The sequence below is a fragment of the Quercus lobata genome, chromosome 11 (genome assembly GCF_001633185.2).
Source record: "Quercus lobata isolate SW786 chromosome 11, ValleyOak3.0 Primary Assembly, whole genome shotgun sequence".
Lineage (NCBI taxonomy): Eukaryota > Viridiplantae > Streptophyta > Magnoliopsida > Fagales > Fagaceae > Quercus > Quercus lobata.
Genome location: NC_044914.1, coordinates 56,791,407 through 56,861,796, shown reverse-complemented (window position 1 = coordinate 56,861,796; position 70,390 = coordinate 56,791,407). Strand labels below are relative to the sequence as shown.

General features: G+C 35.2%; 7 protein-coding genes and 1 non-coding gene across 13 annotated transcripts; 3 read left to right on the top strand and 5 right to left on the bottom strand.

Moving 5' to 3' along the window:
* Positions 1-119: 119 nt before the first annotated feature.
* On the bottom strand, positions 120-2,861 carry LOC115968248 (3-hydroxy-3-methylglutaryl-coenzyme A reductase 1-like). Its single transcript, XM_031087586.1, has 3 exons — positions 1,535-2,861; positions 1,039-1,385; positions 120-696 (listed from the first exon to the last, which is right to left on the bottom strand). Exons 1-3 carry the CDS (start codon positions 2,721-2,723, stop codon positions 454-456), a joined length of 1,779 nt encoding a protein of 592 aa, XP_030943446.1. The 5' UTR covers positions 2,724-2,861; the 3' UTR covers positions 120-453.
* Positions 2,862-23,279: 20,418 nt separating this feature from the next.
* On the bottom strand, positions 23,280-36,870 carry LOC115969181 (brefeldin A-inhibited guanine nucleotide-exchange protein 1). Of its 2 annotated transcripts, XM_031088770.1 has the most exons (11): positions 35,519-36,870; positions 34,379-34,696; positions 33,420-33,750; positions 32,794-33,216; positions 31,511-31,800; positions 30,899-31,172; positions 30,074-30,576; positions 29,349-29,670; positions 28,628-28,988; positions 24,592-25,277; positions 23,280-24,077 (listed from the first exon to the last, which is right to left on the bottom strand). In XM_031088770.1, exons 1-11 carry the CDS (start codon positions 36,622-36,624, stop codon positions 23,469-23,471), a joined length of 5,223 nt encoding a protein of 1,740 aa, XP_030944630.1. In that variant the 5' UTR covers positions 36,625-36,870; the 3' UTR covers positions 23,280-23,468. The 2 variants fall into 2 exon arrangements, with proteins under 2 accessions (XP_030944630.1, XP_030944631.1); XM_031088771.1 differs by lacking the exon at positions 35,519-36,870 and having other exon boundaries at positions 23,408-24,077; positions 33,420-33,760; positions 34,379-34,517.
* Positions 36,871-38,706: 1,836 nt separating this feature from the next.
* On the bottom strand, positions 38,707-43,772 carry LOC115968170 (glutamate--tRNA ligase, chloroplastic/mitochondrial-like). Its single transcript, XM_031087475.1, has 12 exons — positions 43,031-43,772; positions 42,397-42,518; positions 41,744-41,926; positions 41,406-41,524; positions 41,200-41,248; positions 40,991-41,092; positions 40,739-40,841; positions 40,528-40,591; positions 40,008-40,122; positions 39,626-39,726; positions 39,211-39,367; positions 38,707-39,121 (listed from the first exon to the last, which is right to left on the bottom strand). Exons 1-12 carry the CDS (start codon positions 43,389-43,391, stop codon positions 38,891-38,893), a joined length of 1,707 nt encoding a protein of 568 aa, XP_030943335.1. The 5' UTR covers positions 43,392-43,772; the 3' UTR covers positions 38,707-38,890.
* A 7,581-nt stretch (positions 43,773-51,353) lies between these two features.
* On the top strand, positions 51,354-55,924 carry LOC115968171 (probable L-cysteine desulfhydrase, chloroplastic). 2 transcript variants are annotated; one of them, XR_004086683.1, is made up of 3 exons: positions 51,354-52,838; positions 55,033-55,259; positions 55,444-55,924. XR_004086683.1 is itself a non-coding variant. In XM_031087476.1 (2 exons), exon 1 carries the CDS (start codon positions 51,368-51,370, stop codon positions 52,832-52,834), a length of 1,467 nt encoding a protein of 488 aa, XP_030943336.1. In that variant the 5' UTR covers positions 51,356-51,367; the 3' UTR covers positions 52,835-52,838; positions 55,444-55,924. The 2 variants fall into 2 exon arrangements, 1 of the variants encoding a protein (XP_030943336.1); XM_031087476.1 differs by lacking the exon at positions 55,033-55,259 and having other exon boundaries at positions 51,356-52,838.
* A 1,353-nt stretch (positions 55,925-57,277) lies between these two features.
* LOC115968905 (protein THYLAKOID ASSEMBLY 8-like, chloroplastic) lies at positions 57,278-62,076 on the top strand. 4 transcript variants are annotated; one of them, XM_031088442.1, is made up of 4 exons: positions 57,278-57,701; positions 58,875-59,261; positions 60,084-60,175; positions 61,598-62,076. In XM_031088442.1, exons 1-3 carry the CDS (start codon positions 57,348-57,350, stop codon positions 60,120-60,122), a joined length of 780 nt encoding a protein of 259 aa, XP_030944302.1. In that variant the 5' UTR covers positions 57,278-57,347; the 3' UTR covers positions 60,123-60,175; positions 61,598-62,076. The 4 variants fall into 4 exon arrangements, with proteins under 4 accessions (XP_030944302.1, XP_030944304.1, XP_030944303.1 ...); XM_031088444.1 differs by lacking the exon at positions 61,598-62,076 and adding an exon at positions 61,396-61,472; XM_031088443.1 differs by lacking the exon at positions 61,598-62,076 and adding an exon at positions 60,953-61,039.
* On the bottom strand, positions 60,123-61,602 carry LOC115968906 (expansin-A20). The gene is made up of 3 exons (XM_031088447.1): positions 61,354-61,602; positions 60,904-61,222; positions 60,123-60,787 (listed from the first exon to the last, which is right to left on the bottom strand). Exons 1-3 carry the CDS (start codon positions 61,481-61,483, stop codon positions 60,484-60,486), a joined length of 753 nt encoding a protein of 250 aa, XP_030944307.1. The 5' UTR covers positions 61,484-61,602; the 3' UTR covers positions 60,123-60,483.
* A 710-nt stretch (positions 62,077-62,786) lies between the features above and the next one.
* LOC115969150 lies at positions 62,787-66,432 on the bottom strand. The gene is made up of 2 exons (XM_031088718.1): positions 65,817-66,432; positions 62,787-63,208 (listed from the first exon to the last, which is right to left on the bottom strand). Exons 1-2 carry the CDS (start codon positions 66,161-66,163, stop codon positions 62,962-62,964), a joined length of 594 nt encoding a protein of 197 aa, XP_030944578.1. The 5' UTR covers positions 66,164-66,432; the 3' UTR covers positions 62,787-62,961.
* A 2,226-nt stretch (positions 66,433-68,658) lies between these two features.
* Positions 68,659-68,731, top strand: TRNAF-GAA. Its single transcript has one exon. It is a non-coding gene; the product is annotated as a tRNA-Phe (tRNA).
* Positions 68,732-70,390: the final 1,659 nt, after the last annotated feature.

The following is a 70,390-nucleotide window of genomic DNA, read 5'->3' as shown; positions in this document are numbered from 1 at the left end:
GAAAGTGATGTAGTCCACCTAACACATAACCTTTACTCATAGTAACAGCAAAAAAATTTCGTCATATCACACAATTTTCTGTTCCTTTATGAATATTTTATGGTGCAAGAAACTCAAGTAAAACAGAACTGAGTATAATCTTCAAGGAATGAAATGATACTAAACTTTTCCATCATATTACACAATTTGCAGGTACTTTTGTTACATAACTTGAAATTAACAAAAAAAAGAAAAGAAAAGGGTGGGGAACAGAATTTAAAAAAAAACAAACAAACAGATTTCTTTGCTGCTTGGGTCTGCTATATATTTTATGCTGTTCAATTTTCCAATCATGTCCCTCCAAGTCTCCATGCCTAATTGACAGTTGATTTGTATCGATCTTAATTTTCCATGTTCCTGAGGCCTTTTAACTTTTAAGCCTCAAGGTTGGGGGTATTTTTACATCTGTTCCCTTTAAGAGGAAACTTTAGAAACATCCTTGCTAGACCTATTGTATTTCATATGGCTCCTAACAAGCTGCCCTGCTGCCAGAGCAGACATAAGGGAGAGCTCCCCAGCCAGCACAGAACCAGCTACAATGGTGGCCAGTAGCCTTGCGTTTGATCCTGCTGATTCTCTGTTTGCACCTTTCACCCCAAGCAGATTCAAGCATGCTGACTGAGAAGCAAGCTGGGTACCTCCACCAACTGTACCAACCTGCAAAGAAGAAAGCCATGTGAGGTCTCAAATATTATTGACCAGCATACTCTCAGCACTATTAACACCTAAATACCAAAAAAAAAGGGCAAGATATGTGATTGAAAGTGATTCCATAAGCTACTATATATATATGGGGAAACAACTTCTCTCTCAAAACGAATGAAATACTTATAATATTTGGAAATCCAAAAATCCTAATCCATGATAGTGAATAAAGAACTGTTTCTGTCTTTCAGATTTGAAATCAGGTGAAAAATCAGAAAAACCATCTTTTCCTTTATGCAAGCCTAAAAATTTGACCTCGTGATGGAAATGGTGTTGATGTGAAATGAAATTTACCTCAATAGAAGGCATAGTGACAGAGACGTGAAGATCCTGTCCTTCATTGACAGCTTCCATCATGGTGATACAGTGAGAGCTTTCCACGTTCTGTGCTGGGTCTTGGCCGGTGGCTATGTACACGGCAGCGACAATGTTACTAGCATGTGCGTTGAAGCCCCCAAGAGCTCCAGCCATAGCTGAACCAGTCAGGTTCTTGAGCATGTTGAGCTCCACCAAGGCCGCCACATTAGTCTTGAGCACCTTTTTCACCACCTCACCCTTTATCACACACTCACAAACCACAGACTTGCCTCTCCCCTCAATCCAGTTCACTGCAGCTGCTTTCTTGTCCGAACAGAAGTTTCCTGCAAAACCCAAGTTGAAAACAATTAATTCAATAATGATACAGACCCAATTGAATTCAACCAAATAATTATACTGTACCTAAGTTTAGCTGAAATAAATCAATCATACGACTAAAGGTGCAAACTTTACAAATCCAATTTGGACTTACCAGAGATGCCAATAACTTCCATGTCCGAGAAATCATCCTGGAGAAAATCCAAGACGTTTTGGACACCTTTGGAGATCATATTCATGCCCATGGCATCACCGGTGCTGCAAGTGAATCTCATGTAGAGATTCTTGCCAGCAATAGTACACTTAATATTCTGAAGCCTAGCAAATCTGCTGGACTTGTTGAAGATCATAGACAAGTTCTCGAAATTGTTGGGGTTCTCCAAGAAGAACTTCAAATGAGCAGCCCTTTGAGCTGAAGCGAACCTAACCACAGGAGCTCTGGTCATACCATCCTTCAACAAAACACTAGCGGCCCCACCTGACAAGTGAATAGCTTTGCACCCACGGTTTGTGCTTGCCACCAAGCAACCCTCTGTGGTAGCCATGGGAACAGAGTACTCAATCCCATCCAGCAAAAGTGGTCCAGCAATACCAACTGGGATCTGAACATAACCCACTGGCATCTCGCAGCACTGGCCAAGTATAGATTCGTAATCGAACCCCTCGAGAGGTAACCCAGCTAATGATTTGCCAGTGAGTCTCTGAAGCGCCTCGCGTCGAATCGCCGCGGCTCTTTTACAATCTCCGAGTTTTGATTCGAGAGTGTAAGAAGGTGTCGATCCTTTCACGACTGATTTGATGACCTCCTCATCCTCTTCGCTCAATACCGTAGGTACCAGGGAAGGAGGAGAGACGATTTCCTTGTTTACGATCTGAGGAGGTGAGCAATCGAGGCCAGCACCACAAGGGACTTTACGAGAGTCTTCTTTAAGAACGATTTCGTCTGGGTTCTGGGCATCGTCGATTTCGTCCTCGTTAGGCCAGAGATCAGTGGAAGGTCGAAGAATCGACTGGACAAAATCGATTCCGAAGAAACCAAGGAGGTAGATGAAGGAAGCGATGAAGGCGAAGATGGCGACGATCTCAGACAAGTTAAGGACATGAAGAGGGGTGGAGTTACGAATCTTCTCACGCCAGCGAGTGAGCAAGAAGTAGACCACGGAGAAAAACAGAGTGAAGAAGACAGCATTGGTGAGGTAAAGTGGGAGTGGCAAAGCGTCTGAGGCCTTGAGCTCTTTATCATTGTGATGTTGATGTAGACCCACTCCCATTTTCATTTTCATGTGTGGTGGTGGTGGGTGGGCGGTGGTGGCTTTGGAGGTCGATCGCCGGCGGGAATCCATCTCAAAATGGAGGAGAATAGAAAAGGAAACCGCCGGCGGCGAATCCAAAGGGAGGAGTGATTGGTTTTGTTCTGTGATGAGAGTATGAGAGTAGTAGTTGAGTCTGAATGGATGAGCGTATGTTCAGGTAACAAGAATGGATGAGTTATTTATAGAATTGATTGGGTGTTTTTGTTGTTGCTTGGTTTCGTGTTGTCAGGTCATGTGTAGACCTCACACGTACGAGAGATATGGTAGCGTAGGAACTAGGAAGTAGCACTTACTTCGAAAACGAGTTTACATTATTTTTCTCACGTGTTTAACACAGAATGAAAATTGGGGGGTGTTTGACTCAAAGCCTTGCAATTGCAATTAGTCTCTTCAACTCTCCCCTCCCACCTACCACCGCCACGTCGATTGAGGAGTTTGAGTGTAATCGTCTCATTATTCTCTTACCCCAATTTTGTCTCTTCCCTTTCCCTCTCTCTTTCTCACTCCCTTCGCTTCTCTTTTTTGTCCTCGTCATCGTCATCGTCATCCTCCTCCTCTTTTTTCTCCTTACAAATACAACTAAATTAAAGCATGTTTGTTTTCCATTTCTTTTTGGTGAACAAAAAAAAGAAATATGTTCAAACTTCAAAGCTACTCCTTATTTTCACTTTTATTATTTATAATTTATAATTTCTTTTTGCTGATAATTATATTTAACTTATAATAATTTAAGGTGAATATCAATTTGATTCGAACACCTAGTTACAACAAAGTTGCTCGTGCTAATATCTTCGTGTGTGCACGCGAGGTAATAGGGATTACATATGTCTAAAGAAGTAATCATACACTCAAAAAGATCTAGATCATCTTGTTTCTCAAAAAAAAAAAAAAAAAAAAAAAACTAATGATTTTGATTTAAGGGTAAAACGATAAGTTGAATGCATAGTGTTGCCTGGAGAAATCTCCTCATTTATTACTTATATATTGATGTCAGATCTTTTCATTAATACAATATCTTGATGTAGGATTTTTTTCATTAATGCAATTAATTTATCTTTTTTACTTATAATTAATCTATATATATATATATATATAAATATATATATATATATATTTTTTTTTGTAAGGACACGATTTGTAACGACCCATAATAACGTTGGATTCACACGTAAAAAGGCTCAAACAATATTTGATGGTGTCATAAATAATCCAAGTCCATAACTCGTCCATATGTCTCGTCCAACTAAAGAAGCTACAATAGGCAGTGAAAATTGCGTGTACTGGAGAATCTCGTCCATACATGGACGAGCAATATCTCGTAGGATCTACTTATCATTTATGAACGTCAAGCCTTCCAAGATGATCTCGTCCATCTTCCACTAAAAATGGACGAAATCATCCTGGAGGTCTCGTCCATCCTTACTACGGATGGACGAGTTCATCTGCCCGCCCGACCTAGGTAACTTCCACAGCGGTTATGGAAGTTACTCCCAATTCTCCGGACTCCTCAACGTTGGGAACGGTTACTAAACAGATAATCGTTCCACACACACACTATATAAGGCTTCTTCGATGAAGGGTAAGGGGATGGTCAGACATTTTCACTTTTGAGAGAACATTTCTTCTTGACAGAGAGTTCAAAGTAACTAACTTGATCATCGGAGGATTTTTGGCCGGTCCCCACCGGTCCCCTCTGATTCTGTGTCCTTTGTATTACAGGAAATCATCCCGAAGATCAACGTTCGAGTCCTGTCAACCCACTGATAAAGAGGGAACTATCAATATCATTTATAGATCGTGTGTTTGAAAGGCTAGGCCTTAGTCACAAGACAGTGGTATTCCGTGGTGTTCATACATAATTAAATCGTGTTCGCTCTAAGAGTCTTTCTCCTGGAGGCGGGCTGGGAGGCTCTGGTTTTCGCCATTTTTCCCAGCCTCCTCTTTGGACTGCTTACTTCCCCTTTTATATTGGCTTGTATTCTTCATCCAACGTCCACGTGTAGGTTTGACTTTCCAGGACTGATACTTGTCTCATCAGCCCATACCCAGAGTGGTTAGGGGTGGTTGAAAAAGTTGAAAAGTATGGCTCTGTCAGGTGCAGAGTTTTGAATGGCAGTAATAGCAGTCTTCCCTTTGTCCTTGGTTGTTATACTATCCAGCGTCTCATCCTCTATTGACATAGATATTTTAGATTTTTTCTCATACTATTCCTAGACCCTTTTTGTCCTTCCTTCCAGGGGGACCTCGGATAGGCTGAGGATAGAATCATCATTGGTTGTGTCTCAAGACTATTTGGATTTTTATTACCTATCCTCGGCTATACCCTTTCTCGGCTCGGGCCTTGAGCCCCAATGTAAAAATGGGTCAGGGCCACAAATTATTGGACCCCACTATATTAATAGGTAAAACTGAGGGAAAATCCAATCAAATTTTAAATTAAAATTTAATTATAGTCTAATTTTGCACCATGTGTCCAATTTAATTTAAGTTTTTAAATTTTTGTGCCAGGTGAATTAATTCAATGTAAAAATTGGATTTCAATTAAAGTTTAACTTTGCGACACATGTCCCATCTAATCTAATTTTTTTTAATTTTGTACCAAATAAGTTAATTTAGTATAAAAAACGAGGAGCCCAATACAAGTAAACCATAAAAAAAATAAAAAAATAAAAAAAAACATAATTTTTGAATGATTTTATATTCATGAGCCTTTTTCTTTGTAGAACTAAAAACAATTCAAGTTTATATATATATATATATATATATATATATATTAATAAGTAAAGCTAAGAGAAAATCCAATTAAATTTTAAATTGAAATTCAATTAGAGTCTAATTTTGCGTTACGTGTTTCATCTAATCAAAATTCTTAAATTTTTGAACCAAGTTAGTTAGTTCAATGTAAAATTGGATTTCAATTAGAGTTTAATTTTACGACACGTGTACCATCTAATCGAACTTTTTTTAAAATTTTTTTACCAAATGAGTTAATTTAGTGTAGAAAACGACGAGTCCAATATAAATAATTCATAAAAAAAAAAAAAAAAAATCATATATCTAACACTATAGGTCTATTTAGATACCGCTTATTTGCTGAAAACTGAAAACTTATTTCTAAAAACACTGTAGCAAAATATTTTTTAAAAGCCAAAACACATTGTTCACGCGTTTTTGGTGTTGGTTGGTCCATGAATAGTGCCATAGGACCAGCCAAAAAAAAACGCAAACGCAGACTACCGCAACTCCCAAATGCACGCTATATATAAAATTAGAGGAAGAGAGAGTTTGAATGATTTTATATTTATGAGCATTTTTTATAACTAAAAACAATTCACTTGGCACAAAAATTATATATATATATATATATATATATTTATATATTTATAGTAATAGATAAAGTTTAGAGAAAATCTAATTAGATTCTATAATTGAAGTCCAATTTTGCGCCATGTGTCCTAAATTATTTATTTTTAGAGAGAGTTTTATTTCTTAATTTTGGAATCAAATGTGGGACCATATCATAAATATCTATTCAAGTGAGTTATTGTGTATAAAAACCAAAAGAGTTAAAAAAAAAAAAAATATATATATATATATATAAGAATGACTATCAATAATATTTAAATTATATATGTAAGATTATTATACTGTGCATCTTAATATGTATCTTTTAAGTATATCCATGCATATGCATGAGGTTATAAGCTAGTTAATATTAAAAGGTCATGCTCACATTTTTTTTTTTTTTTTTGGCAATTACGAATGAAGCAATAATATAATTTTCTTCTCTACTAAAATACGAAGGATAAAATTTATTTATTTTTAATAATTTGGAAGTTACAATAACAAGAGAAGGAACATTCAAATCCTAGTTCTCCTAGCAAAAGAGAGTAAGTTATGTCATCGAGTTATAAAGATTGTCATTGTCAAAGATAAAATTAAATGACTAGCATAAAACACACACACACACACACAGTTATAATTTGAAAATATTTTTATTTTTATTTTTATTTTTCAAACAAATAAAAAGAATAAACTTTAAAGATAAGCAGTAACTATAATTTATTTTTTGAACGTGTGTTTGAAAGTAGTGTAGTGATATAGAGAAAAAATTTGGGTAGGAAAAATAAGATGAACGTGAGAGAAAGAAGACTGAATTTTAGGAGTTCTCTTATTTTTTATTATTTTTTATTTTTTGAATTATGGGTGTTTTACTTTTATTCAAATGAAAAATAAATAAATAAAACTAAATTTTAGGAAATAAAAAATAAAAGTTTGAATTTGGTAAGGACGGAGTGTAAAACTCATGTTTTGCACCATCCAATAAAGAAATTGTCATATCAACATTTTACTTAAAATTTAATACATCCTACCACACCTAATAACATCTCAATAAATTTTCAATTTAGTTGGATTATATATGGATATTGATAACTACACATTACCCAGTTGTGGTTAAAGCCGATTTCATTTACCTATCCTTGGTTTGAAAGGTATCAATTACCCATCCAAAACTAAGTCTATTATTGTGGGTTCCAATAATTTGTGGCCCTAGCCCATTTTTACATTGAGATCCAAGGCCCGAGCCGAGGAAGGGTATAGCCGAGGATAAGTAATAAAAGTCCAAATAGTCTTGAGACACAGCCAAGGATGATTCTGTCATCGGCCTATCCGAGGTCCCCCTGGAAGGAAGGGCAAAAACGGCCTAGGAATAGTTTGGGAAAAAATCTAAAATATCTATGTCAATAGAGGATGAGACGCTGGATAGTATAACGACCAAGGACAAAGAGAAGACTGCCATTATTGCCATTCAAAATTCTACACCTGACAGAGCCATACTTTTCAACTTTTTTAGCCACCCCCAACCACTCTAGGTATGGGCTGATGGGACAAGTATCAGTCTTGGAAAGTCGAACCTACACGTGGACGTTGGATGAAGAATACAAGCCAATATAAAAGGGGAAGTAAGCAGTCCAAAGAGGAGGCTGGGAAAAATGGCCAAAACCAGAGCCTCCCAGCTCGCCTTCAGGAGAAAGACTCCTAGAGCGAACACGATTTAATTATGTATGAACACCACGGAATACCACTGTCTTATGACCAAGGCTTACCTTTCAAACTCACGCTCTATAAATGGTATTGTTTGGACCTTTTTACATGCGAACCCAACATTATTATGGGTCGTTACAAATCGTGTCCTTACAATTATGCAACCGTAATTGACCTCACCATCTTCTGTTAGTAAAACACTTTTAAGACATAAAATATAACACAAATCGAATTGAAAACAAACATACATAAATATAGCTCATTTTATCATTTTCGGGAACTTTTTTTTTCTTTTAGTTAATTTACTTATGGGTTTTTATTGAACTTATTTCAAACAAAAAAAAAATTAGTTTGGTAGTTATTTATTGTAATGACAAATATAAATAAATAAATAAATAATGTCAACAGTAGGTGGAGATTATATTGGAGATATTCAAAAGCTGATCACTCTATGCTTGGCTGATGATTATGGATTTGTGTTAATTATAGTACTCTTAAAATCTATCTTAGGTGATTGAACATGAGATCAACCCATAAAAGACTTATTATATATAGGGTTTGGCTTACCTCTAGTACTTTTTTAATTAGAATTTCCTTTTGTTTTAATGAGAAACTATCACATTATCCACTAACTAAATAAATGGTGGAGATTAAAACTCACTGCCACATGTCATTTTATATTTAAAACAGAAGGACGTGTCTAATTAAAAATGTACTAGAAGTAAGTCAAACCATTATATATATATATATATATATAAGGACACAATTTGGAACGACCCAAAATGATATTGGGTTCGCACGTAAATAGGCCCAGACAATATAATTTGTAGAGCGTGGGTGTTAAAAGCTAGATTAACTTTTTTATAGAATAAAGAGTTTCACCCTCACGTATATCAAAGGCCCAGAGATGGCGCAACAATCGGTTTCGTTTCTGGTAATCGACTTCGTTCTCCTTCTTTCCACGTTCTTCTTCTTTTAGTCTATACTCTTTTTTCTCTCTCTTTTCTTTCGATCCTCCTCTTGCATGTTCTTCTTTCAGTTTATATACCACCCTCTGCGTTCCATCCTCACCACACACGTGCAGGTTGGGTTCGGGGGATTTCTCTCTGTCTCATCTAGCACCTCCTGGAACTTCCTATGGGCAGCTGTAAGGCTGCCTCCTTACTGTTCAGGTATCACCTCCACATTAATGCGGCCAGAGAGTTAGTTCAGAAGTAATTAATGCGGAGGCAGCTGTAGTTATAGATATTTGTTTGCCTTTTCTTTCTTACCCTTGGTCTGTTATCCCATCTTCAGTGGTGGCATAATTCCGAGGTCCGGTTGTAACAAGACCGCGTCCTGATCGTCCTCGGACGCATACTGCAGAGGAGTATGGTGTCCTTGGTCGAATACGGAACTCTACTTTCGTAATATTGACTACCACCCCCCTTCGGTAATTGCCTTATGACCTAACTTGGCCTCCTCGGACGGATATGTATCCTCGGATGGGTCGCAAGCCCAACGATCCTGACCTTAATGGGCCAGTTGATTGACTGGCCCCCACAATATATATATATATATATATATATGCATGCTTTTGGCAAGTGAATAAATTTGGTAGGTGATAGGCCAAAAATGTATTGACCACTTTTGGCAAATTAATCAATTAATTAGCTAAGTGAATTAATTATATTCAATTACATGCAATAAATGTGGTAGTACAAATAAATCACCAACTAAGTTAAATCCAGCGGAAAATAAATTTGATGTAGATGATTTGTTTACGAATGGAAAAAATTACCGAGGTAAAACCCCACCGGGTGAATTTAAGGTCAATACTCCCGAGAATCTACTATTATCAAAACAAGTGGTTACAAGTAAAAGGAATCTCAGTACCTAATACCAATCTACAGTTGAACTCTTACTCCAATACCCAATTAGATTTGTAATGTAGCAGCAATCTCTCCTTTTAATGCACGGCTTCCAATACGTGACTAACCAATGATGCACAAATCCTAGTACGTGACTAACACACCAACTTGAGGAAGATGTTGGTTGCAAAGTTCTTCAGTTCATCCAATAATGAAGATCAGTAGATAATTTGTTGTAGACGATTTGTCCTATTCCCTCTTCTTCTTTTTTTTTTTGAAGGGCTATTCCCTCTTGATGTTTATCTTTATCAGTAGAATCATCCGGAGTGTTGCTCTTGATGGTAGATCAAACTTTCTGTCATCTGTTCTACTTAGTCGAGGAAGCATTTCTCCTTGGACTACCTTGCCAAACCTTCATGGCCAGAATCCTTCCATACTCTACTAATTTGTATGTCTTAGCTAATGTCTAACTGTCCTCGGACTGCTGAACGTCCTCGAATAAGGCCCACGACCAAATATACACCCCTAGGCCTTCCATCCTCACATTGGTAATTGCATAACTATCATTAATTAAGTCGATTATTATATAGTTATGGATAATTTAATTTAGAAAATAACAACTCCTCCACTAATTTTATCTTTTTCTTTCACTTTCTTACATCTAAGACTTTTTTACTTTTTTTACTTTTTTTTTTAACCTTTTTAATTTGGCACTTTTAGCCTCACCATATTTTGTAATCTAAATTCTTACTTGTAATTTTTAACTTTTTAATTATAATTTTGTTTATAAATGAAAATATCAAACAATCAAATCATACTCCCTTTACATAACATATAAAACCAACATTTTCAATACATTTGTTATATAATTTTGTTTGTTTTGTGCAAATGACTGGAAATATTTGAATTTTTAGTTAAGGAAATCTATGGATAGATTTTTTTTTTTAAGAAATTTTGTGCAAATGACCAACATTTCCATTTTTTTTTTTTTAATTAACGAAATCTATGGACAGATTTGGGTATTATTAATATTTGAAATGACTAGATTTAAATATCAATTGAAATTCATCACATCACAATTGTTTTTATTTGAGCAAAATCTACAAATAAACGGAAAATTATTGTGTACTCCCGGAGTATTATAAATATGTACTCTTTCCTCTCACATGAATAGCAAGTTTCATTAATTAAATTCATGGTAGAACTCACCATTAATGTGAAAGAAAAAAATAAATATTTATAACATAATAATGATTCTATAAAAATTTATTAATTTTAAAATCTCATATCAAAAGGCGCGTATTCATACAAAATCTTTTCATGGCCTAGCTAAGCAAGGACGAAGATTTAGAATAATTATAACTCCTAGGCCCTAGCTACTAGCTAGTGTGAAAGAGAGGGTTTTTGGCATTGTCAAAGATATGGGTTTCATCGATATCACGCCAAATAATACCATTTGTTTCTAGCTACCTTCCCCCATTTGGAAGACAAATTATATATCAAAACAACTAGCTAGTTGGTGGCACAAGTTTCACGCAACACGTTCTTCTCAAAAAAAACAAACAAAAAGTTTCACGCTACTCATGCAAAACTTGAAAAGAAAACATAAAAATGATAGGATTTTGACTTGGGAAAACTTGGAAAGAGACTTGAGATAGACATATTGAGTTGAGACAATAAGAAAAATACTGTGAGCGACCATTTCTTCAAAGTCCATTTAACGAATTTTGTTTGCAATATCTACTAATAAGTCTCAGTTTTTATATCAAAAAAAGAGAGAGAAATTGGCTAGTAATTGTATTGATCAAAACATATATGCACCTAATACAAAGTATCACAACGAGGAAAAGAAAGAAATCAACGGAAGAAGAAGAATAGAAACTGAAAAAGCCAGGTGAAATCAAAAGTGAACCTCTTTTTTTAGGCTAATAAAGAAAGAAAAGGAAGAAGATACAAAAGAGGCTTCCTCCATCACAATATTGTTTTTAACTTTAGCACTGAACTATAAGTCAATATATCCATAAATTAAACAAAATTAGATACAAAACCGACTTACTAAACAATGGGCACCTCTGTTTGCTTGTCTGGGGGTCCCTTTTTTGAAAAAGACTGAATTATGAAAAGTGACTTTGTTTATTAACTCAATCATCAAATTGTCAACGATTGTAAAAAAATAATTCATCTCCCTAGTTTTACTTCATTGGAATATTGCATTTCTGATTGAAGTGAGTTTACTCATGACTTCAAGTCTTGTACTACTAGTTCATTTTCAAGGTAGGGGGGGCTGGATCCTTAAAATTTAAAAGTGTTGTACTTGTACAAGTCATTTTTTTTATTTGAGAAACACACACGTATATAGGAAAAGGGAAATGAGATAAGAAAATACACTCACACGTCAACACAAAAACTGTTAACAAGTCATTTGATATCTCAGCACACAAAAATTTAAAAATGTTGTACATACGAGTCTTAGTGTTAATTAAGGGTAGCTTCCCACTAAGGCCATTCTACCCTACACGGGCGTCCCAAATACATTTAATTTTTCCCCCAAAAATATGGCTCTTTCTTTTTTCCAAAATATTATTTTATTTTTTTATTACAATAAAAATACCTTAATATTACAAAATAATTCAATATATTCTAGAAGAGTATTTTATTCTAAAAATTAAGGCATCTATATATAAAAAATTAGTAGTATTCATAGTTTTATCATTCTCATGTCAGCTCACAACATGTTAAACTTTCATTCTTAATTAAATAGCATCTTTTCTTTCTTTTTATTTAATTTCATCCTTTTTTGTACTAGGGAGTTTTTTTTTTTTTTTTTTTTTTTTTTTTTTTTTAACTGAATCACTTGTTTCCCTGAATAATAAGAATAATAATTACTATAATAATTTTTATTATTAAACTGTGGATTATTTATTGTTGATTTTTATTCATTACTTTTTAAACTTATTACTATATTTGATAAATTTGGTAATTTATAAAAATGAACAACTTAAATTTTTTAGTAAATAAATAAGCAAATAAAATTTAAGTAAAAAAAAAATAGAAAAATACACAAAGTCAAATCTTAGGTACACTTTTTATACTACTACCTGAAATATAGGGGCATAATAAATTACTAACCTCATCACATACGTTGTGTATGTGTGATGTGGCTTTTTTTTTTATTTTGAGTTTAATATAATTTTTCAATTTGAATTTATCTACTATTAGTGAGGATACATAGAAATTTTTTTTAAGAAACTAAAATTTAGGATTTGAAATGGAGTAAACTGTTGGGTTTAATGTGCTCTAGTTTTTAGGAAAAAAATGTGCATGAGATATATTTAAATAGAGAGTGTGCTAATTTTTAGAAAAAAAAAAATTTTCTGGTACTTTTTTTTTTTTTACTTTTTTTGAAATACAATTTTAACCCTATTTTTTTATTTTTTAAGAATAAGGATTATCTAATTAGATTAGATGTATTTTTGACATTTTTTGAAATCATAACTAATTTTCTGAATCCTCTTGATATATAGAGATAAATCAATAATAACTTCACAATAAATTATAAATTATTGTGAAATTTGTTATGTTTGTAGCATTGCTTTTCTAAAATTAAAAATAAATAAATAAAAATTGCAAAGCTACAATGTTTTTTTTTTATTTTTTTATACAAGATAGAAATTTTACTCTAACCTAATCTAATTGTATATGTATACGAAGCTCCCTCCTAGAGACTTGAACCCTAGCTCTTAACCCCTACTCCTCACAGCACTTATACTTATGGAGTGACCACTGCACCAAGGGAGTGCGGTGCAAAGCTACAATGTATTAAATAACCTAAAAATAGACAGGAAAAGTCAATATCCCAAATGTCTACATCATTCAATTATAAGTATTAAGTAGTATTTGGTGGGAGATTATCGATAAGTTTTTAATAAAGTAATTAAAGCAGAAAAAGAATACTAGCATAATCTAATTGTATATGTGTGCAAAACTCCCTCCTGGAGACTTGAACCCTAGCCCTTAGCCCCTTACCCCTCACACCTTATAGTACTTATATTTATGGAGTAACCACCGTACTAAGGGTGTATAGTGCAAAGCTATAATATATTAAATAACCTAAAAATAGACAAAAAAAAAGTCAATATCCTAAATGTTTACATCATTCAGTTATAAGTATTAAGTAGTATTTGGTGGGAGATTATCGATAAGTTTTTAATTAAGTAATTAAAGCAAAAGAAGAATTTTACGTTTGTTTTTTTTTTTTAAGAATCCAAACCCAAAGGCCAAGCTTTATTTCATAATAACTCAAAAGGATTACAAGGAGTCTCGAGTTACTAGGGGAGCTAAATCATCAGAAAAGGAATCAATTCCTCTTCTGATCCAAGAAATCTATTTCTAGCAATGAGCTACAGGTTTTTGAATTGATTCCTCTTCTGATGATTTAGCTCCCCTAGTAACTCGAGACTCTTTGTAATCCTTTTGAGTTAATATGAAATAAAGCTTGGCCTTTGGGTTTGGATATTGACTTTTTCTATCTATTTTTAGGTTATTTAATACATTATAACTTTGTATTGCGCACCCTTGGTATGGTGGTCACTCCATAAGTATAAGTGCTGTTGGATTTTTGTCATGTAAAATGTATAGGCAATTTGGTTGCTCATTTTCTTGCCAAGAAATCTATTTCTAGCAATGAGCTACAGGTTTTTGAATTGATTCCTCTTCTGATGATTTAGCTCCCCTAGTAACTCGAGACTCTTTGTAATCCTTTTGAGTTATTATGAAATAAATCTTGGCCTTTGGGTTTGGATTCTTAAAAAAAAAAAAAAAAAAAAAAAAATTTTAAAAAAAAAAAGAGGAAGAAAAGGTAAAATTCTTCTTCTGCTTTAATTACTTAATTAAAAACTTATCGATAATCTCCCACCAAATACTACTTAATACTTATAATTGAATGATGTAAACATTTGGGATATTGACTTTTTCTGTCTATTTTTAGGTTATTTAATACATTATAGCTTTGCACCGCGCACCCTTGGTACGGTGGTCACTCCATAAGTATAAGTATTGTAAGGTGGGGGGCGTAAGGGCTGAAGTTCAAGTTTCCAAAAAGAAGTTTTGCACACATATACAATTAGATTAGGCTAGAATTCTTTTTCTGCTTTAATTACTTTATTAAAAGCTTATCGATAATCTCCCACCAAATACTACTTAATACTTATAACTGAATGATGTAGACATTTGAGATATTGACTTTTTCTATCTATTTTTAGGTTATTTAATACATTGTAGCTTTGCACCACGCTTCCTTGGTGTAGTGGTCACTCCATAAGTATAAGTGTTGTGAGGAGTAAGGATTAAGGGCTAGGGTTCAAGTCTCCAAGAGAGAGTTTCGTATACATATACAATTAGATTAGGTTAGAGTAGAATTTTTATCTTGTATAAAAAAAAATAATAATAAACATTGTAGCTTTGCAATTTTTATTTATTTATTTTTAATTTTAGAAAAGCAATGCTACAAACATAATAAATTTCACAATAATTTATAATTTATTGTGAAGTTATTATTGATTTATCTCTATATATCAAGAGGATTCAGAAAATTAGTTATGATTTCAAAAAATGTCAAAAATACATCTAATCTAATTAGATTCCTAAAAAATAAAAAATAGGGTTAAAATTGTATTTCAACAAAAGTAAAAAATAAATAAATAAATAAAGTACCAGAGAAACTTTTTTCCTAAAAATTAGCACACTCTCTATTTAAATATATCTCATGCACATTTAATTCATTTTTTTTTCCTAAAAACTAGCACACGTTTAACCCAATAGTTTACTCCATTTCAAATTCTAAATTTTAGTTTCTTAAAAAAAATTTATGTGTAACCTCACTAATAGTATAATTATTCAAATTGAAAAATTACATTAAACTCAAAATAAATATAAGAAGAGCCACATAACACATACACAGCGTGTGTGATGAGGTTAGTAATTTATTATGTGCCTATATTTCAGGTAGTAGTACAAAAAGTGTACCTAAGATTTGACTTTGTGTATTTTTCTATTATTTTTTTTACTTAAATTTTAGTGTTTTTTTTTTTTTTTTCAATTTGCAACTTACACATGTATTTTTATATCATAGTTTTGATTAAATAAATTCATCTTACTTATTGTTATTTGTTTCTAAATTTGCATGTATGGATACTATGTCAAAGGAAGTCTACTGTAAAGAAGTAAAAAAAGGGACACCCATTTAAGTTCTTGGTTTCTCTTAGATAAGTTTATTTATTTATTTATTTATTTTTATTCTCAACTTTTGTATATTTTTTTTGTGGTTTAGGTTTTGGTTATTCTGTGTTTTTAGTTTGTAAGTGTTTTGATTTTTTCAATTAACTATCACTACTGTGGGGGGTTAAAAACAAAATTGAACCAAGAAAATGAGCAACCAAATTGCCAATACATTTTACTTGACAAAAATCCAAACATTTTCTTCCTTGCTGTTGCTAATGAATTTGTTCATGATAAAGATATTCGTCAATAGCCAGCCTGCTAAGGTCTGAAGTGGCTGGCGCCATTTTCTCTTACTAAGATGGTGGGAATTCAATGCTCATTTATTATAAATTGAGTGTGCTATTATTGAATACAAGTTGTAGTTACCTATTTTTTATATTCATTGCATTGGTCAACTTAAAATTACAATAGTACCGAATTATATAGCACACTGCTTTGGATCTAGCAAAAAAAATCTACAAATTATATTCATGTCGAGTAAGTGTACGTTGAGTTATTCAAGCTTGACAAATGAGAAATTATGAATTATGGTTGGAGCATGAAGACCGCTAACTGAATCATGGACTTTCGCTTCATAATCAATTAATCCTACAACTTATTCAGCATCACAAAATGGAATACTAGTACTAAAAAATTCAATCATGCTCACAAAAGTAAGTGGAAATTAAGGTCTTTGATGATGCTGTTATATTCATGTTATTAATTTCTTTCCTAGATTTTTCTTCTTCTTCCTTTTTTGAGAAACATAAAATCCACAAGCTTTCGTAGTTTTTCAATTAAATGTCACTTTTTCAATTAAATGTCACTTGAAGTTGCTATTCATCTCCATTATTCATCTACAGTATTTTGGGCAATAATAGAGTAGAGAAAAAAAAGGAAACTATTGATAAAACTTTGTGTTTCATGTACCTTTTTTTTTTTTTTTTTTTGAGGACATATTTCATGTACCTAAGTATTCTATTTTGATTTTCTAGCAATCTTTTTTTTTTTTTTTTGGGAATACTTTTTTTTTTTTTGAGAAATAATTACAACATGCTGCTAACCCCGTAACTCGAACCATTTCCCCCTTAGACCCCCAAACACTTTGTGCATGGGGAGATGCCAATTCAGCTATAAGGCCTTTGGCTTAGGAATACTCTATCAATTAATCATTGTCTCACTATAAACAACGATTTCTTTTTTAACCCACTCTGTTTAATGGTTTCCATATTGATTTATGAAATGATTTTCAAGTGAAATGCAAAATTTAGTCAATGGGTCTCTACTATTATCTGCTATATTACTTCACATAATAATGAAAATGAATAATTGAGATGGACAAAAGCTTTATAATGAAACAATTTCATAAATTTAGGACTTAAATTAACAAAATTTAAAATTTTTGACCTAATTTGAAACATTGTATTAACATTGGTCTTTTTTATGAAATTTACCTTGTTTATTCTTAAACATTGTCCATTTTTAGATAATATTAATTGAAAATTATGTTCCCTGAATTTTTTTAATTTAGGAAATAAAATGAAAATTTAAAAATTAAAATTGGTAATTCTTTTTGTTATCCCTTTTTTTTTTTAAATACATCAAAACATGCTTTACAAATCCTTTTGTTGTTTTTATAGAACATGGAAAATAATAATAATAATAAGTGCACTTTTCTTGCTTGTTAAATGTGTTTATGTATACTTTTCTTGCTGTTGAAAAATTGACTTCTTATGAAAACCAAAAGGAAATGGCCAAAAGGCTTGTATCTCAATTTGTTGGCACATCTTGATATTTCCAACGGAGACATCCATAGTTTAATCTCTCATTCCTCAACCATCAAAATTTATATATATACTAATGAAAATCTCATGCGTTACACGGCTTTAGTCATAAATTTTCTTTATATATATATATATATATATATAGAGAGAGAGAGAGAGAGAGAGAGAGAGAGAGAGAGAGAGAGAGAGACTAAATGACTTATTATTACATAATTTCAGAACTCATTTCCAAGTAAATGAATTATTATTATTATATAAAATGCATAATTTTGTATATTTGTCCTTGTATATAACATCTCTAATTAAAATGATCAATAAAAAATTTTCTATTTTTTTTAATAATAAAATCCTTATTTATTAATGAAAATGGTGATTTGAACTCAATCATTTAAATCTTTACTAATACTTGCATATAAAAAGTTATCCAAAAAAAAAAAAAAATGATTCCAAACTTAAGATTAAAAAATCAATTGTATTTGTACACTTAAAAGAAATTTCATTTTTAAGTCTTATTTTAGAATTTAAATCATTGGTTTTAGTGTTGATTTTATTCAAATGGTTAACACCCTAACTTATACAACTTGAGTAATGTCTCCAATTGTATTATGCTTTAGCCTTTAAGAACATATATATTAGCATAGTCCAAAATAATAGTTACCCCCACATTAATTAGGTATTCCTATCTAATGTCAACCACACTAAATGATGAATGACTGGCCTAAACAATAGAGATACTCCAAAAGTCTCTCTTCATGATCAAATGATGGCAGAAGAACTGTCTAAAAGGACAAGCATCTTCTGTCATCTAGCTAGAAAATGCACAACTATAAAGGAGGAAGGAGGACGAGATAAAAGGAGGAGTTAGCCCATAAAGGAGGGGATCTAGGAAAAAAAAAAAAAACACTTTGTAATAGTCTCAGTTTCATGCTTTGTGCCTCAGGACGAGATTTCTTTTCAATTAGATTCAAATAGTATCTTTATCTTGCCCTTCAATTAACTGTCCAACTTTCCCGTTGTGGATTGTCCATACCTTCTTTACGAATATTTGTGTTGCTCAAGAATACTTTGGTTCAATTTTGTTTTTAACCCCCACGGTAGTGATAGTTAATTGAAAAAATCAAAACACTTACAAACTAAAAACATAGAATAACCAAAACCTAAACCACAAAAAAAAATACAAAAGTTGAGAATAAAAAAAAAAAAACTTATCTAAGAGAAACCAAAAACTTAAATGGGTGTCCCTTGTTTTACTTCTTTATAGTAAACTTCCTTTGACATAGTATCCATATATACATGCAAATTTAGAAACAAATAACAATAAGTAAGATGAATTTATTTAATCAAAACTATGATATAAAAATACATATGCGTAAGTTGCAACTTGAAAAAAAAAAAAAAAAAAAACCTAAAATGTGGGGTGCAAGAGGGATTCTATGGAAAGAACATTAATGAATATATATAAGTTTTGAAATTTTGATAATAGATTTTTAGTTGGAGTAGGATTTAAATTTTTCTAAAACTTAGATACATGTTGCATGTTTTGTTAAAACACTTACTATTGCTTTATCTAAAGAAACTGATAAGAACAAATAAGTTGTTATCTCTATCAACTGAAATTTAGATACATATTGCATGTTTTATTAAAATATTTATTGTTATTTTATCTAAAGAAATTGATAAAAACAAATAAGTTGTTGTCTCTATCAACTGAAATTTAAATGCACGTTGCATGTTTTGTTAAAATATTATTGTTATTTTATATAAAGTGCACGTTGAATTTTTTTTTAACATTTATTTTTATTTTATCTAAAAAAAAATGATAAGAATAAATAAGTTGTTGTCTTTAACTAAAAAAAAATTATTCAAAATATTTTTGAAATTTGATAAAACCACTTGGCTCAATCACAGTTTAGAGAAAATTACTGTAATTTAGTGGAGGGTTCAAATATATAATAAAATTTTAAATTAAATAACAATATACAATAGAATAATGAGATGGGAAATTATGAGAATTCCAAAATATACAATACTTTGATGAAGCCACTTGGTTTTATGCATCTCATTTGTATTTTTTTTTTATATATTTTTTATTTTTTATAATTCGATAGTTGGGGGAGAAAGATTTAAACTTTAGATGTTTCCAAAATATTTTAAAAATATCAACTAATTTAGTTACAAGTCTCTTGGCCGCGTTTGTATAATTAACTTCTTCTTCTTTTTTTGGGTGAGAATCATCTACTAATTAACTACGTAGTAGTATTATTATTATTATTTTTTGAACCAATGAATTTTCATTAATTTAGAATACTAGAATCCAAATACAAAACATCCACCACCGGTAAGCTACGTATTATTTAAACTACTTGACGTTTGACAATGTTGGTGTTAGTTACCTAAAGTCTAAATCAACGCCCTTAATTTATATTTTCTGAATCATAGCCATAGCGCTCATCATGTTAAACTGTCAATGGAACTAAAATTGAACAATTATTGAATTGACTACCTTATTCGGGACTTATTCAATAATTTGATTTTATTTAGAAAGGAAAAGGTTTTCCACCTTATTATGGCAGATCATCATACTATATTTGAAACAAGAAGTTGCATTGTTAGGGTAAACACTTATTTTTGTCTCTGAAAAATATAAGTTTCAACTTGGTCCTTAAAAGTTTAAAATGTTGCAATCAAATATATATATAATCTAACAAGTTGAAATTATGTAATATCTGCCGTCAATCTATTGGGACACTACCAACCAAAATAGTGCCAAAAAAATTCAAGCTCTTAATCAAGAAGATCACTTTAACATTTAGCATGACCCTTCTTATAAGATGGCTTTGACAAATTAAATGTGGAATATTTCATGTTGGACACAATTATTTTGTCAACTTACTGTCACATCTAACTATAACAGATGGTAATTTTATAAAATTATTAGGGGAATTGGTTAAAACTTAAAACCTGTTGAACTCCAAGAAACAAAATCATAATTATTATTTTTAATTATTACTTGTGTTGGGGCAGTCAACAATTGCTTTTGGTTTGTGAAACTGTGATGAGATCGAATCTGTGAATGTGTTTTGTCTTTGTCTGTGAATTACAACATTTCTCAAAAAATTCAGAAATGATAAGATCAGATAAGATGTGTCTTTGAAGAGTTCCAACATTTGGTATCTTAATCTTAACCATGATGTATTTGACACAGTCCCAGATGAAATACTTAAAAAATAGAGGTAAGGGCGTTTTGGATCTGTGACCAGATCAAATATGGGGTATCATTTATTTAATGTTAAATAATTCGAAACCCTGTGAATTTTTGTTAAGATCCAACTTCCAAAGTTCCAACCATTGGTAAACAATACCAACTGGTAGAAGAATTCAAAATTGTTAAAGAAAGTGAAATATAAAAAAAAAAAAGGACATTGAAACCGCACCAAAATGACGAAATTTCGTGAATAGAAAGCATATTCCATTAAATTTCTTCCTTGGACTCCCAATTAATTTTTCTGGTGGATTAGAAAGAATGCCATGTACTTTATTGACTGCCCACTTTTCTATTTATTTTGCTACAACTTTGTGGCATTCAGCAGCCACAGAATGCCATGCGTTGTCTCCGCGCTTACTATTCTTTTTCTTTCTTTCTTTCTAAAGAAAAATTTATTTATTAGTATTTGCCAAAAATAAAAAATTAAATAAAGAAACATTTCTTAGAACAGCACAAGCACGTGTGCGTTTGGAAAGTAATGAAAATTATAAATTATTTTACTATTTAACTTATTTTTGTTACTATTCATGGACTTACTACACTTTTTAATACTATTTATGGGTCCTACTGTACTATTTCAACTAAATTTTACCTTTATCTACAATACTTTCAGTTCGGGATGGCAATGGGGCAGGGCAGGGCTGAAGGATGGGGTCTTCGTCCCCACCCCACATGGTTTTGTCTTACCCCATCCCTGCCCCTTGGGGGCCCCGCGAAGTCCCGCCCCATCCCATAAAACTCTACTTTTTGTTAATTTGCTCTACAACTAGTACAATTTTTTTAATGAAACTTATTTCATTAATAAAAATATACTTGAAATTACAAATTTATCCCATCAAATCAAATCAATTTTTAGAAAAAATTGAATAATATATCCAAGTGTTTAACAAGACAATCATAAAAATAAAATAAAAATCTCATATTATAACACATAACAAAACAAAGACAGAGAATCACATTGGGTAGAATAAAATATGCTAATATTAATATGTTTGTTTAAATAGTAAAATTATAACCCTTAGTAATGCGAGGCGGGACGAAGCAGGTCTAAAAAGTCTAAACCCATCCCCGCCCCGTCCCATGGTGCGGGGCTAAAATCTTGTCCCATCCCTGCCCCACTACCTTTGCGGGGCAGGGAAAACCCGCGTGGGGCGAAGCAGGAAGGGGCGGGTTAAGCGGGGCAGGGAAAAATTGTCATCCCTACTTTCAGCAATAAGTTTTTAATTTCAACAAAATAAGCGATATCTAAACAGACTCTACAAGCATACAATTGGGCATGTCAAACTCAAAGGATGTTAATATTAAAGACCCTCCTTGAAATTAGAAATGTCTCACACCATCGCGCATCCTTAGTGCGGTGGTCACTCTACAGGTATAAGTGTTTGTAGGGTGTGAAGAATAAGGGCCAGAGTTTAAGACTTCATGAGATAGTTTCACACATATATACATTTTTAAGTTAGACTAGAATAAAATTTCTATCTTGTAAATAAATAATTAAAAAACTAAACAAAAACCCAACCCCCCTGTTTAGAGCAACAAAGTTTAGGTAAGAGTTGCCAAGGCCAAGGCCAGCTCCTCTAGCCCATGTTATCTAAAACTATCTTAGCAACCTCCCAATGCACGGACCATCATTCTTTTTCCACTCCTTCATCCATTTATTTATTTTTTATTTATTTATTTTATTTATTTATTACATCTCCATCCACAATACCTTGGCGATAATTGTTACTCAGCTTTACTTTTAGTTTAAGAGCCACAACTTCTGCTAACTTAGCAGATACCACCACCAAGTTTGAATTGGTTAACCATGATGGTTTCTCTCAATAACTGCAACACCACGAGTGTTGTCATTCTTCTAAACTACGTATATCAAAATTACTATATTTTATACTACTAAGAGGGAAAGGGATGGAGGGGCAGCCATGTTTCAAGTCTCGGCTTCTTAACATTGGGTCTCAAATGAAAGAAAAAGACGCTATTGAAGAAAAAAAAAATTTTAAAACAAGGATAGCTGGAATTTTCCTTAATTAAGCTTTTGGAAAAATCTTTTAGTTTAGGGGATGTAAATGGTATCTTAATTGACTAGTTATATAGTAGTATTTTAACCCCTTTTTTTTTTCTAATATTTAATCATTGCAATGATAGGAATCTTAAGGTTCAACTGACTTGCTGAGGTTGCGAGCTATCAGGGAAGATGTAATGACAGTAAGAGCAAACTTGGTTACAATATCATTATCCTCTTTGCCATTTCTACCGATATGTAAAATCTCATTGCTGTTCCTAGCTTAGGAAAAATAGCCAACAAAAGAAAATTCATATTGGCTTATTCCAAACTTATTTAGGAAGTATTCTAGAGATGAAAAACTTTCGGAGGCAGACGATGAGAAAGAAGTGAGAACTTATTCAATTTATGCTATCAGAAAGTGTAACAAATTCCAGCCTTGGCATACTACAGAGTTAATATATAACTGACTCATGGCTCGTGATCCAGTCACTTTAGACAAAATTTGTGGTTCAATGTTGGCGTATTGTGCATAATATAACACAATATATTATAAAAATAAATATAAAATCATTGCATTATAATTGGACCTATACATGATTGGAACATATTGCTTAGAACTTGCTGAACTTCTCCCGAGCTATGCTCACTCCGCACAAGATCCACCAACAAAGGAAAGAATTGTGAAACGTGCCTCCTAAATGAATCCCTTTCCAAACCATTCAATACGCACAATGCTGATACTACTATAGAAGTCCTGGCCCCCAATTCCTCCTTTTTCGCTGAACCTAATGGAACAACACACTGTGGCACCGGCCGGTTTCCTGAGTTTTGCTGGGCTGATTGAGAATCAGTACAGTTCAGGTATATCTGCAATATTGTTTGACATACTGCCACAAGCTGTGCTTCGATGTTCATCTCCTCAGACAAAGATGGATCATCCATAAGTAGCCTTTGGAGGAAGTTAAGGTAATTCTGGTAAGACTCATTTTCAAAATGAACCAGGGGTGGTTCAGAAAGGTCCAGGATAGAGCACACTATTGGCAGTTTTTCCTGCAGGTTTTTTTCAGAGTTCAGTTGGTGGGCATGCGATGAAATAAAAGAAAAAACTTCAAGAAGGATCTTGATGTTGTCCGCTGACAAGTATTGTAGGTCTGTTTTGCAAAGATCATTCGCAACCTGAAATGAAAAGAGTAAAAAATAAATAAATAAATAATTTGTCACATTCTAATTTAGAGACAAATGCACTGAAATTTAAACTTTGCAGTATAGTTCACAGGCAAAGCTTCTAGAACAATGTGTTCATCGTAATTGGACATTTGATGAAGATATTATCTACTACACAAGAACACTTTTTGTGAATGATGAATGTTACTATCATGTTGGAATCACATCAGTTATGGCACGTGTATAAAGGATGCCATTCTACTAAGATAAATAGGAAATAACCATTTACACATACTTTGATCGGATTTTACAACAATTTAAACTATTCAATAGATTAAGGAATAAGTATATGAGAGGACATAACATGAAGACACAAAAAACACCCTCAATTCTTGTAAGAAAAGCAAAAAAAGCTAAGCTCAGTATCAGTATTTAATACTATATTTTAGATCATGACAATCACAAATTAGACATGTATGTTATCCACGTGTATGTGTGTATCTACATATAGAGATGAGGGAGGAACCTGTATGATGAGCAGCTGCATTGCGATATGACTCTTCATTCTTGAAATTACATATTGTGCAGTATGCAGATTGTCATCCTCAAGATCATCATGTGTCAACATATGATCAGATGACGTTTCCAGATCAGTATAGGATTGACCACTTCCAAGCACCTCGATGTTATCCATGGATCTCAAGACCTTCATAAATGCGGGCACTGTTGATGTGGCTGCTTCCTTCAAAGCCAGAAAAATATTTCTCCATTCATCTTGTGAAAGCTTGCTGCCCAAATCGCTGGCCAACCGCATCAAAGCTGCAACCCCTGTGCTAGCAGGACCTTGAATAGGACTTCTTATAAACCCTGTTAGTACTAATACCACACCTGGTAGTTGAGACCTCACTACATCAAAAAAGGTGACAAAAAGATCCACTAGACACTGAGCTGCCACTGCAGAAGTTTCAGAGTCCCATGTACTCCCTTCAGAATGCAAAGGTCTTGAAGTTGGTGTTGGATACTCTTCATCTTCAATTTCCATCTCTTTCTGGTCAGATACACAATTAAATATCGGGAAAACAACAGAATTGAAGACACCAGTCCAAAAAGGGAGTGAGAAAAGATGTCCGTGATCCTTCAGAATGTTAAATAGCACTTCTAAAGAACTCTTTCTGATGGCTGATCTGGGATCAGATGTTAGTTTTGACAACCCTGAAACAACATCAGAGTATGTTATATTTAAAATGGAGAAGTTGCTAGCTGCATTGGAACACAATCATTCCTGAACCCCCACACCGAACGAAAAATTATCTTATGAGATGATCTTATAAGACATCGCTCTCACAATATATGCCGCTCCCACATGTGAGAGAGATGTCTCATAGGATACCTTCTCATCAAATCTGTCTTCATATAATAAAGGACTAAATATGTTGGATAAGACAATTGTAGGAGTTATTTACCTACTGCTCAAACTGCAATGAAATTACTATACCACTTCTTGCTTACAACTGAGAGAGTAAGGTAGGACTATGGTGGTAATTAAGCAAAGAAAAAGAAAAGGGAAAAAAAAGAACAAGGGATTGGGGTGGTTGAAGCAAAAGGGGCCTTGCTTGAATAATAGCGCACACACATAAGATAACATGCTCACATACAGTTCATCAGCACATATAATATATATGCAGATGGAGACCAATGATGTTGCAGGTAATGTGAAAGTCAATGCCATAATGGACTTGCTTTGTGTTATGACCCAGGTGTTGGATAAATTATTTGAAATTAGTTTAGTGATAGAATAAATCTTCCTATATAGATTAGCATTGTTATTTATTTGTATTCAATCGAATTCCTATGTTTTAGGATAGGATTAGTTCCTTTATTTTAGGATTTGTTGATGAGGTTATCTCATCTTTGGATATTTATGTACGTTAAATGCATTAATGAGAATTAAGTAGAAAATTAACCAAAAATGTCTATTTCCTCTCTCAAGTTCAGGATACTGGTCATCTCAAATTGACTACACTATCTTTCAATTATCTCAGTTCACAATATTTGGTATCAAAGCCAACAAATCCATCCAGTTTCTTTGGAAAAAAAAAAATTCAATCGTATTCTCATCCTTCACTATCACACTATCCTCCCATCTACAACCCAAGGCAAACAACAGCCACCATACTTCCAGGCAGCCACTGCAACACCCAACCAAAAAAAAAAAGCCACATCTACCTATCAGTAGTGTCAATCCCAGCAAACAAAGAATGGAGAACATGTCGGAGATTGTCAACCGAATGTTAGATATTACCAAGGACATGTCCAAAAGCATAGCAAGGATGGAAGCAAAGATGCAAGATACGTGGGATCAAATGATAGAGGTCTTAGATAAACAATCCAATGTAATTTTGGAAATCAAAGAACAATCAAAAGTTCAAGGATCCCATGAAATTTCAAAGAATCAAAAGAGTAATATGTTGGAGGATGCACCTGCTATACAAATCGCCTTTAAAGATCAAAGGATTAATGCAGTGGAAAAGATAGATCAAAGGGATCTTGTGATTTCAAATAAGCCTAGTCTAATTTCACACATTGAATTTGTCATTCCCGATGAGTTCAAGGATGTGAAAATCAAAGTTATTCTATTCACAAAAATGGTTAAAGAATTGGTGCAGGTATGCATGGTCCAAATTCTTATCCTTCAACTCTTTAGAATTCGAGGTCAAGTTCTCTCAAGTTGGAATGATATGATGTGAGCAAGTATCAATTTCCATGTTTCGGAATCTTGAGGACAAGATTCATCTTGAAGGGGAAGCGAATGTTATGACCCAGGTGTTGGATAAATTATTTGAATTTAGTTTAGTGATAGAATAAATCTTCCTAGATAGATTAGTATTGTCATTTATTTGTATTCAATTGAATTCCTATGTTTTAGGATATGATTAGTTCTTTTGTTTTAGGATTTTGTTGATGAGGTTATCTCATCTTAGGCTATTTATGTACATTAAATGCATTAATGAGAATTAAGCAGAAAATTAACCAAAAATGTCTATTTCCTGACGCAGGACAATCAAAACAAAACTGAAACAACAATAAAATAAAGAATGATGCGGGAGATGCAAGAAAATTATTATTTAATATTATTTATGTTCGCAAGTCAATTATATTTGTATGTTTTATGTCCTAGTAGTTTATTTGGCTATTAGTATTTTAATTTAGGAAGCAAGGTTATTTTTGTAATAAGGCAATTAGGATTTCCTAGCCAATTAGAACTAGAGTTTAGCAATCCTTTATAAGCAACCTATTATACTCCTTGAGGAGTTGGTTGATATTTTGATGAATGAAAAAAAATGGCCGTTTGGTCTTTCTTTTTCTTCCTTTTGATTTTTTTTTTTTTTTTAATGTGAAATACAATAAAGTATAAAACTAAAATCGGCCAGTACACAGTAGCAATTCAAACATTAAACACCACAAAACTAACGACACTAGAAACAGAGGAAACAACTAAAAGAGAAAGAAACAGTAACAGTCACGATGCGGCACTGGACTCATCAGCTAAGAGGCAGCATCACTCATCGGCGTTCACTGTCGGTGGTGCTGTTGGTGATGATTTTGGTGGCGCGAAGACGGGAGACTGCAGCGGCACAAAACATGGAGGAGTGGCAGCTGCTAGTCGCAGGTCTTGCATCGGCGGTGGTCAAAGTCCTCAGCGGCGGTGGTTGAGGGTTATAATGGGTTTCGGCGGCTGGTGGCTGATGGGTCTTGCGGCGGTGAGTGTTGATTTGTGGGTTTCGGCAGCCGGTGGCTGATGGGTCTTGCGTGGTTTTTTTTTGGGTTCTAGATTGACTTGCAATGATGCTTCAAATAGATCGGTGTTTGCTCTGATACCAAAAATGACGCAGGACAACCAGAACAAAACTAAAACAACAGAAAAATAAAAGATATGACCTAGGAGTCAGCACCTAGGCCTTGCTTGGAGTCAACACCTGAAGTCAGCACCAGACCAAAGAAAGACCAAACGGCCATCTTTTTTCATTCATCAAAATATCAACCAACTCCTCAAGGAGTACAATAGGTTGCTTATAAAGGATTGCTAAACCCTAGTTCTAATTGGCTAGGAAACCCTAATTGCCTTATTACAAAAATAACCTTGTTTCCCAAATTAAAATACTAATAGCCCAATAAACTACTAGGATCTAAAACATAAAAATACAATTGACTTGCGAACATAAATAATATTAAATAATAATTTTCTTGCATCTCCCGCATCATTTCCTCTCTCAAATTCAGGAGATTGGTCATCTCCAATTGACTACACTATCTTTCAATTATCTCGGTTCACAATAGTTTGCTAATTGTAACTATAAAATCAGTGTCATTTCCCCTTTGGGATTAAAAGAAGAGCTGACTAATATATATAGACAGACAGAGACACAAATATAGACATATACAATGCACATTTATAAACGCACAAATCAAATTGATTTTATCAACTGGGTTGTGCCATCCATCATGCCTGATTTGCAGCAGCTGTAGCATTTATTGAGAATTTAGCTAGGAACACAAGTTACCTGTTAGCAAGGGGACCCAAAAGGATGAATGATCATCTTTCTCTATGGAAGTTTGTAAATCTGAAGCATCCACACCTGCAACTGGATTAGATGAACCATAAACCTTGCTCTTCTCATTGCAAGCAAGTCCTCCATCAGCAAGCTTCACAGCACAGAAGCGGAGAAATGCAATGGCATTGAGACTAACATCACTATTAAATCTGCTGTTTGTGAAGGTTATGAGGCACTTGACACAATCAGTAAAAGTCACTGTCTCCGTCTCAGTTATATAAGGGAAATATTCTCGCACTATCTTTTCCATGGTCTCAAAAGCCAACAAGACTATATTCTTCCGCTCATCAGCTGCAGCAGCTGTAAAAACCTGAGAAACAAAAAGCACCACATGAGAAGCAAGACATTTAAAAGGCAGAGTTGCCCACTTGTCAAGCATTTTTGGAAGGATGAAAAATTTGCTTATTTGAATGTCCTTTCCCCTTTACAAAAAAAATGGGATATGTGGATAGACCAACGTATTTTCAATGTAATAGGTAGATTCAATGAGTCAACATATGACATGGCTAAGTCCGACCATCCTCATCATTACAGCAATATACAAGATGATTTCACAAGGATTACTAGGTGAAAATTTCTGGTGTAACAAAAATTTCAAAGAATTTTTATTTATAAAAACAGGTTCAAACTATCTATAAAACCAGAAATTGAGAATCAAATTCTAACATACCATAAAAACACTCTTCCAGCCAGATTTCACATTATTGACACGGCTGAGGACCATTTGTGAAATGCACCGGACTATTAATTCCCTAATTTCTGCAGAGCTGCTTTTTCGCATAACAATCACAAATGGTCGAAGAAATTCATTCTGGAAGTTGTAATTTGCCAATTCCTCGCGCTCTAAGAATTTCATAGCAAGCTGCCTCAAGGAATCCATGACAAATATTGCAACTGATAGATTTTCTGACAGTCCAACTGAAACGAAGAAATCAGAGAGAACATTCCACATGCGAGACCATACTAATCTAATACGGTTCATGTTGTAATGCCTGCAAAAGAAACAATGCTTTGATCATAAAATTCATTCCCACTACATTTTTGTTCAAACAAAGTTGCATCACTCCTAATCGGGAGATTTCAATATCAATGGATGAAAAGGACCCCACCCCTCTCCCTGAGAGCTTGGGATGAATGGGGAATTCCATAAATACACCAATGGGGAAAAAAAATAGAAGCTTCCCTGGAACTCCTACAACAGGCCATCTGCAATTTAATTGAATTTTTTTTTTTTTTTTGGCTGAGAGCAATTTGATTGATTCAAACTTAAATAGGTACATCAAAATTACATTTGAAACACGGATCTGTTATTATTATTTATTCATGCCACATTAAAGCTCCTAAAAAATTGACAAATTTGCAGAACAATTCTTAATGAAAAGGGGAGTATCTTACGCTATCTCAACTAGTTTTGTGAGGCTGAAGACACGAGGGTCTGTTGGAGACTGCAACTCAGACATAGAAACTTTGCATAGGGCCTTAACAAAAGCAACTATTGCTTCACTGTTCAGCCTTTGGCTATGAGCAAATACATGATTCAACCCAAAGTTCCCAATCTGGTCCAGCAAATTCAAGTTTAAAATAAAGTTATTAATCTGTTCTGGAGTTACCAGTCCAGCAGTATTGACTCCAACACTGGTGCTGTCATATGAGCCCCCACGAACAACAGCCACCACAGCTGGATTCTGTAAAGTTCCTTTCTTCTTTAAATTTGGAAAACCCATGGCTTTTGGAGTCCTTTCCTCTGTTTCAACATTAGATGCAGTCAAAAAGGATGCATCAGGCGGTGCACCCTCTCCCAATAGTTGCAGATGCTCAATTCGGGAAAGGCATGTCAATATGTGTTCCCACGCTTCCTGAAGATAATTACCATCTTCAATGGCAATTGATATTATTGCCTGTCCAAAGAAAATATATTGGTAAAAGAGACAAAAGAACATTGCAGGGCAAACAAATGTAATAGATTATGATGCACTAATCTTCACTTCTACACGAAATGGAATCTGATTGGAATGATCATAATGCAATATTTCACTCTTTTTAACAACCTTATATATGGCTTAGGATTGGGAAAGAAAAAGCATAAAAATATGGTGCACAATGATCCAATCAGCTCCTCCATTACATGCAAACGTTTTAATGCATTTTGAATCTATTCCTGCAGTGAAGCATCTTTAAGAAATTGTAAAGAAAAATCTTTCAAAATTATTGCTTAGTTACCTTCACAGCATCAACATTCTTTTGTTTCATATCTGCAGCACAATGGAGATAAGTAAACTTGGCTACAGATGTCACAAAAGCATCCCTCTGAGTCTGCATGCCCATCACAGCAGTGACATGCACAGCATATCGAAAGCCCTGTACGCATTGAGAAGTAGCAAGCCTGTCATCACTTTGGTCAAGAGTCACACTGAATGCAGCCAACATAGGACCCCAGCAAACCTCAACCATAAACCTCAAGATTGCTACATCAGTGACAGCATGATAAACTGACCTGCAACAACAGATGATAAAGAATTGCTAATAAGAACAGGGCTCAAACTCAAATAAAGGACAATGAAACAGGCTTAAAAAATACAAAAGGTAAGTGTCACACATTCATCAGAGAAATGACCTCAATTATCAACCTAACATATCAAAATCTATCCAACTCTAATAGGTCATAAAATACCTAGGCAGAAACATTATATGCCCAAACCACTACCCTGTCCCATTTTCTGTGTCCCATCAATCCTCTAGTCATAGCAAGACCGTCCTCATGAATGACTTACAAGTTCCACAAATACAATCCAAAAAGAGTCACATCATTAATTGTATTGTATTTTAGCTTACTCTGATTTTCCAGATTTTGCCTTAAATTGCTCCTGGATGTGCCTTATAAGAAGTCCATTTGCACCCAATGCTTTTTCTTCAGTATGCTTCCAAGTGACTAGATTGAGTATACCATCAAAGCCCAATATATTAAAACTGTTAGCCTGTTTGCTCTGTGGTGCAGTAGACTCAGCACTCATCTTAATTTCATTTTTAACAATTTGATCATAAAGGGTGCCAAGAAACTCTTCTGGCAAATCCTTGCCATCATCTATTCCTCGGTTGTTTCGAAAAAAATCAGCCTTCGTCATCTGGTTAGCCAAACAATCCAGAATGGAAATCAGATGAGAATCATAATTAGTTCTACATTGATAATCAATCAAAAGATACAACAACAATAACAACAAACAACTTTAGTCCCTGATATGGTTCCTCAACATATTATTTAGGGTCGACCACATGTATTTTTTTACTCCATTCTATTCTATCTAAAGTAGTAGGGGACGCCCCAATGAGTATCCGTAGTGTATCCATTCATAATAAAGTGACTAAATTTATGTTGGCCTTCAACATACCACAACCCTCTGACTTTTCCTGAGCCTGGGACCACTTGTGAACAAAATATATGACACTAAATATAGACACAGAACAAGTTATAATTAATCAAAAGATAATTTTCCAAAATTAGCTTATCTTACAAAATTGGGTTCAGAAATTTTTTTTCAAACTTTCTTCTTATGTAGATGTTCATGTTCTAAAGTATTTTGACCCATACTTTACAATCTTCCAGAAAGATAACAAATGATATATTGAGAGATCTTTTACTATGCCTTTAACATAAGCCACTATTTTAAATTAGGTTTTTTTTTTTTTTTAATTCAATTATTACAAGTGGAATAGGGGGGATTTGAACCTTGGTTCTTCTTATAAATGAGACCAGGTTATACCATTAAGCTACAAGGCTCTTGAGCCATTATTTATTAATTAAATACAGAGCTACATGCATATTAAGAGTAATGCTACAGAGAAACTATTTTACAATATTTTTACAAATTGCTAATGTTGTTTAAATATTTTCCAAATAATTATTAGTAAGTAAAAATGTGATGTTAAAGGTGGCCCATATTAGAACTAGTAAGTTTTTGCCACATCAATAGTTTGTAAAAATGTTATAAAATAGTTTGTGGCTGTAGCTTTACTCGCAAATTAATATTCATCCCAAAATTGACCTACATAAATCAGCAGCAAAGGCTAAAATATAGGTGGTCTGGAATAATAAATATCATTAAAGGTTGCAAACATACCTTATCTTTTACCATGCTATTATGGGCATCTGTGTTGAGCAATATCACGGAATAGGCAAGCACATAAGCAGTATCTGCGCTAGTAAATGAGTTCGGGTTGCATTTACAATATCGCTCAGCAAACTTCTCCATGATGCGGTCAATCTTCTGTGCTTCTCCAGGTAACCTGAAGCCCCGTAGGAAAAACCTTATTGCTTCGCCAAAATCCATCTCTTTGAAATTAAATGAATCTACATAAGCATGCATGACCTTTAGAGGAAATTCCTCCCTTTCACCCAAATAGTCACCAATGATGGTTTCATTTAGGCCAGAAGTTTTCTTCAGGAAAGAAGCCACATCTTCTGGAGAACCACCAATTTTCTGGGTGCCTATCAGAAAATCAATTCCCTTGGAAGGTTTTCTATTAAACAGAGTGATACCTTTCTGCATTTAACCAAGAAAAGATGTCACTAAAGAATGAACCACACTAATTCCTGCTAAAATAGATGACAGCATTAATTGATGTTGAAGGGAACAAGCGATAGAACAAAAATCAATCAAGACAAAGGATAAATCATAATAACAGGCGCATACTCATGTGTATATTAAAAATGAAGTGCCATTAAAACATAATGGCAATACTCAACCTGGAGTTCAATTTTATAAGCTCGACGTTGTTCAAGGGTAGCAGCATCTGAATGTTCAGAATTTACTTCAGGATGTAGTTCATTGTCAGAAACAATTCCATCTTCTCCATTGAGAGTTAAATGATTCTCTGTAGTATCACTGTCAGCGCTCTTAGGCAGATATGAATCTCCTAGACTGAGCTGTTGGTCCATCCAAGCTCCCATTGACTTAATGATGCTAACCAAGCACTTAACTGATTCATGCCGAAAAGTGATATCTTGTATTGGAGACAAACTTGTGGTTGAACCAGAAGGAGGTCCTAGAGCAGTTTTCAAAAGGCCATTGACAACCCTGAAAACATCTGATGGAATTATAAGGGTTTTAATACATTTTACTAAAACACAACATGAATTGTCAAATATAATAGATCTGCCATGTTTATACATGAGAGAGAGAGAGAGAGAGAGAGAGAGACTCCACACCACTGATGAGTTCTAACCACGAGATATAACAAGAAATGATTAAATAGTGCCAATATAAAGAAACCAAATTTAGCCTAAACAATATGAACATTTCAAAACTCTCTTTGCACTAATGATGGATGAGCTCACTAGATCAATTCAATATGACATCTTAATAAGGTAATATTATCATAGGGAACTCAAAAGGTTGTTGACAAGCAGTCCACATTTATGAACTCTAAATAGTTATCTGCCACTACATTTATGAAACAAAAGAAACAGTTACAAAATTGACACCTCAATATATCACCTAAGGGTGAAGGCAGCAATAACTTCAAGAGAGTCAAAATGGAAGCGACCTGTGATAATGAATGCAGAATGTTTGTATACACTCCCTACAAAAACTACAGATATCATTTTCAAAATCTTAAAGAATTGACTACTGAGATCTTGTGCAAAGTACCTAATTTTAATTGCAGTAGTAACAGCAAGGAGAGATGTAAGAGATGTGTAAATACCTTTCAAAAATGTTTGGAGCATCCACATCACAGTCATAGTTCACAAAAATGTCTACAATAATCTGTGGATCCTGAGAGATCTTCTCCAATAAGTTAAGGACAGTCATTTTCTGCAAGAAGCTTGGCTGGAGCACATTCTCCAGCACACGGAGGACAAGCATGGGAAAAAATATCCCAATTTCTGCTTTCAATCCTGATCTAAATTTTGATAACAAGCTCATAAAAATACAACATTGAAGCTGGAAAATGGCCATTACTGATAATGCACTGTTCTTTAACAAAGATAAGCAAAGATACTGCTTGATTGCACTGAGAAACCTGCACCAAGTAAAAAATATATAATTCTTTTTCATAATAGGACAGAACAAATTCTCAGAAACACCTATAAAATGAACTACAAAGCAAGTACAAACATGAAGAATCCATAAGACTACAATGTGTTAAGTCATCGAAAATTATATTGCAAAAAAGAACAGCAACATGGTATATATCATAAGTTTATAATTTACATTGCATGCATTTAAGATCTGATTTTGCACTAAAACACATGCTATATATATTATGTGAACACACTCCATCTCTTATTCATCATACTATGTATCAAATTGAAATTAGAGTCAAGAGCTTTCTCATGACTAATCATTATACTTAATAGTATTTCTGCTCTAAATAAAATATTACATAACTATCTAAAACTTCCGGCTCATTTATAGCAAGATATTATTCTGATTCTAACCTTGCATACTGAGGAAAAGTGAGATTAGCACAAGGATATTAATTATATTGTGCCAGAAACGATGATATCACATTTCCCAAAACATAATCTTGTGGAATAAATTGTAAAGTTGGTTCTATTGGAGCTCGTAGATGAGAACAGCAACATAGTATATATCATAAATTTATCATACACATTGTATGCGCTGAAAATCTGAGTCTGCACTAAAGACTAAAATACATGCTATATTATGTAAACACATTCAATATATTATGTATCACATTATGTACCAAAAATTGAAAATTAAAGTTAAAAGCTTTCTCATGTGTAATCACCATACTTAATAGCAATTCTGCTCTAAATTCAAATCTTACATACAAACTCATAAAAAATGGGTTCATTTGGAGCTCAAAAATGAAACTTGCCTCTCATTGGCGCGCCACACCGGACCGGCATTTTCCATGACAACCTTGAGAAGCTCCAAGGACAAAACTTTACCCCTCAATAGGATTTGATCATCAGGATGGTCATGCGACGAAAACTTCATTGACAATTTACACAGATTCTTAAAAAGCAAAAACCCATCTTCCCTAATCTTACTATCAGCTTCACCACCATCATTCATTTCATCCTCACCCCTCCCAACCTTATCGCCATTATTATCATTGTCATCGTCTTCTTTCTTAATTGAACCTACGCCATTGCCATTTTGCGAAGGCAATTGATTACGAACACGAGCATGATCACCAGCTCCTTCACTAGCATCCATTACCTCGTTGATGAAATTCTGACAAAACTGAATAGAACTCCCTTCATTCAAATTCTTATCAGTGAATTCCAACAATTCGGCAACGGAGACTTTCGGCACAGCTCGATCCTCCAAATCCACAGAATCATGCTCAACGCGCGTGAAAACGATGACCATAATCTGAGCGAGAACAGACTTGGCACAGATCTGATTGGTACCATTCAATCCACCGAGATAGACATTGTAGCAAGTCCGCACTACATGAATCAAACAATCACCACGGATCAACACAGTGGGAGATCGAACCGCGGAGAGAAGAACCCGAAGCACGCCGAGCTCGATTTGTTCCTCTCCATGCCCCCCGGACTTACACACCAAATCGACAATCTTGTAAACAATATTAGAATTGGAATTGGAATTGGAATTGGAAGCGGAATTGGAGTTGGGATCGGGGCGATCGATCTCGGCCTTGACGAGGTTGAGGGAGAACAATTTGAAGACGCAATCGAGAGCGGGCTCGACGACTTTGGCGTAGCCTGATTCGAGAGCGAGAACGACAGGTTGGAGGACGGAATCGGCATCGGAGGAAGAGAGGCCGAAGAGAGGAGAGTGGTCGAGATTGGCGGAGTCGGAGATGGATTCGAGCTTGTCCAAGACGGATTTGCAGGCGGAGACGAGCTGAGAGTGCTTGCGCCACGCCGCGTTTTTGATGATCTTGTCTAACGACGGCCCTATCACACGGCCGCTGCGGGATGGACCGCCTAGGGTTTGGGAAGCTGACATTTTTTTATTTGTTTGATTGGGATCTCGGAGTCAGGAAATGTGAATGAATGAGAATGAGAATGAGAATGAGAATGTGAATGTGAATGTCATCACATTCTTGATGGTGATTCTGTCTTTCTGTCTGTACGTTTTATTTCTTCTTCTTCATCTACTTCTTCAACTCATTTTCCTTCCTTTGATTCTTCTTTCGTTTGCTTATATGTTTGGCGGTCTAGGACTAGCACTTAGAACCCGAAAATTGCGTTAATTTATTATCAGACCAGATATATATGCAATGAAAATGAGGGATAATTTTGTTTATCAAAAAAAAATTTTGTTTATTTAGCAAATGAGTTTAAACTTTAAATATAATAATGTGTTTGTGAAAATGGGATTCAATTTATATAATATAATATTTTTATATTTATATTGTTTAAAAAATATTCTTAATTATATAAACTTAGAATTGGATGGTATGAATGTGTAAATAAGTCCATTTCATATTAAATTACTATTTATAGTTTATTGATAATATCAACCGACTATTTTTAATAAAAATATTCATATATTTAGATAGTGATAAAAAAATCTAATTATGATTTTATTATATATGAGAAAATAATAAATTAATTAACTCGTAAACAAGCTTAAGTTCATTTTTTTTGCCGAGCTTGTTCGAAAATAATCCGAGTGGAATGTCAAAAGACCAATGGTTAACACACCACATCATGAGTGTTGTAGAATCAAGACTCTCATCTTCTATCTTCTACTACAAAATAAACGTATGGTCTGCGATGCAAAGCTAAGCTTGTATTCAAAAACACCCTCCAATCATGAATGTGATTGGATCCGGTGGACTGTCATCTATGCATCAAATCACCTCCCAATCTGACCAAAATGACTTGGTAACTATAGCATTTGCCCCACTGGTGGTTAGAAGTTCAATGACAATGACGTATAGCAGACTTTAGACTATGCCATAAAAAACAACATCCATTCCAGAATGGTAGCTACTTTACTAAAGATTTTTTTTTTTTTGAGAAAGTACTTTACTAAAGATGGCTTAGTAATACTTATTTTTTATTTAATTAGTTAGCCTCCACAGTAGATGTATTAAATGTACCAAATGTCAAATATTTAGTGTGTGTTTGGGTTGGACTTGTTGCGTTGCGTTGCGTTTCTGGTTCACGGACCCACAAATTACACTTTTTATCAACTTTTTTATTAAAAATAGGTCCCACGGTACTATTCACACATTTAAAAATTATTTTGCTACAGTGTTTTCAGTTTTAAGTTTTCAGTTTCAGCAAAATAAGTTCTATCCAAACAGACCCTTAGTACATTTAACACACCAAACATCAAAAAACTTCCTTTATGAGATATTTCAAATCTCATAATTTTTGTCACATGTAAACAGTACTGTTCCATTTTGGAACGGTTCAGACAAGAATGCTAAAAAAAAATTAATTTTTTATTTATTTCTCTCATATCCTTTTTGACTTTCTCTCTTCTCTCTCTTTCTTGGTGTTTGGTGGGAAGAATTAATATATTATTTTAATGTCTAGTAAATATTATTTTAATGTAGAGAATTGAATGATAAAACATCTGATAAATGGGATGTTATAAAATGATTTGAAAAAATAATAAAATAAGTTTTTGGTGAGATGTTATAAAATGATGTGAAAAAATAATAAAATAAGCTTTTGGTGTGTCAAAATGACATTTTTTTTTTTTAAACATCTACCGAGGATGCTAATGTTACAAACAAAACAACACACTAAACTACCATTTTTTTTTTTCTTATAAAGACATATTTGTATTTGTTCTTTTAACTCAAATCCAAAAGATACGGAATTGGAACTAAGAAAGGGCGTACGATATTGCGGCACAGGTATCAACATTTCACATTCCAATTCCTATCAAATCAAACTTATCTATTGCAGAAACATTAGTTTCAACACCTAGTCCTCATATCTTTGTCATCACTTTCATGCTTACATACAGAATCGCCTAGAGCCATCTTTCATTGAGTGTTAAGGATGGATATTTTTTATTCAAATTCATAACCATTCCATGCGTTTAAATGACAGAAAATAGATGCTCTGTGACCAATCCAAGGAAGGGAGACTTACTTATTGCATTCATAACATTATAAAATGGTAGATAGTATACTAAAGATGGAACCTTCATAATCAAATCAACTGCTCTTGACAACAGAAAAAAAACATTCTGAAAAAATATATGGATGAACTAATTTTTAGAAACAGCCGGTCAAAACTGTGAATTCTCAGTTTGATATAGCAGCAGCAGATTCCAAAGGAGACTGATCCTTTATTAATGCTTCCCAGTCAAGTTGCCTCAGCATTTTGAACCTCTCATCCAATGTCACAAACCCAGCTTCTGGAGCAACAACACCACAGGTTTCAGCTCTATGGAGTAAAAGAACACTTGCACCCATATCCGGGCCATGGAGTTTTCCTGTTAGCAACACTCGCAGAGGCATGAAGAGTGATTTCCCCTGTGATAAGGATGAAAGTAGACAGATTTTCAGTTCATGGCCAGATACTGTAAGTAGAATAAATATATCACTCTCTAATTAAAGACCACCTTGCGCTTTAGCGATTTGCCAAAGTTCTTCACCCACTTCTGCCAGCCAGCATGCCCTTCTTCAAGAGCACCAAGGAGTTCACCACTGTCATAGGCAGCTATGAGGTCGGCTGATAATTCAGAAAGCTTATCTTCTAAGACAGGTTTAGCTTCAGGACTGCAGAGAGCAAAAGAATTTGTAATTGGATATGGTTGTGTTCTTAGGGGCCAAACCTATTTTGAAGCATTTTTTTTTTTATTACAGTTAACATTCTCCCAAACGGTACTTATAGCAATAATTAAGTGAAATAAAATCCAGTAGAAAAGCATATTTATAGATGACAAAATGTGTATTCCACTAAGAAAATACGAAAGAGATTATCAGGCCGAAAAAAAGATGACATATGACAACAGAATTAAGTGCAAGGTATATAACCTGTTTAAAGTATCAAGTAAAGGATAAGATATCAAGTTTGAGAGTGCTTTGTCTGCATCTGTTATCAAGTGAATCCCATCCTTGAGCAGCTGAACCGCTTCCTATTATACAAAATTATATTTCAACTATTACAACATGCTTGCTTTGCTTGATTATAGAATATTAAGACATCATAAAACCAAAATGAAATAAATTATCCACAGTAACCTGTCTTTCTGCAGCAGACCACATAATCCCATAATTTAAAAAACAGTATAATCCACAACAATGCCAAGGATTACAAGATCACCTTAAATCTAAACAGAAAAAAGAAATTCTCTAACTTGAAGTTTAGAATTATAATTCAATGCAATCAAAAGATTTTAATACTAAAGAGTCTTACTAGGATAAATGTCCCCTCCGACTCTGTGAGGATACCAGTGCTTTTCCAGCGCTCACCAACAAGCTTGGTCAACTCCTCTGATGGTAGTGCTCCTAAATGCTGACCATTCATCCACCTTTAATTTGAACATATACGAGAACCTATTAGGCAGCTACTATACACAATAATAACTTGCATACTATTAGACAGTTAACCTCCAATACATCCACAATTTAGAAATAGTCTCGCTCATTCAAAAATATAATAAACCATCTTTTGTTTTTAGTGACAGGCAGCCCAAATTATCGAGAAACAATCAAAATCAAATCATGGAAATCAAAATTTGAAATTTGGAATATTACACAATATATGCAACCATCAGAAAATGTAAACAAACATGCCATTGAATAACTTTTTTTTTTGATAAATCCATTGCATAACATTTTTTAAACTCTACATCTTCAAGTCAAAGGGACTGCTTGCTGGGTGTAACAAACAAATAGGTTTTCTCAGCATATGGTAACCGAAAAGCCATATTTACCTTAACTTAGTAGAATCAAAGATAGCACCACCTTTGTTGACACGACCAATTGAGAATTTTTCAACTGTAAATTGCAAAAATATATTCAGGTAAGAAATTGATCAAAAGAAAAATAAATGCACACACAAATTTTATATTTTTTTTATCCACATGAGCCTATTAGCATGGTTCTAGAGAGAGAGAGGGAGAAAGAGGATTCAAAATCACTAACCAAGTTGCTCAAGGGTGAAAAATTCATTTTCAGTGCCATCTCCCCAACCTAAAAGTGCCAAGTAGTTCACCATTGCTTGGGGTAGATATCCCATCTCCCTGAACTGTTAGATGGTAGTAAAATTCGAAATGTTTATCCTTATAAAAATATAGGCTAACAAGAAAAGGCTAATGACCAAAAAGGAGAGCACAAGAACAACTCATAATCCAACTTCTGCATGAAGTACAAATTCAACCAATAAAGATTAATTACCTGACCCACAGAAGTTGCACCATGCCGTTTTGACAGCTTACTCCGATCAGGTGCAAGAATTAAGGAAACATGTGCAAAAGAAGGCATTGAGAATCCCAAAGCCTGTAGTAGAATAATGTATAGAGACCAAAATCAGTTTCTCTCTGTTGTTAAAAAATAAATAAAAAAACATGGAAAAGCAGGAAAAAGATTAAGATTTTTAACAGTACCTTATATATCAGTGCTTGCCTTAAAGTATTTGGTAAATGTTCCTCTGCCCTGAAAATGCAAGTTTTGAAAGAATAAGATGTCTTAACATAACATGGACCACAACCAGGGTAAAGAAAAATTAAAAATTAGAGATGGTAAACTTGCTACGTTTACAAACAGGTAAATAGCAAATTTCCCTTAATTTTAAGGAGGTTGGACATAATACCTTATAACATGTGATATAGCCATGGTAGCATCATCAACTGTGACACAAAAATTGTAAACAGGTTGCCCATTGCTCCTCATTATTACAAAATCTCCAAGTGTGTCCAAGTTCCAACTAACCTTCATTTCACTATCAAACAAAGTTAACATCCTACACAACTTGATTTAACATTATGTTATTAGCTACATCCACTAGATTATTTACTTAAAGTTTATGGTTGGCAGAGCAAAAGCCCATCTGATAATTTGAAAAGCCCCAAAGAAAATGAAAAATGAAAAATAAAATAAAATGGTAATATAAGAAGACTACAGGGAGCCCAAAAAATGTAAAGAACTAACTTCGCCTCGTATAAGGTCATTAATTTTCAAACTCCCATCCTTTGGCACACGAAACCGATATGTATAAGGGGTTCCCTTTGCCAGCTCCTCTTGTACTTCTTCATCAGTTGCAGTTGCCCACTTTCCAGTGTATACAGGAGGCAGCTGCTTTAGTTTTGCAATCTCCTTCATTTTTTCCAGTTCCTGATGAAAATAATGATAAGAACATATAAGTAGAAAATACATTTTCACAAAACCCCCTAAACTTTGACCAGAAAGATAAGTTGAGATAGAAGATGGAAACTACTAAAAACCAAAAAACATGCATTCCAGAACGCAAAAAGATTGTGCTAATAAGGCTTGTAGTCCAAATAAATGACTACCTGACAATTAAAACCAAAAGGTACTAGTTTTGCTGAAACAGCATGGTGAAGGGGGGGAAAAAAAGATTTATGCTCTCAACCAATGTGAGTGAAGGAGAGAGAGAGCTAAGAATGAAAATAAAGATTTTAGCCATGCTATACATTAAAGAAAATATGAGTAACTTATCAACAGTAAGTCTTTATTAAAGCCAATTACAAGTTCATTTTTTCATCAAAAACAACTTTTCATTACTCCATTGTCATAACTCGTAAGTAATACCAACACAAGCTTCAAAGTTTAATGCCGATTACCTCATTGGAACAAAAGCAACGATAAACATAACCAGAGTCTAAAAGTTTCTCAGCATGTTGCTTGTACAGAGAGTTTCTTTCGGATTGTCGGTATGGACCATAGTCTCCACCAACACCAGGACCTACAAAGTATAAAACAGAATATTACTAAGAGTTTATATCTTAATCAATTGATTCACCTTTTGCTCAGAAGTATAAGGACATCAATGTGCTACTACATATAATTTAATAAAGGAAGCAGGCAAGTCAAAAACACAGACAGAATTGTATAAAAACCAAATGAAAACAAGCAATGCTAATTATGAGTAGACAAAGACAATTATCACTCAACTCCAACTCTATCTCAGTATCCAACTCTCTATCATAGCTAAGAATGTGTGCAAGATAAACAAATAAATACAATTAAGTCTTGTGATACAAAAAATTTCACCTTAGTTCATAATAAAAGTAGCATAGCATAGGTGAAAAAAGCAAATAAGTGTTAAACAAGTTAACAAATTGATTGTATTGCTGCTACACAATATAAGTAGCATAGAATTGGGAATGCTTAACAGTAACTGAAAATTGGATCCCAAAGTGAGAAGAAAAGAATAATAATAAAAGGGAAAAGGGAAAAGGGGAAGGGGGTGGGTACCTTCATCCCAGTGAAGACCGAGCCAAGAGAGATCTCGCAAGAGGGCATCCTCAGATTCTTTAGTGGACCTCTCCAAGTCAGTGTCTTCAATTCTCAACACAAATTTGCCACCTTTGGACCTTGCGAACAGGTAATTGAAGAGCGCAGTTCGAGCTCCACCCACGTGGAGGTTCCCTGTTGGCGAAGGAGCGAAACGCACGCGGACTGCTTTATCCTCTGCAGTGGCCGAGATTGAGAAACTCCTGCGAAAGCGTTTGTGAAAAAAGAGACAGGATTGGCGGAAAATGGAAGGAGGAGCAACCTCACGGATTATTCTAATCCTCATCCACGACGGCGTTGTTCCTATTAAGGTCGTTGCCATTCTTCTCAATCTCAATCCCAAATTCAATTCTGTGAATCTGTGATCCTATCCTTCCTATGTACTATGTGCTATGTCTATGCCTCGCGTTTTTGCCGTTAGCTTCACCCAACAGCGCTTTATCTTATGCTTATGTTACTCTCTCTCTCTGTCTCTCACTAAATCACGCTGTCTGTCACGTGCTACTTTAAAACACATCAATGGCAAAACAGAAGAAAGAGAAATAACAGTTGGTGTGTTAACTCTTAAAAAAATCCATATCACATCCGATCTTCAGTCCAAACCGCCACACTCCACCAAAGGATGAGGGCGGTGTTGTTGATCGGAGAAAGAGGCAGATAAGAGAGAGAAAAAGAGGAACATAGGGAGAGAGAAAACTTAATATGTCATGGACGTTTTTTAACCCTTGGATTTTATGTGTGATACGTGTCAGTCATCTAAATTAAAATTGGAGTAAACAAGTGCAATGCACATATCAGTTTATTAGAGCAATTTGGGCGAAAATGGGTAATTACCCATTAAAAATAAACTATTTAGTTAGTAGGGTCCATTTACAAACTATATATATTTTTAGCAACTCGAGTCTCAAAGAGTCGATTTTGAGCCCCTAAATCGACCCTCTAAGGCTCGATTTTCATGGATTGTTCCTGTCTGATGTGGCAGTTTGTCCAGGTGGCGTCTACATGGAAATCGAGTCTTAGAGACTCGATTTCCAACCCAAAAATAAAATATTAATGACCCCAACCCAAAATGCAGAAACAGCGGAAAAAAAGGCAGAAAGAAAGAAAAAAAAAAGAAAGAGAAGAAGAAGAAGAAGAAGGAATGGCGACACAGACAGATCCAGGCCGGCGACCCAGGCCGTGCGCAACTAGGTCGCCGCGCAACCCAGGTCGCACCGCGACCCAGGTCGCGGTGCGATCTGGGTTTTTTTTTTTTTTTTTTTCCTTTCTTCTCTGATGAACGCGTTGTTGTGGTTTTCCTGCTGCCCTTGTGGTTTTTTTTGTTTTCATTTTAAAGGTAAATCGAGTCTTAGAAACTCGATTTTCATGTAGACGCCACGTGGAAAAAGTGCCACATCAGACAGGAACAATCCATGAAAATCGAGCCTTAGATGCTCGATTTAGGGGCCCAAAATCGAGTCTTTGAGACTCGAGTTGCTAAAAATATATATAGTTTGTAAACGGATCCTAGTAACTAAATAGTTTGTTTTTAATGGGTAATTACCCATATTCGCCGAGCAATTTGTAGACGTTGGCTTTCTAACTAATATTTCAAAACAAAAGAAGACTAGCTCCATTTGAAAGTAAAATATAAAGAAATTTAAATATAAGAATGCCTTTACAGCAACAATCTCATATAGTATATAACAACACCCAGATTCAAAATCAATCTGGCCATGTATTTATTTAAAATCAATCTCTCCCATTTGGTTGCAAAACACTTTTTTTTTTAATTGACATAAATAAAATTTGTAGTGGTTTTAGGCTTTTAGAATTTTACAGAGCAAACACTATTTAGAAATCCAACTCAACCATTTTTTAAAAGTGAAATAATTATATTAAGGGTCTATTTAAATACTGTTTATTGCTGAAAACTAAAAACTTATTATTGAAAATACTATAGTAAAATAAGTTTAAATATATAAATAATACTGTAGGACCAGTTTTAAAGGAAAGTTTATCTATCACTATATTTAATGATTGTGTCGCGAGCAAAATGGTCCGTACAAAAGAGCGTGTGCTCTCTAGAGAGGAGGAAGCCGAACTTGAACGGAGCAACAAGAAAGTAAAGGATGTCCGTCATGCAGGTTTCTCATCTAGTCATGGGGGTGGCGGCCATTTTAATGGGCAAACCAGTGTTTCATGTCCCTCTGAGACGCAAACTTTCAAAGATAAGCTCCTCGGGGAGATATCAGGAGCGTATAACCAAGCTTTTTCCTTTGATGAACAAATGGACCCTGCCATTGAGTCAGACGATGAGATTGAAGAGCTCAGAGAAGGTTTTGCTGCTATTAAGCTATCAAAGGAGGTCAAACATCGCATTTGAACGGTTTGGGCGAAATCACTCATTGTGAAGGTCTATGGTCGCTCAGTGGGATTCAACTTCATTCAGTCTAAACTTAATGCGCTCTGGAAACCCACGGGGAGGATGGATGTGATTGATTTGGGGAAGGAGTTTTTCTTAACTCGCTTCAGATGTAAGGAAGACCATGAAATGGTTCTAAGAAAAGGTCTGTGGTTCGTGGGAGAACATTTTCTCTCGATACGGCCATGGGAGCCAAATTTCAAACCTTCGTCCACGAATGTTTCTTACATTGCTGTGTGGATAAGGCTCAATGAGCTGCCCATTGAGTATTATGAAATGGAGGTCCTTTCTCAGATCGGTAACTTAGTTGGAAAAATTCTCAGGATTGATACGTATACGGCAAATGAAGCGAGGGGCTGTTTTGCTAGATTATGCGTTCAGGTGGACGTGGATAAGCCGCTTGTCACCACCGTTCTCCTTGGAGGTATTCACCAGGCAGTAAATTATAAAGGTATACACAAGCTCTGTTTCTCATGCTGACGGATCGGTCACCGGAAGGAGGCTTGTCCGTATTTGATCCGTAGTAATGCCCAGCTAGACAAGGACGATAGCGACAAGGACGGTAGTGACAAAAAGGAGGATTCAGCAGGCAGTACACACGTTGAATGTGACCATGTGGACCCTAAGGCAGGGGTGGAGCCAACGTCCCCTGACCAAAAGGACACGTATGGTCCGTGGGTGGTGGTTACCAGAAAACGACAAGGTAATAGAGCAGCAAAGAGCACGTCTAACACTAGTGGATTTGGGTACCTCAGAGTGAGTGGTGGCAACGCTTTTCTAAGTGTGGGTCATAAGCAGAATGTTGGTGTTGCTGGCAAAAGAAAGCCAGAAGAGGCTCCTACGTCCTTGAAGGCCCATTCCTTCAAAGCCCAAGAGCACTATACAGGCCCAAAGCATGTGCAATCAGATCAGGAAGGTGTCCTTCAAGCTGAGTTAAGTAATTTGGGCCAATTTTCCAATGGAACTTCAACTCCTTTGGCCCATTGCACTTCTGTGAAAAGTAAAAAAGAGTTAGCCCGAAATAGGGCTCTAAGTTCCCTGGGCAACGTAGCAGTAGATGTTACTAGCAACTAGAAGCTTCCTATTTTAGAGCAGCCTTCCTCAAAAATTTCTTTTGACAGCAAAAAGGGATGGGATGAGAATTTCCAGTTCAACACTCTAGCAAATGACGAGGTGGGTATTAATGTGCGTAGGAGCAGTCATAGTGTGGCCGGAGATAATGGTGACATCGAGTTGTGCGAAGATCAGGGGAAAAGAGAAGGCGAGGGAGATCTGAGAAGGGATCGCGTTGGTACCGGATCTGTGCAAGAGTTTCATGACCATGTGGCTCGTGGTGATGTTGATTATGGAAGCCGGGATACTTGTACGCTGCCTCAAGAGCAGCAAGTCCATACCCAGGACGGTACAAGTGCTATTACGCATGGGGTTGGGATTTCTAGAAGTCCGGTTAAGCTTGCTAAGGATTTTGCAGGCAGCGATGAAGCTATTGATGTTGGGATGGAAGTGGAATGAGGTGGGGCTGCCTCTTCCCACCTCTGAAGAGGTTCTCTTTTCTTTCTTTATCAGTGTGATGAATTACATCATTTGGAATAGCAGGGGTTCTCTGAAGCCCAACTTTCAGAGTCATGTTAGAGAGCTTGCTCGTGTGTATGATCCAGCAATTTTTGTGATAATGGAGACCCGTCTTGGAGGGGAGAGAGCTAAGGATATTACAGACCGTTGCAATTCACACGGATACTATTGGTTGGTCTGGAGGGTTGTGGCTCTTATGGAACTCAGACTTAGTAGAAGTTATTCTTTTGTCTAAAACAGAGCAGGAAATTCATGTTACTGTAAAGGTACGCTCTTCTAACATTTCTTGGCTTTTTTAAGCAGTTTATGCCAGTCCTAGATTTGCTGAGAGGTCTATTCTTTGGAATAATTTGATGAATGTTGCAGAATTGCATAGTCTTCCCTGGATTATTGTAAGGGATTTTAATGAGCCTATTGTTAGTGATGATAAGTTAGGGGGTAGACCTGTGAGCATTAGTAGATCACTTCTCCTTAAAGATTGTTTAGATAAGTGTAATATGATTGATTTGGGATTTTCGGGGTCTCGGTTTACCTGGACTAATCGAAGGGATGCTCATGTTCTCATTCAAGAGAGAATCGATAGATTCTTTGTCAATCCGGAATGGTGCACTCTGTATCCCGAAGCCAAGGTCTCCCACCTTACTAGATGCCATTCCGATCATTGTCCGGTTTTGCTACGGATTGCCCCTAGTGGGTGGACCAGACGGACTCATCTGTTCAAGTTTCAAAGTTTTTGGCTCTCGGACCCCTCCTTTCCTCGGGTGGTTCAGAAGGCGTGGACTAACGCCCCTCACCTTCAGGAAGCTATCAAGGCTTTTATTCGAGATGCCTCGGACTGGAATAGGACTCACTTCGGAAATATTTTTGCTAGGAAAAGGAGATTAATGGCCAGGTTGGATGGCATTCAAAGGGCATTAGCCTTGAGACCTCTGGTATCCCTAGTCGAGTTAGAAAGGAAGCTTCAGGCTGATTTGTATTGTGTTCTAAGGCAGGAAGAAGAGTTATGGGCTTTAAAGTCTAGGGTGAACTGGTTGATTTCTGGTGACCGGAATACGTCTTTCTTCCATGTGTCCACTCTGGTGAGGAGAAGAAGAAACTCCATGACTTCTATCATGTCCAAAGAAGGGGAATGGGTGCATGATGAGATGGCAGTTAAGGAAGTTATTAGGGACGGGTTTTCTGAGCTTTATACATATTCTCTAAGCTTCTCCCCTCTTGAGATTAATGCAGTGTCTGCCTGGCAAAATCGGCTCTCTGATGAGGATCGGGACAGTATTGATAAGGCTGTGTCAGATGAAGAGATTAAGAATGGTCTTTGGTCTCTCAAAGCCTTTAAAGCCCCTGGCCCAGATGGGCTTCATGCAGGCTTCTTCTAACGTTTTTGGCTCACAGTGGGTTCTTCTGTGAAGGAGGAAGTAAAAAGAATTTTTGCTAACCGGGAAGTTTCGGAGGAAGTTAACAAGACCCTTATTGTTCTTATTCCCAAGATCCCTGGTCCAGAAACGCTCAGCAACTATCGCCCAATTAGTTTGTGCAATACGATATACAAGATAGTCTCTAAAATTTTGGTTGCCAGATTAAGACCCTTGCTTGGTAATATTATATCGCCTCTTCAATCTGCTTTTGTTCCAGAGCGAAGGGGTACAGATAATGCTATTATTGCCCAAGAGCTCATCCATACCATAAGCAGGAAGAAGGGTAGGTCTGGTTTCATGGCAATTAAAATTGATCTCGGGAAAGCCTATGACAAGCTTGAGTGGAGCTTTATCAGATTTATGCTCAACAGGATTAACCTTTCGCAAAGCCTTATAAAGCTGATTATGAGTTGTATTTCTACTGTGTCTACTTCGATCTTGGTTAATGGGGGGACTTTGGATCCTATTTTTCCCTCCAGAGGCATAAGGCAAGGGGATCCGTTATCTCCGTATATGTTTATTCTCTGTATGGATTTCCTAGGGCAGCTTATTGAAGAAGAATGTAGCAAGAAAAGATGGAATCCAGTTCGGGCATCTAAGAGTGGTTTGGCTTTCTCTCATCTCTTTTTTGCGGATGACCTTGTTCTTTTCGCTAGAGCTAATCAAGCTAATTGTTTGGTGATAAGAGAGGTGCTGAATGAGTTTTGTAGTAAATCCAGGCAATCTGTGAGTGGGGCAAAATCGAGGGTCTACTTTTCCCCAAATGTTGGTAGAGATGATAGGGAGTCTCTTCGTGATATTTTGGGTTTTCAATTGACTCCTAACCTTGGGAAATATCTTGGCATTCCTTTAAAGCATCCGGGGGCTTCGACTAATGATTTTAATTTTATTCTGGACCGTGTGAAGCAAAAGATGTCTGGCTGGAAAGCAAATTTGTTGTCCTTAGCTGGTAAAGCTGTGCTAGTTAAGCATGTTTCCTCAACTATTCCCAATTATGTTATGCAATGCAATCATCACCCAGGGAAAATCATTGATGGGATTGATAGAGTTAATAGGAACTTTTTGAGGGGTTCTTCGGATACGGTAAGGAAGATGCATTGGGTGGGCTGGGATAAAGTTAGTCAGCCAAAGAAGGAAGGTAGCTTGGGTCTCCAAACAGCTAGGGGTAGGAATTTAGCTTTGCTAGCAAAGCTAAATTGGAGATTTCAAACGAAAGGCGACTCTTTATGGGTTAAAGTGCTTAAGGGGAAATATTGTAATGCTCGGAGATTAAGCTCAAGAAACGGAGATAAGCTTCCTTGTTCCAGAATCTGGTCGGCAATGAAAAAGGGGTCAGTAGTTTTCAAAAAAGGGGTGAGATGGACAATCGGCCGAGAGAGTAACCTTAGTTTCTGGGAGGATAACTGGACCAAGTTTGGGCCTCTCTAGCAGGTCATCCAAGGTCTTATTCAAGGTGATTGTGTGGACCTAAGGGTAAGGGATGTGGTGTCAGCAGATGGGTGGAATTGGGCTGCAACTTCTTTTGAGCTTCCAGATTATTTAAAGCTGGAATTACAAGCCATTCCATTTGCTGTGGCTTCTCGGGGGTGTGATAAGTTGGCTTGGAAAGACTCGGAGCATGGTATGTTTACCCTTGGGTCAGCATACAAGATATCAATGAACTAGGATAGGCAGATCAGTTTTGGGGGAAACTGGATTTGGAAGGTGAAGATTTTGCCTAGGATTCAATACTTTGTGTGGTTATGCCTTCATAATAGCATTGGGGTGAGGGAGTGCTTGGCGAGGAGAGGTATTGTGACTAAGAGTGGTTGTCCCCTCTGTTATTCTGGCAGCGAGTCCATTATCCATGCACTCCTGGATTGTGTTGTTGTGAAGCCCGTGTGGTTCCAGCTGGGTAGTAATAGGCTTTCTAATCAGTTCTTCACCAGCAACGTCTCTGTTTGGCTAGAAGAAAATGGCACTAACCACTAGGTCCGTGATCTTCATAATATTCCTTGGAGTACAACTTTTCTTTTTGCTATTTGGAGTATTTGGAAACACAGGAACCAATTTTTATTTAAAAACCAAGGGCCTAATCCTCAGCTTGCAAACATCATCAAGCGGAGTGTTCTAGAATTCTCTTTCTGTGCCGCTTCTACCAGGGAAGCTTCTACTCGTGTTCCTAAATCGGTCCGTTGGACAAGACCAGATTTGGATTGGGTGAAATTGAATACCGATGGGTCTTCTCTTGGCAATCCGAGTATTGCAGGTGGTGGGGGGTTGATCCGTGATGATAATGGGAGATGGATTGTGGGCTTTTCTCGCAGAATAGGGGTGACTTCTTGCTTCCTTGCTGAGCTGTGGGCTCTTAGGGATGGATTGAGCCTTTGTGTCAGCCGTAAGTTCCATGTTGTTGAAGTTGAGATTGATGCTAAGGCGATCGTGGATGCGTTGAATAACCCAAGGTATTCCAACCTTTTTGTTTCGGCCATCATGGATGATTGTAGGACTTTGCTTTCTCAGATTCCCCGGACGTGTTTCAGGCACTGTTATCGTGAGATGAATAGATTTGCGGATGCGTTAGCTCGCAAGGGTGGCTGCCAAGCTGCTGGTTTTTTGATTTTTGAAAGTCCGCCTGTGGACATTTCTAGTTTAGTTGATTTTGACTTGAGTGGTTTGTATTTGAGTAGGCTCTGCCCTACTCCTCCTTTGTCGTTCTAGTTTATGAAAGTTCCTTTTAACCCAAAAAAAATATTTACGAGTCTTATAAACAGTGCAATGAACCTAAGAAAAAAAAGGTCAAACCCGGACGTGGGTTGTTTTCGGTGCAATCAAACTCAGCTTAAAAAGATAATAATAAATAAATAGAGAGAGACAACAGAGTGGAGGGTATATGTCTCAAGCTAATTAGTTTATTCAGTTAATGGAATGAGGCACTTCCCATTACTCCCACTAGTAACCTGTTCCTGGTTTTATTATCTCACTCCTGATCCTTTCCCCTTTCTCTCCAAACTCCAAACCCTACAGCTACAACCTCCATCACCAATGGCCTCTCAGTCTCACCCTTATCTCAATGGTGACTCCAATACCCACATCCCAAAAAAGCCAAAGCTTTCATCTTTATCCTCTTCTTTCATCACAGAAGCTGAAATCCAATCAGAATTCAGCCACCACGACTCCACCATAGCTCGCATCAACAATGGCTCTTTTGGCTGTTGCCCTTCCTCCATTTCCAACTCCCAGCAACACCTCCAACTCCAGTTCCTTAGCCAGCCCGATCACTTCTACTTCTCCCACCTCAAACCCGGCATTCTCCGCTCCCGCACCCTCCTCCAAAGCCTCATCAATGCCCAACACCTCGACGAAATCTCCATCGTCGATAATGCCACCACTGCAGCTGCTATCGTCCTCCAAAACATCGCCTGGAGCTTCGCCGAAGGAAAATTCAATCAAGGAGATGTTGCCATTATGCTTCACTATGCTTATGGTGCTGTAAAGAAGTCCATTGAGGCCTATCTCACACGTGCTGGCGGGCATGTTATTGAGGTACATTTGCCTTTTCCTGTAAATTCTAATGAAGAGATTGTGTTTGAATTTAGGAAGGCTTTAGAGAAAGGAAAAGAGAATGGTAGGAAAGTGAGGTTAGCTGTGATTGATCATATAACTTCAATGCCGACTGTAGTTATACCTGTTAAGGAATTGGTTAGGATTTGTAGGGAGGAAGGTGTGGATCAAGTTTTTGTGGATGCAACTCATGGGATTGGGTGTACCGATGTTGATATGCAAGACATTGGTGCTGATTTTTACACTAGTAATTTGCATAAGTGGTTCTTTTGCCCGCCTTCCATTGCATTTTTGTATTGTAGGAAGTCGTCCCAGTGCTTAGACCTGCACCATCCGGTCGTGACTCACGAGTATGGAAATGGGTTGGCCGTGGAAAGTGCTTGGATTGGGGCTAGGGACTATAGTGCTCAGTTGGTGGTTCCCAAGGTGTTTGAGTTTGTTGATAGGTTCGAGGGTGGTATTGAGGGGATCAAGAAGAGGAATCATGAGAATGTTGTGAAGATGGGACAGATGTTGGCAAAAGTGTGGGGTACGAATCTTGGATGCCCTCCAGAGATGTGTGCCAGCATGATCATGGTTGGGTTGCCAGCTTGTTTAGGGATTTCAAGTGATTTGGATACTTTGAAGTTGAGAACACATTTGAGGGATAAGTTTGGTGTGGAAGTGCCTATTTATTACAGGGCACCGAAAGATGGGGAGGTTGATTTGGTAACTGGCTATGCAAGGATTTCTTATCAAGTCTACAACAAAGTCGATGATTATCACAAGTTCCGGGATGCAATTAATGAGCTTGTAGGCGATGGGTTCACTTGCACTCTTCTTCGTGGTTGAAGAGGTATGTTTTCCTTTCATCTACTTTTAATGATTTTATAAGCTATTTGTCAGTCCTACAAGGTACAATTTCATTTCCTTGTGTCTAGTACTCTGTTTCATCTGCTCTTTTGTGAAGTAGTCTAGTTATTATTCTGCCGAATGAGTGTGATTTCAAAGTTGTATAACTTATTTGAAACTATGGAGATGATAAGGTTGTCTTGTCATTTAGAACTCTGACTCATCTATTAATCCTATAAGTATCACTCTTCACCCTTTACTCTTCAGGTGTTTTCCAGAACTTATTGAAGTCTTCAACCTGAGCAAAAGGAAGCATTCATAATTTTTCCATAGAAACAATTTTTTTGGGTGTTTAAAAATGGCAACATTAAAAGGTGATAACAGTAGTTTAGAGCCTTTAATTATGAAATGCAACTTGATGAAATAAGTAGCACAATGAACAACAAATTTCATTGTGTTGTTTAAACTTTAAATTGGAAATTGAGTAATTTTTATTTTTATCCCTGGGAAAAACCAAAGGGATTTTCTTTTTGCTTTTTGTCTCAACTTTTTTGCAAATAGTCTAACTTTTAGCCTTTTTTTTTTTTTAATTATTATAAATAAACTAACTTTTAGCTTTTTGTAATACATTTAACATGAAAGTTACCCAAAAACATATCTATGATAAACACTATCCAAAAAGGCTACCAAAAATAGGCAAGAGCCAAACGCTCAAACGTGTTTTTTTTTCCATGCAATGTATTATGTTTGCTTATGTAGCCGACCTGTTAGCATGTGTTTTCATTTTAGGCAACTCAGTGATTATTTATCCTTAAATCACTTTATTCATAACTTGCATCTTTTCGGTCTCCTTATCTTTAAAATCTTTCATGGGCTCTTTTTAATTTGTGAACAATCCGCTTGTTCTATATCATGTCTCTTACTTGATATTAGTGGTTGGCTTAGTGGTTCCTAAGGTCTCATGATATCCATAATCTAATATCTTTCCTTTAGCACTACTAATATCTTTCCAACTTGATGTTAGATTATGGTGTCACCAAATATTGTAAGTCTTTATTTATAGGTAACATAAAATATTATTTAAAATCATAGCCAGCCCAAGTACATTGGGAATTTACTGTAGGGGCAAAAATCAGGAACCAAATTACTATGATCAAGTAAACAAGAAGGGAAAAACATTACAAATGAGACAAACCCAAACTCCATTCAAGGAGAGTATGAAAGAAAAAAAGACTTAAGCTCTAGCATAGACTATTTGCATCCCTCGATTCTAGCATTCTTTTCTCGCCGAGTACACCACATCAAGCATTGTCGCACAAGCCTCCAAATAACTATATTGCAATGTCGCCTGAACTTACCCTGCCAAGACTTGAACAACTCAATAGTCTTATTCCAAACAAACAAAACACCAAATACCACAGTTCATATTCTATGGAGCAATGAAGAAGAAGATGATTCACCGACTCCCCACAATCAAGAACAATAATACAACTTTTCCAAAGGTTATCCATTGTTAAAATCTTACCTAAAGAAGCAGACCATGAAAAGAAAGCTACCCTTGGAGGAACCCTCAATTGCCATACCATTTTCGAAGGGAAAGATATGATAGTAGGAGGGTATAAAGAAAGATAAAATCCTCAAAACCTCAAAACCTCTATTCATTGCTAGCTTCCAACAAACTTTGTCAGGACCAAGACCCCGCACAGATGAAGAGTAGACAATGTAATGTCCATAAACAAAACCAACGATTCCAGCTCCCAATCATGCACTGAACGACAAAATTGAACATCCCAATGACTCCTCCCAACAGAAAAGCACATAACCTCTGCAAGTCTGCAACACCAAATATTGAAAGTCTGGAAACTCATAACCAATTCCTTCTTTATTATCTTATTTTGGTTGGTGTTTTTAAATTTCTTAATTAATTTTAAACTTAGTATCAGTTTTGCTGTTCTTATTTTAAAAAGCTACCATCTGTTTCTTGGTTCAGTTTAAGAAATCGTGTTTTGTCATTCCTGTCAGCTAAATTTAAAACTTTTTCAATGTTGTGATGAAAAAAAAAAGGGATCAATTTAATTGACAACGGTTCAAGTTCATTTCATATTTTCATGTGCTAATAGTAAAAGTGTTTGTCTTATATTTCTGGTAACTGATAGTATGACTTGGAATATTTCATGTGTGTTTGTATCTGTGAACAGAGTTAGTTCTATTAGTACCTGTTATTATTCATGGGTATGAAACCAATGAATAATTGAATCATAGAACTCTTGTTAGCCACTTCAAACATGAGGCATAGTAGTGATAATTAATGCCTTTATGAGATAAGTGGTTTTCCCTAGAAATGTCGTGTGTTGGCATGGAGCTACTGAGATGAAAGGAGGAAGCCTTCTTTTGGTTCTTCAATCCCTCTTGTAAATGTAAATAGGTGAGCAGTATGTTTATCAGACTCCTGGTGAATTCCGTATAGCTATTGCGAATTTGTGCAATAACTTCAAAGTCATTTCTACTCATTTGTGTTGTGTTGTGTTGTGTTGTTGTCTATTTATCTTACTTCAACGAGGCACTAAATGTGGTTTTTTTTTTTTAATTTTTTTTAATTTATATAACAGATGTGTGGCTTGTGTGCTTGGCTACTTTTCATGGTTTTGCTACCATGAAATCCCAAAATAAGAGGAGAAACAAAGTGCAGAAATGGCAAGTAGCAGGGCAGAACAGTTAGCTTTCGTGATTTGAGAAATGTTTTTCAATCTGTTGGGCTCCATGAAAGCTATTCTCCCGGCCATTTGGCATTTATAAGCATTTAAATTTTTAGCTGCCAATTGAACTTTAAGTTTACATTAGTTGCTTGTGCTATCCTCTCTATGCAATGATGTAAATTTCTTTGTTGATTTTACTTTTCAACAAAGGCTAATGGAAGAGGGCATGCTCTCATCCAAATCCTTCAAATGGTTTGCTACATTTAAGTAGATAGTATATATAACTGATGATATCAGAGATTTGACTTTATGCCAATAAGCTTGGACTGCAGAAACATTGGAATGTATGCTAATGCTCAACAGGGCACAGTATTGTTTGATGGTTGATCCTTTCCATATCACTTGTCAATGTTGACTTCCTGAACTCGTTTCTCCAAAAATAGATAAGGTACCAATAAAACATTGCTATGCAAAAGTACTTGTCACATTTTTCTCCATATTATGGTATATTTCAAGTTTACAGGTGCAGTTTTACTTATTTTTCTTGGCTTTAAAAACCTTCTTTCACAAATATAGATAAATCCACTATCCCAAGGCAGCAAAACACGGTATGTTAGCAATGGAAGGGAGAGAAAAGTAAAAGGTTCTCCCCTCTCCTCTCACTTAAACATTGGGCTAATTTTTGACTTCCTTCTTAAAATATGAGAGATACTAAATGACCACAAAGATGGATGATAAATATTAAGGTGTTGTTAATAAAGAAGGCAGGAGTAATAGTTTGCAAGGCAAGGCTATAAAGTTGTAAATGTACAATCCAATTACATATAGTATAGGTGGGCTAATAGGCTAATGGAGAAAATCCCCCCCGTCCCCCCTTTTCTGAGGGGTTTAATTTGGGTGTCAAGAATTCTTTGAGTATTTGAGGTGTGTATAATTTTCTAGTTCTACACGTATCAAGTCATTAAAAGAATGATTTATTGGAGGTGGCACATAATTTGTCATGCCATTCACAATAGTTTGTCCAATAACATCCCTAAAAAAGTAGTACAAGAGGTCGAATCAATCACAATCACATTAATTACATCCAACTACCCAACTAGCATTTAATACAATATGGCTTCTCCATTTGACGAGAGTCCCAACCCTTTCTTGAAAAGCATATTTAGACCAATAAAGTGGGCAAGAGCTTGTCACATATTCACATCCATTTAAAGTAATGAGGAAGGCAATGATGGATTTCCTAAGTTAAGTACATACCAATCAAGGGTATAAATACCCTCTTTACAGAATCTTTGTAGGTATGCAATTCCTTATTCAAAAATTCATGACTAATTAATAATTTTCTTTAATGCTAACTTGATTTTTGAAGTGTTCATCATCACCCCAATTAGGGTTGCTATACTTAGTATGCGCCGGTATCGATCTCTCGTCACTTGAATTCCTACCTACAATATCTAAATTACTCTATGAGGAAAAAAAAAAAACAAGTGTGCAAAATTGTGTTATTCGAATATTTAATAAATTCCTCACATCATTCGACCAAGGTATCCTATCTCAAGTTTTAAAACAAAACAAAGGGGAAAAAAACTAAATTATCAAGCACCAATATATGAATTAGGAGGCCCATTGGCATATGGGCTCAAACTCTTGAAAGCAGAAGTCCAAAAGATAGTATTTGATCCAACATCCAAATTCGAACCTGACCCGTTGCCATTTATCCTCACATGCTCCCTATAATGAGAAGTGAAAACAAAGTATGAAGTACAAACTAAACATTAAACAGACTACAACAGAGAGAGCGGAGTCGAGATTGAAGCATGAGCTTGTCTGCAATTCGTGCACCATTCTTTTCCCTCCTCCTCAAAACCACTGAACTAAATGGAACAACAAGGTGGTCGCTTCAACCTGCCACTGCCACTACACCTTCAAGGCGCTGTGTCATAGTGGGCACCAGCGTTAGAAGCAAGAACCGGAGGCCATTGCAGAAGGGTAGGAACCCCAGCATCGAAGCAATTCAAACTGTACAAGCCTTGAAGCGAGCCAATATTAAGAAAGACAAACGTTTATTGGACCAAGTCTGGGACTCCAAGCTCAGCCGCCTTCTCAAGCTCGATTTGATTGCTGTTCTTCGTGAACTCCTCCGTCAGAATGAATGCGAGTTGGCCCTCAAGGTTCATACTTTAAATCATAACTTTTTTCATTTCTATCTGCAATTGCTAAATCCTACAAAAATTTATGTTATGGGAATTATGATACAATATGAGGGAGACCCACTTAAGTTTTCTTCTTTGCAAACTATATTTTGTGAATTAATTCAAATTGCATCTCTGGATTAGTATACAATGTCTAAAGGCTTAATTATTTGTTAACAACCATTATGTCAAATGGGTTCTTGGTCTTTTTTTTTATGCAAGTTTTTTTTTCCCCTCAAAAATATATTCTTGATTTCTTAACTTTAGCCCACTGGCAATTTAGTCCCTGGAATTTAAAATGATCATTTTAAGTTACTTGGATGACATGATCACATGACCACACTAAAACTAAAAGATGATGTTATCACTCCATTAGATACTTTAGGGACATAAAAAAGTGATCACTTTAAGTATGTTAAGGACTAAAAAGGATCGCTTTAAGTTCTTAAGAATTAAAAGCGATCATTTTAAGTTATTAGGGAATAAAAGCAATGACCTTCAACTCCAAGGACTAAAATGCTCATGAGCTAAAGTTTAGAGATTTTGCACTTTTTTCCCCTTCAAATATACACCTGTTTATTATTTATTTATTTTACTGAGAAAACGGAGTAACATCAGCTTTTCAAGCATCCCATACTAAAGGGGGGATGGAAATATTATTACAGGTAAAACAGCATTTAAAATTAAAAAGAGAACTTAGCTAAATTATAGCTACAGAGTTTTTCACTCTCCTAATCCATTCAAAACTAGATTTGGTGAAGAATCTAACAGTATTTACTGCATCATAAATGAGAGGCTCAATTTGCCAAAGGGTATCATCCATATTACCAAAGCGTATCCCCTCCCTCCTATTTCTTGCATTGCTAGGAATTGAGCTCTTGAATGAACTGTATACACCCTTTTACAACATGTCACATTCATGCTCTCTAATATCTTATCCATGAAAACTGACTCGTATTTGTCTAATGAATTATGGAACATTATTTGCCTTTTAAAATTCTTTTATATTTCTGGTCATTTTGCAATTAATAGTTTTTTTTTCTTGTTATGAAGTTATTATTATTTTTGGTAACAAGTAGAATGGACTCCAATGCTAGTATTTGTTGGCTTAATTTCATTGCCTTAACTACTTTTTGTTTTGGCTAAATCTAGGTGTTTGAAGATGTTCGGAAGGAATACTGGTATAAGCCTCGAGTGTCACTGTATGCTGAGATGATCACAGTATTGGCTAGCAATGGATTGTTTGAAGATGTTGAATTACTTCACTCATATTTGAAAGCAGAACATGGTTTAAATCCTGAAATTGAAGGTTTTAATGCTCTCTTCAAAACTTTGATTAGCTTTAACCGCACTGAACTTGCAATGGAATGTTACTACCTGATGAAAGAAGTTGGATGTGAACCAGACAAGTCATCCTTTAAGATAATTATAACTGGCTTAGAATCAAATGGAGAAACAAAATTTTCAGCTATGGTAAGGCAAGACGCTCAAATGTATTATGGTGAATGTCTCGAGTTTCTTGAGGAGGAAGAGATTATGGTGAGCAATAATTGACTTTGTAGGATAAAGTGTATGGTTATGTCCTGGTAAGAGGATGTGCTACCGCAACTTTTACATGCTGGAAAAGTACTGCCTACATTTATGGCGAAACCAACTGAAATATAGTTCTCATCTGTAAAACCCTTTGGAGATGCATTGAAGTTTCACAAAAAGGACCGGCCAGATTGGCATTAATCACTCTTTATTTTTGACTAAAAGAATCAATCACTTAATACATGCTTAACAACTATATGCTAGAATAAGGAGAAGCTGTTATCTTACTTACATTGAAACAATACAAATTATGAGTTTTTATTTTATTTAATATCCATTTTGATCATGGTTCTTGCTATTTACATGTGTCATTTATGGCCATCCCCTGTTGTCATGACCAATAAGAGAGATGAAAATTTCTTAAATAGTTTGCCTTGTATAAAATGGCTTGTGTATTGGAGGTGGTGATAATTGCAAAATTGAGCGTCTAGCTGGGAGCTTATGCTGCCTATATGTCCATGTTAATTCCATTGCTGTTTCAACAAGAGGCAAACAGACATTGACGTTCACCTTTTCATTTATACTTGAATTTCTTCCAAAAATGCATAATTTGGATGGCAAAAATGGAACAACATTTGTTACCTTGTTTCCATTTCTTGTGTCTGCAATTATTTAGTTACATAAATACCATGTTTGAGCACTCTCTTGTAGGTGAGAACTGAGAAGTGAGAACTTTTGCTTGTCATTTGAGTTTTGCAATTATATTTGATTGTCTTCCTTCCTTTTTGTTTTTTTAATTTTTATTTTCTTTGGTTATCTTTCTTGTAGAAGCAAATACTGTGTGAATTATCTCCAAAAAGAACATAATTTATAAAGCAAGGATTGTCTGTATAAGCCAGGATAAAGAGAAGGAAAACAAGGTACATGAACTGTTACTTTTAATAATTACAGATTCCATCTACTGTAATACTTTCTAATCAAGATATCATGAAGAGACAAAACTGGGACCTTGAATTCCTATTTTTTTAACTTTCTTCTACAACCTTCTCATCAATTTGTTGACCATAATCTCAACTTTGTGGATGGCTGGAAGTTTTGAGTGACTAGATCTAAGTGTAAAGATGAGGTTAATTCCCCCAATACAGACTGAAACCATGATTAAGACTTCAAAAGTTTCCAGTTGCAACTTGCAAGCCATATTCCAGAATTGCAGCAAAAGCTTTTATAACTAGAATTGTTTCCCTTCAAATGTCTGGCCGAACTGCCAATTTGCTGGAGCAACATTGTAAGATGCAAGCGTTCTTCTACTGCTGGTGGTCACCTCAAAAGATATAGGCTGTCCTTTAATATCAATATTGCAGTGCCAGAGTTGTCCCCAATTTCTTGCCATAGGATTCCACCCTGTTCTTGATCCCTTCACTTTCACAGCAACCACTTCACCATCCAAACCTACATTGGTAATTAACACTTGAAAGAAGTGAGAATTTCCACTCAAACTGAATCTCATCCCGCCACTTCTCGCACACTTCACCCTGCACAAAATTTGACATAAACAATGTTTCCCTCAATTGCAAGATACTAGAAAACAGAAATCATAGGAAAGGAAAGAACTCCAATAAAATTTCTATTTCTGTGTTTGATTTGTTACCTCCTGTACTGCACTGGCACATTATCAGCACTTCTCTCTGCAATTTCAGTAAATGCAGCCTCTGACATCTCAAAATGCTCCTTGGGAAAATTGCACCAGCCACCATAATCAGCTGAAAGCCCATAATTTGGAGGACAGAAATCTGTGGCAGTGAGAACAATAGAGGGGCTTCCCTGCCGGCACCATAATATATGGTCAACACATCTGAGCTCATAGCAAGCCCCACAAGTACTCCCTTTGTTGAACAAAATGGTGCTTAGTCCAGCACTGTATTTCCCATAGCTAGTCTTGTGGAGATCTCCATAACCACAAGCCCCTTCTGCAACATTAATAAACAGTAGCCCTTGCTCACTTGCTAGTAAAGTTTATATCTTGTAAACGTGCAGCATCATTATGTAGTAAAAGACAGTAAAGTTACAAACTTTGAAACTATAGAAGCAAGAAAAGTACCTGTTGTGATAGACCCATTTGTTTCTTTGGAGTATGTTGCAGTTGCAGTCTTCCAGTCTTCATTCTGGGCATTAATCTCACATGCTTTCAGTAGAAACAGGAAGAAAACTGTGGCCTGAAGAGCACCCATTTGAGATAAGATAATGAGGCTTAAGTGAACAATGTTTTCTTTCTTCCTTTTTGGGGCTCTTAGCGGGACTGAAGGTTGAATAAAGCCTTAACTTTTTTCTTTTTTTTTTTGTAGAAACCTTGAAAAAGAAGAAACTTTGACAAAGAGCCACCAACTTGGGAGTCCTTTGGTTCACATTGTGGGATCTTTGCCTCTTTCAGCAGGGAAAGACTGAAGCGCGTGTTGGTGTATAGAAAAACAAAATAGGGATACGCTTTCTTTTGTTTCTTTGAATTTTTTTTGTTTTGTTCTTTTCAGCTGGGATTGGGGACTGGGCAAAGGAAAATTGTTGCCTGCTGCATTTGGCTATATTCGAGAGAGAAAAAGGGTTTGAGGCTTTGTGTTGGTGGCAGACAGAGATAGCGGAAAGCCATTATAAAATTCAAAATCTAAATTATATTTTCATTGGGGAGCTTGGCCGCTTGGATACATTTCTGTTTATTTGCATAAATCATGGTTTTCGTATGGGCTCTTCTTTTGAGAAGAAAAACCAAAGGAAAGACCCCACGTGGAATGAAAATTCTAATATAGGAAGCAGATACCAAGACTATAATGTTGCGGGGGGACCCCCCCCCACAGGGGAGTGGAAATTGGAAATTGTTAATTTACTTAGCTAAAAACTATTGGAAATTCTTACGTTCTTAGTTGATACCAAAGATTATAATGTTTGTTAACTAGGTTTTATCTTTTAGACTGTGTCCAAGGAGTCATCTTGACATGCCTAAAATTATAATAATTTAATTACAGCCCATGCAATATGACAAGTTGACCCTACACTCTTACTTACTGGTAGAAAAAGAGCTGAAATAAGCTCAAAAAGCCAAAAATAAAAAACTGGTGCTTTGGGTTTGCCACGCGCACTTGAAGTATTGAACATAGACTTTGACAGATCCATTAATTGATGCTCAATGCGGTGCCACTAAAGATCTCACCATAGACCACTAAAGATTCCACCATAGCCTAGTTCACCGGACAAATTACACTTTGTATTTTGGTTAGGTGTTCAGGCATTACAAGAGGAGAGGTGCTGGAATCCCTAGAATCCTAATACACAAATTAAGTTCAGCTACTACAGGAAGGTCCATTTGCATTTTGCAGCCTTGCTGGTGTGTTCATTAGGCCCAGCTTCTCTTGGAATCACTATTTACATTACATCAAACAAGTTATCAATCATGCCAGATCCTAGTCATGCAGCCTCGTAAAGCCTAAAAAGAGATACAGCAGAAAAGGCCCAATGAGCTTAATGGTTTAAAACCCCAAAGAATATAAACAAAGGGACCAGATCCATGTCTAAAATTTGAAACGAAAAAAACAATGATATCTCCTAGACCAAGAAAACAAAACTTTCTCGTTTTTTACATAAAAAATCCAATGAAGAATCCAAAAAAGGGTTTATCAGAGAAATTTATGTATGAATGTCAACCTTCTTGATGATCATACTAAATTACTATGACATCTTTTAAAGAGACAACGCTGCTAACTGGAGCATTGTTGACCTTATTCCGAATGATGGCGTTGCATCCATTACCATTACCACTGTTATTAGTGCTGATGTTCTTGTCAAAGTGATACAAATTGTATGTGGCTTGATCCAGTGTTCCTTCTCTGTAAACAAAGATACTTTCATCTTCTTCCATGCGACGCCACTTCCTATTTCGGTCATGTACTCGATGGAGTGGCATTCCCCTATTCAAAAATAAGTAAATAAAAAAAAAATGAAGAAGGCATATAGTATCTGAGATAGCTTAATAAAAAATGATCCCACGTCTATAAACATGTCAGTAAAGATGCTTAAAGGTTTTGGATACATTATTTTAGCATTTGTCAAGATTAAACTATCAAAAACTTGAGAGATAACAGCTGCTTCTTCATACTCGGTAACTGGATGTGTATAAATATATAAAGTTACAAGGATAACTAATTCAAACAAAGAAATTTAGTGTTTTTTTTTTTAAAGCCCTACCCTATTAGCAAGATGTTTAAATATAAATAAGAATGGCACACATAACAAAATAAAAAACAACACGCATAGAAGATTGGACTGAAGGAGCTCATTGCTATTGGAGCTCAAGGAATTAACACAATGAAAACAGAAGAGTAATACTATGACAACATATTTTTCACAAGTATTCGATATGATTGGTTGATTATTTACTTTTAAGATTCATTATTCACACTAATTTTGTTACGCATAATTGTGAAACTTATTATCGCACTTACTGCAAACAGAAAGAAGAAACAGTAAAGTGAAATACAAGTGCATGTGTCCCCCTCATCTTCTTACTCTGCCTTCACAAATATAAAATTATCAGTAACAACAGCGTTGAGTAATGAGCCATAGCTGACCCGGAAGCAGGTTCGAGTGCGAGTTTCTATGACCCATCAAAAAATCTTTTCTTTTTTTATTGGACCACGAGGCAGAAGAACACAGTCAGACCATTATTATTTTTTATTTATGGTGGCATTTAATTTAAAGGCAAAAAGAAGAACGCTCTAGAAAAACTGGGCCAATCGTTTAAATCCGAGGCCTGGTCCAGAGAAAATAAATTTATGCATATAAGCTTAAAAAAAAAATAAAAAAAAAAATATACTTTTATAAAAACAGAAATCAAAAAATAAAGTGAATTAATCATTTTCAGGGCCAGGGGTGGTAACCTGCTTTGCATCCATTAACCCCAAAAAAAAAAAGTGAAATAGGCAAATAGCTCTCCTATTCATTGAGTCAACTTTACATATATATCCCACTCCATGGATATGCAGTGTAACAAATAAATGAGAAAGGCATAGCAAGTGGAAGATATTGTGTTATTGTCCTCTCAACCAAAAAAAAAAAATTGTGTTATTGTATAATTTATTGGACAAAACTTAAAAGAATTATTTATTAGGTATTGTATTTTAATTTTTCCAATTAAATTCAACCATATTAACATAGTACACAATATGATTGAATATAATAGTTACAGTGTTTTGTTAGAGTCTTGTGATTGGACTCAAATTCCACCATTTGTTGCAAGCAAAAATTTGTCCCTCGAGAACATAACACTAATTATGTTACATCGATAAATACATATATGTGTTTAACTTTTAAGCCTAAATTACACATCTAAATAATTGCAACTAAATTTTATCATTATTCATAAGTAAATAAATTTTTAGGAACTCTTTTTTTTTTTTCTTTTTTCTTTTTTTTGACAAAATTTTTTGGAACTCTTAAGTCTTAATAGAGAGAGAAAAGCTCTCAATGCACATTAGCACCTTTGTGCATGTAGTCTTCTATTTTTTTTTTCTCTAGAGTTTAGCCTCTTTCAACATGTACTCTTGTAATTATTTTTATTTAGAAATAAAATTGCCGCTTTACCTCCAAAAAAAAAAAAAAAAACATTACCTTAGTTTAATCCTTATTTTTTTCTTTCTTTCTTGTGCAAATAGTTCTCATTGTTATTTATTTTATACTTATTTATGTTCTTTTGAGTATATAATTTATTCCTTAGCATTAAACCTAATAAAAACAACTATTAATGGAAAAAGTAATTTCTTAGCCAGGAAAACGACCTAAAAAAATATATAAGAGTTGTTGGGAAAAAACACATAAAAATAAAAAAACTGTTGGGAACTTAGAAGTATTGCACAAGAAATGTGGTGAAAACTGATGCATATGGACATAAAATAAACATGGGAAGGGCAAAAGTCAAGAATAATATGTAGTAGCGACAACTACCAATATTTATTTTTGTACAGAGATTGCATATGAAACCCAATTAATTTTGCACCATTAATTTTGTTGCATTTCACATCAATCAGTCCACAATTAGTCAATGAAGTATCCAAGGAAAAAAAAAAAAAGATAATTAAGCAAAAAATCCAATTAAAAAATATATAATAAAAAAATATCCAACAAAAATCTTTTTCCCAATATTTCTGCGAGAAGTTTGACTAAACCGACATTCAAACTAATGCTTTTCTGTCAATAACTTCTGCACCTGACTCCTTCATCTTTACTTCAAGCAACTTCTTTTGTTTTTTTTTTTTTTGGTTAATAAAAATTACTGCTAATTTTTTTATTAAAATAAAAGAAAAACAAGAATACAACTCTACTTAACAAGTTTTTCTGACACACAATTCAAGAAAGAAGAATACCACTCATAAATTGTGTCGTATATCTAACAAACACAATGATAAGAAAAGAAAAATACGTAATAATAACAAATACTACTCTGTATTGGAAAAGCAGCAATCTTTTTTTCTTTTTTTTCTCTTTAATTTAAAAATTCAGATAAGAATGGGAAAACCAAACCTGATATGGAAAAGATCGGAGATTTCAGACATGTCGAGGTAGAAGTTAACAGCGTCGATGAAAGCTCTGTAGGTGTAGATATGAAGTCCATCGATCCTCGGGTAAGGCAGTCTCGGCCTAGGCGGTGTTGTCTCCACCGAGAGCCGTGAACCTCCGGCGGAGTACACGTACTCCTTCCATGCCACGGGGGAGCCGTTGGAAGGCAACGGAGGAGGAGTTGGAGGAAGACCCACGAAGCCCAGAGTGGCCATCATTGGCTCCAGCTCGTCGTGGGTCATGATGGGTTTGAATGTGTTGGTGAACCACAAGGCTAGCTTTTTCATACACTCTCTCATGCATTCTTCCATTGGGATTGAGGGTTTGAGAGTTTGAGACTCTCTCTCTCTCTCTCTTTCTGTGGGATTGGTTTCTGGGTTCTGGGTTTAAGTTCAATGTTTTGGTTTTTATTATTTATTGTATATACGGTAATATTATATTATATATAGTAAAATACAACTAGTACCGATGATGAAGAGGGAACGTTCTGTTTTGGTGAGTAGTTAGTGAGAGTGAGGAGTCAGGAAAGAGAGAGAGAGGCCATGAATGTAGGGATTCTATTCGAGTTGGGATTCTTGGAGGGCAGATTTTGAAAGGTCTAAGCTTCCTCACTTTTACAGTTTTACCCCAACTTACTCTATTTTACTAAAATATCATTACTAAATAAATCGAGATATTCATAAACAACTCGTGCTTAATTTGATAAATCTTATTATGTTCGTTCATTTGGCAAATGACACAGGTTACGGCTAAATTTAGGTTTGTTCAACTATTCAAATTTGATTCAAAAAAAAAATTCAACTATTCAAATTTAAATATAATAATTTATTGTTTCTATCATTTAAAAAAAAATATATATATATATTCATTGACAACTCATAAGTGACAAATATAAAAGTAAAACAAAAGAATCTGAATTTGGTAACAATGGAGTATAAAATATGTTTTACACCGTCCATTAAGGGATTGCCACATCAGTTTTTTACTTAAAATTTAATACATCTTACCACACGTAATAACATCTCACAATAAATTCACAGTTAAATTGGATTCTCAAATGGATATTACAATTGATTGAGCGTGGTTATGTCTATTTTTTAATATGTAATATGATGATGTGGCATGTTGAGATTGAAGAGGTAAAACTTGGGTTTTACTCAATATCCTTATTGAATTTAATCTCAAAACAAAATAATAGGGAAAGAACTTGGTTTATACAACAACACAAACTTAGTCCCACAAACTTTGGGTCAGCTATGGGTCATCAATAAATTAAATTGAGTCAGCTACATGAATTATTTTCTTCATTCTATTTTATATTAAGTCATTCTCTATGTTACCTCCCTAATTGACATGTATTTTTTAATTACTTCTACTAACGTTATTTTTTTGCATTTTTCTACCATTTTTTTTTTTATCATTTCCTCAACTTGGATCAACTTATTATTTCTTATTGGTTCATTATTCAGTCTCTTATGAACATGAAAAACCCATCTCAAAACCTAGGAAATATACTATAAAAATAAACATCATAAAACCTTCCTACCCTTAAAATAAAATAAACATTTTTAAGCTTGACCACATCAAGAATTATTCACATTTCCGTCTTCCTTCTATTTGGATGCTTAGTTGTCTTATTTATTTATTTATTTATTAGACTTAGGGTCCGTTTGGATACTGCTTATTTTGCTGAAAACTGAAAACACTGTAACAAATAAGTGAAAAGAACGTGCTGATTATTTTTGGTTCTATTTACTATAGCTCAGCTGAATCTATTTAAGGGTCGCCTTTTTACTCTTTTTTTTTTTCTTCTATTCACTCCTCACCCACCCTAGCTAACGCCTGTGTCTTCAAGAAGAGAGTTCCACGCCCACCAAAGAAATCCACGAGGAAGACCTACATTGGTCTGATGTCGGCGAAGAGCTTAGATGAGAAATCCACGAGGAAGACAACCCAGTCCGACGCTAGTGAAGATCAGGTTCCCTCTAGTGTACTCTTCCTTCCAAAAACCCATTTCACCCTCTTCCCCAATTTCACTCCTCTCCCACCCATGACACCTCTCTTCCCATAAACCCATTTCACGCCTCTTCCAATTTCACTTGCGAACCCATTTGTTTAATTTCTGGGTAAATGGGTTTTTGAGTTTGTGAATTATGATGGTGTTTGATATTTAATTGAATATGTTTAGTTATTAAATTGTGTGTTTGTGTTTGTGTTTCTGTGGCAGGGTCGTTGGTTTCAGCTGTAGAGGTCGTTGGTTTGTGATGATGTCTCTCTCTCTCACACAAACAAGCATAATGCATTTTCATTTTGTATGTAGTCTGTAAAAGCCTCTCGATATCTTTCATTGTGACTCACTCATTTCTGTAGGTAATGAGATCTGAAAGTTTTGTTTTTTATATTTTTTTTCTTGGTTCACTTCATTTTGTTTTTGTTTACTGGTTACAATTACAAAGTGGGTTTTGTTTGGTTTGGTTTCGTGGGTTTTATTAGATTGAGTTTTGGTTGGGGTTTTGGTTTTTGTTCCATTTTATTATGCTAAATTTTTCGCTAAAGATTGGATCTATTACAATATTTGTGATATATATGATACGCGTACAAATGAACATCTTTGAGGAAGGTATCCCCACTTCCAATTTGAATGATTAACAATACATATCATTTCTTGTACTGTATTAAAACTTATAAAGTTTCCTTTTTGAAGATCCAAGAAATTACAGGGTTTGGATAAAGTAAGACTTTTTTGTCTTTTTAATTGACATAAACTCAAGTTATCTATTAAAATAAGGACGATGCATGGATAATGGTCGGGATAGCTTAGCTGGTAGAGCAGAGGACTGAAAATCCTCATGTCACCAGTTCAAATCTGGTTCCTGGCACATGATTTATTTGTATGAGTATCCGTTTTACAAATGAATTGATATGGGTCAACATACATATTCATTACTAGTCTATATCATGATAGATACTTATCTATCTAGGTGTCTAAGAATATACCCACCTAATGCCCCAAGAATATTATATATTATATAAACTATAAACTATAAATTATATAGCAATGAATTTCTTATATAAAAAAATTATAGAATTAATAAACAGTAAATAGAAAGTAATAATAAATATATAAATTAAAATTAAATAAATAATAAAAAAAGAGTACCTCTTTGCTTTCGTCTGCAAGATCCTTTTTTACTTTTACTTCCACAGCCCCTTATGATACGACAGATCCGGCTCGGTTATTGATAGAGTGAATATATCTGCCATTTCTTGAAATCTCTCTTCTGATTCAAAATCGTGGTGTAACGAGTATCCCCCCCTGTTCCGGTCATGAAATAAATCAAAAAATGGATTTTTGTTCAAGAATGAAATCTTATTGGAACTGTCCATATCCAGTTCATCCTTCGGAACCATATCACATCCCGGATCGGATGAAATAGGATGAATTGAGACGGTATTTTGTAAATAAGTAATTATCTTGAATATATTAACTATTTCTTTATATTCCGATAGCCTGGAAGGGACAAAAGAAACATCTTGTTCTTTCTTCAACAATTTCTAATCTTTCAAATTGGTTAAGACTGTCCAGTTTGTGGCCGCTTCTATATGGTACCAGTTGTTGTTTCATTAAATTTGCTTCATTAATAGGCTCACGATTCGACTTTGACCGTTATGGGCTGGTACCAAGATCGAGTCCTAAACAGGCAGACCTAATTTTAACTGCGGGTACAGTAACAATGAAAATGGTGGTATACAATCGGGATACGGACTGATGGAGATCTTTATATTGGAGCGCTTTTTCTATTATTTCTTTCTGTCATATCTTTAATAGCAGGTTGGTTACACCTACAACCAAAATGGAAACCGAGCATTTCGTGGTTTAGAATCTGAGTGTCATTTCTTAATTATTTTATTCTTTTTTTTTTTATTCCAGTAAAGTAAATGGACTAAAAAAAAAAAAAAATAGAACCATATATTCTTGCACAATTTATGTTATGGCATACGCCTTTTTTTTATCGAGACATATCCATCTCATTTAAATAACTAAAAAAGCGTGTTTTTTTAGTTATTTAAATAAATCCTCTTTCCCCAATGATTGGTGAACCTGCGGATCCATTTGCAACTCCTTTAGAAATATTGCCCGAATGGTATTTCTTTCCCGTATTTCAAATACTTCGTGCAGTGCCCAATAAGTTATTGGGGGTTCTTTTAATGGTTTTAGTACCCCGCGGGTTTATTAACAGTACCTTTTTTGGAGAATATTAATAAATTTCGTCGTCCAGGAAGTAAATGTTAGAGATTTTGATTTAAGTTCTTGGATTTGATGGTAGTGAAGTTTGATTTGCAAGGCTGAATGACATAATATTGTGTTTTGGACATGCCGAAGAACGATAAAAAATAAAAAATTGTCTTATTGATCTGTATGTTCAATGGAAAAACTTAAGGTTCATGAATCATGAAGTCCCCCCCCCCTTTTAGTATAGTTTGGTTGCTATGAGAACTATGGAGCCAATGGTGTTTTTGTTTTTTAACATAAACCA

Bases quoted from the DNA above. Each gene is read 5' to 3' on its own strand.
- LOC115968248 (XM_031087586.1), bottom strand. From the start codon at position 2,723: ATGGATTCCCGCCGGCGATCGACCTCCAAAGCCACCACCGCCCACCCA. The intron at 1,386-1,534 runs GTAAGTCCAAAT...TGGGTTTTGCAG, and splicing joins GGAAGTTATTGGCATCTCTG to GAAACTTCTGTTCGGACAAG. The intron at 697-1,038 runs GTAAATTTCATT...TCTTCTTTGCAG, and splicing joins TCACTATGCCTTCTATTGAG to GTTGGTACAGTTGGTGGAGG.
- LOC115969181 (XM_031088770.1), bottom strand. From the start codon at position 36,624: ATGTCAGCTTCCCAAACCCTAGGCGGTCCATCCCGCAGCGGCCGTGTG. The intron at 29,671-30,073 runs GTAAGATACTCC...TTTCTTTTGCAG, and splicing joins ACAAAACTAGTTGAGATAGC to GCATTACAACATGAACCGTA. The intron at 25,278-28,627 runs GTAACTTGTGTT...ATGTTGTTTCAG, and splicing joins TTGGGTCCCCTTGCTAACAG to GGTTGTCAAAACTAACATCT.
- LOC115968170 (XM_031087475.1), bottom strand. From the start codon at position 43,391: ATGGCAACGACCTTAATAGGAACAACGCCGTCGTGGATGAGGATTAGA. The intron at 39,368-39,625 runs GTTATATACCTT...TGCTCTCTGCAG, and splicing joins TTACTTGATACTTTAAACAG to TCCTGAAGCTAAACCTGTCT. The intron at 39,122-39,210 runs GTGGTCTTTAAT...TCCTTATCACAG, and splicing joins GCAAATCGCTAAAGCGCAAG to GGGAAATCACTCTTCATGCC.
- LOC115968171 (XM_031087476.1), top strand. From the start codon at position 51,368: ATGAGGCACTTCCCATTACTCCCACTAGTAACCTGTTCCTGGTTTTAT.
- LOC115968905 (XM_031088442.1), top strand. From the start codon at position 57,348: ATGAGCTTGTCTGCAATTCGTGCACCATTCTTTTCCCTCCTCCTCAAA. The intron at 57,702-58,874 runs GTTCATACTTTA...GGCTAAATCTAG, and splicing joins AATGCGAGTTGGCCCTCAAG to GTGTTTGAAGATGTTCGGAA. The intron at 59,262-60,083 runs GTGAGCAATAAT...TCTTTCTTGTAG, and splicing joins TTGAGGAGGAAGAGATTATG to AAGCAAATACTGTGTGAATT.
- LOC115968906 (XM_031088447.1), bottom strand. From the start codon at position 61,483: ATGGGTGCTCTTCAGGCCACAGTTTTCTTCCTGTTTCTACTGAAAGCA. The intron at 61,223-61,353 runs GTACTTTTCTTG...TTAATGTTGCAG, and splicing joins AAATGGGTCTATCACAACAG to AAGGGGCTTGTGGTTATGGA. The intron at 60,788-60,903 runs GTAACAAATCAA...AATTTTGTGCAG, and splicing joins GTGCCAGTGCAGTACAGGAG to GGTGAAGTGTGCGAGAAGTG.
- LOC115969150 (XM_031088718.1), bottom strand. From the start codon at position 66,163: ATGGAAGAATGCATGAGAGAGTGTATGAAAAAGCTAGCCTTGTGGTTC. The intron at 63,209-65,816 runs GTTTGGTTTTCC...ATTTTTGAATAG, and splicing joins TCCGATCTTTTCCATATCAG to GGGAATGCCACTCCATCGAG.